The following is a 72,089-nucleotide window of genomic DNA, read 5'->3' as shown; positions in this document are numbered from 1 at the left end:
ACACGCACACATGCACACCCAGAGCCAATAGCACGCTCATTTGTTGCCCTGGCAAAGCCTGACTATCTATTCCCTATAGGAAGGTCTCCCCAGTCACGTGAAAAGCTGGCGCTTTGGAGCAATAGTGCAAATTGCTTGCATTAGTTCATTTTCCTGAAATGCTGTAATGGCCCGGCATCCCCTGGGCTCTAAAAGCGGCAGATAACGATGCGGCTGCTGCTGGTTCGCTTAACGTAAAGCTAATGGTGAAGCAGTGTAAACTCTCAATTAGAGGGAGTCCCAGAGAAGGTGGTGCCGCAGCGACCCCCCCACTCCCAGGCTGCCCAAGCCTGCCCGACTAGAGCAGCGGTGATGAGCCAAGGCACGCTCGGTACGCCGGGGAGACAGCGGTCGACATCCAGCCTTCACGCCCCTCGGCTCCCGCGTGACACGTATACAGTGTCAGGAGGGCCCGTAAAATCTGGATGGAAAACAGTAATTTCGAGCACAAGCAGGACTTCATCCCAGTGAGGACTGTGGAGCCGAGGCAGGGATCTGCCCACCAGGAGATGGTAATTCCGGGCTTTGGCTCATTTCTTTTCCTCGTCCCCTTAAATGTGTAACAGGAGGCCGAGCCCGACCACTGCTCGGAATTCTCACTCTTTCCTACGCTTTCTGGAAGACGGAGGCCTCGTCGTTCTCCCCGGGCCCGAGAGCCTGCTTCCAACAGCTGAGAAATGAAGGCGGCCCTTCTGCTGCCCGAGCCAGGCGGGTCTTCCTTCCTACTTACGGCACGTTAGGGCTCTCCGCCAATGCTCTCCGCCGCTCGCTCTCATCCAAAGGCTCTCACTCCATTTGTGAACTCAGGGATGTGCGGAGCTTCCCAGCCTAGTTCTCAACGGACTTCAGGGGAGTCGGGCTGCCTCGTCAGGCTCCCCGTGCCGCAGCCTGCAGGGCCTTGTTTCTCCTCTCCTGGACGCCGTGTTGCCTGCAAGGCACGGCTGGATAACCAGTTACCGGAGGTGTCCCGGATACCAGTTCCTGCTAATAGTGATGGAACCACGTGGGCCCGAGGCCCCTCCTCAGCGCTGTGTCTGCACCCGCCACCTCCTGGGATTCCCGCATTCCAAGAGTCCTTCCAGACCCTCGACACTCACTTCCCCGTTGACGGCGATTTTCTTTCTGCCCTTCATGTTTCTTGCTGAGACCAATTTATTGACCTCATTTGCCTCCTCGTTTTATTTTGTTTCGTTTTTGCCTTTTGATACCTTTTGAAAAGTTCAGATGCCTCCAGTTGGTGCCATGGCTAAGAACGCTGGATTTGGATGAAGGCAGGTCTGAGTTTAAATCCTGCCTCACCGGTGACCCTGGACAAGTCACTTTGCTTCTGTCTGACTCGGGTTCTTCATCTGGAGAACAGGGATCACAATCCCACTTACCTCTTAGTGTCTGGGGAGGATTGGCTGAGATAACCAGTGTGGAGCTTTCCCTATCAATGCCGGATCTCCTTCTCTGCGGTGTTTACCCTTCTGCCAAGCCTAGCTTCCAGCCTTACTCCAAAGCCTTATTCATGGCTGCTTTGGTTGCTGCTTCCTTAAAGCTTGGGCCCCCTGGTTACCCCTGGCCGGCCTGCTGTCCCGAGCCTCACTCCCAGGCTGCTGGGCACAAGGCACGAACGGGTCTGTTTGGTCTTACTTGCCAGGAAGAAGGGCCAGAAATGTGTGTTGTCTCAACTTCCTTCTGCACCTCCGGCCTTGCGCCTCGCTTACACCCATACCTTGCGGGCTTCTGGCTTTCGTTCTCCTCCCTCCCCGTCCCCTGGAAGAGGTGATCAAGGCTAGGTCCTCGGGATTGCTCCCACAGACAGGCCTCCTGGTACTCAGCAGCGTCACAGAAGCTCTGGCCCCTCCCCATGAACTCGCTCTGAGTGGAGGGATTTGCCATTGGTGGAAGTGTTGTGGGTGCAGAGGGCACCCCTGGGGTTAGGGAAGGATACCTTTGCAGGAATGCAAGACTCCAAACTCAACTTAAAAGTAAGAAGAGAGATTTAGTAATGTTGAATTCTGGGCCAGCAAGACAGCATGAGTGGAGCAACCTAGAATTCTGGGGGTTTATTTTCTTTCAGGTGGCTCTGGGGCTAGGGCTGGGGAGGAGGTTTCCCTGAAGGCAGGGGGTGCTTCTCATGGTTTGGAGGACAGATGGATGAGGTGTCTCTTTGTCCACCTCAAATCAATGGGATAATCCAAGGAGGATGATCCTCTCTGGGTCAGATGTTTGGGCTTGGGAGTCAGAGGGAGGGAGGGAGCCAAGGAATTGCCCTGATGGTAGTTTGCCTGAGTTTCTAGGGGTACAATGTCCATGCCAGAAGGACTGTGTGATCCTCCGGCCCCTCCCCTTGACTCGGTGATGCATGTGTAGCTTCAAGGCATTGCAGAGCACCTTGGAAAGATCTTTTCTGAAGCTTTGCAGGCGCCCTCCTCTAATTATGGCCATCGGATCCTCAGCAAGGGGGAACTGGAAAGGCCCAGCTTGTCAAAGTCTCCAGGTGCCTTGGGCCCCCTTCCTCAGGCTCATGCTCTCCTCTCCATCATTAGCAGGCTTCGTGTTGACTGGCTGCCCCCCAGAGCTCCTGGCCAGTTCCCTCTTTCCTGGGGAGGAGGCCTGGTCTTGCCCATTTTCCCTGCCCCATTGTTGCAATCAGCCCTCCTCAACTGAGTTCAAGCATGCTAGCCTTTATGGGGTATCCGGGATGGCAGGACCCGAAATGGGAGCTGGAATACCAAGATGGCAACAAAACCATCGGTGTTGGCAAGCTGCTGGGCCAGGGAAACGCCGTGTATTACCCTGGGAGGGTGCCCTGCTCCCCAGTGACTCACAGGCAGCCCAGGAGTCTCACTCCTCTACTGAGTCAGTCAATGAATCAAAAGCCATTTCCAGGGGAATGAGTTCAAATGGAATTTTCTAGATCACAGGAGATTTGGGTCATCAGAGAAAAACAGATGCTCCTACACAGGAAGTGCCTTGGGATTGCTTGAAAAGAAACGGTCACATCCTGAGGCCCACAATTCCAAAGAAGAGAACACAAGTACTATGAGGCCAGTAACTAGACCAGAGAAGGAATCTGGAAGGGAAAAGCACCCTGGAGGGAATTGTCCTTGGTGGGGAGGAGGGGAAGAGAGAGAAAACTGCCTTCCCTTGAAGGCAACTAGAGAGAACCTTGGGCCTGGAGTCAGTCAGAACTGGGTTCAAATGTGGCTTCAGGAGCTAACTGCCTGACCCTGGAGAGCCAACCTGTTTGCCTCATTTTCCTCAAAGGTACAATGCAGAGGATAACAGCAGCTACCTCTCAGCGTTGTTACAGGGCTCAACTCAGGTAGTACTTATAAAATGCAGGCCCTTAGCAGGCACTCTAGAAAGGCTTATTCCTTTCCCCACACCCACTGAGCACGTAATGAACCCTCCCCTCCCCATATCTGGAGGGCTGAGGCAGTAGAATGTCCACTGGAGGGAGAGCAGCAGTGAGTGAGTGGCCGGCCGCCTTGGGACAGTCCCAGCCCTCCCAGGCCAGCAGAGAATTCCTTAGGACTCCAGGGAGGCAGAAAAGGGCTCCCCATAACCAAGCGCTTCTCCGTGCTTGTACTTCAGCATCATTGGACTCTGGGATGGAGTTTGAGAATAAGAACGATGTGCAGCACTAATGGTGCTCTGCTTCCCTCCCCAGCGGCCCCATCTGTCCCGTCTCCTTTGGGCCACTCTCCTTCCTCTCAGACCTCTTTAACAAGCTCCCTTTCTAACAGCTAATTGCGTCTGGCTGGTCATCCATGTGGTGGGGCCCCTTCCCTGCCACAAGCCCCAAACAGCTGGCTCGGTCCGGAGAGTCGGCCCCTGGGAGGCGTCATACATCCTCTGGGATGTGGAGCGCACCCAACCGAAGCAGGAAAAACTCCTTTTTTTTTTTTGCCTGGACCTTGAAGGGAGCTGAGCTAACTAAGCCACAGAGGCGCTAAGGGGGACTAGTCCCAGAGAACCCTTCAAAGCCAAAAGGCTCCCAGCTATGGCCAGCATGCCTTGGATCCAGGGAATAAGGCCGAATTGTATAGATTAGTCTTGAAAGAGCAGGCAGTGTAGACATTTCACTGTCAAGTGGAGAAATTAGTATTTTATCATCATCATAATTGGGAGCCATTGGAAGTTCTGGAGATGGAGAGTGACACAGTCAGAGGAGAATGGAGAGTCTAGATGGAGGGAAACCTTACCCCACTCCTTAACTTGTTTATTTTTTAATCATCTATTTATTTCATTTTATTTCTTTCAGAGAACCTGAAAGGGAAATATCAAAGAAAGATTCCAAGTTGTAGCAGTCATAATTATTCATTCTAGTCTTCCACATACGGGAATAGGCTTTATTTTTGTTTTTTTCATCCTTTTTTTGGTCTGGAAAGATTTCTCTCTTTTAAGGGGAATTTTTTGCATCTTGTTCCTAGTATCTTTCTATGCCAGGGATTTTCATGGATTTTCTGTTTTAGAATCACTACTTTATATTGGTTCCAAGGCAGAAAAGCAGTAAGGACTAGGCAGCAGAGGTTAAGTGACTTGCCCAGGGTAGGGTCTGAGGTCAGATTTGAACCCAGGACCTCCCATCTCTAGGCCTGGTTCCCAGCTGCCCCCAGATTAAGCCCAATTCTGCAGGCCAGATGATGCTTTCCATTACCCACAGCCTGCCAGAGCGACACAAGCTGCCAAAGAACGCGCATGAGGTGGGGATGTTTGTTGCACCGGTTTTGTCTTTCTTTCATGACTAAATCAGCCAAGTCAGGAGAGGGAGAGAAAACCTAACAGCAACCATCCCGGGTGATTCCCTCCTGCAGGTGGTTTTCCTGCTGAGACTCTTCCTACCTTCTCCAGGGAGGTCACTTGGAGGCTTCTTGCGGCCGTGGAAGCCATCGTGTCCAAAGCAGAGAAGGCCAACTTTCAAATGGGGGAAATCAGAATTCAGCCATTTGACAAAACCACGGCCAATGGCTTCTCCCAGAAGAGGGAGCTGAAGCACCTGTTCTCAGCCCCTCCCCGGTAGCATGGCTGCACCTTGGAGCATCCACTCCTCGACTGCTCGGCTCCTTGGATACATTCACCGATAATTTGGCAGGAAAACTAATTAACAGAGCTGTGGGGAGAGAAGCTGCCTCGCCTAATTGGAGGTGAAAGGACGAGGTGGAGAAGACTTCGACCACCAAAGTATGAGAGAGGAGCCATTCCAATGGCTTACATGGGTGGCTTTCCCTTGGACACAGCTTTTAAGCCTGTGTGCCCTGCTGACCCAGGACGTAAGGCTCTTGGTTACTGCCTCACCCAGCAACGCTCCACCCCAGGGCCCCACTTTTGCATTTCGGCTGCTCTCCTGGGAGATCAAAGGCATCCATCGATCCCAGTCCGGTCCATCCAGGTATTCTCAGAACATCATTCCGCTTCTTCGTCTCCTTTGGCAAAGCTACAGCTGCTGAGATGACTCAGGCTCTTCCCTCCACTTTGGGCGTTTGTGAAATCCATTTCACTCTCTACTCAGTTCTCAGCCTCCCAGGCAAGACTGTGAAACAAGGGAGCGGGCACAGTGGCTTTTTCTTTGTGCCTCTGCCAGTCTCGTGTGGCCTCACAGTGCCCAGAGTATCCAGCTCCTTCCCCAACTCTGCCCTTCCCCAAGCTGGTCTCTCTTCCTGGGCTGTAACTCACTGCCTTCCTCCATGTACTTAAGAGGTTCTCTAAGTGCCCTAAAGGCTTGGTGCCCTTATATAAGGTAGGTGGTCCATTCTCTCATTCCTTGATTGCTTTAAGGTCCCCAGAATCACAGACAGGATCTCGGCCACTGGAAGGGTTCACAGAGGCAGTGAGCTGAGTTTCCCTCTTCCAAAACCAACATCCCCTCTCTCTCATCACCGACAAATCGTCATCCACGATGGGGATGCCATCGTCTGGGAGGCTGTCCTTGCCACCTGGAGATACCTTTACTTGTTAGTAAGTTCATCTGGACCTGGAGACTAAAAATCATCGCAGCTGATCTTGGATATCTCCTTCCCCTTAGGAGGCAGGAGAGTGCAGAGCAAGAATACTGTTGTTGGAGACACAGGATCTGGATTTGAATTCCATACTGCTATTGACTGTTTTTATTCCTTTGGGGGAGTCACTTCTGGGACTCAGTTTCCTCCACTATAAAATATGGGGTTTCCTTTGAATGTTCTTCCAGCTCTGGATAGATGATCCTTTGGTCCTCTTTATTCTCTGTTCTTTTCAAGAACTGTTTTGTTCTTGATCCTTTGGGGATCAAATCAGCAGCAGAGGCATTGGGCAGCTTCGTCTTCTCTTTGTGGGCTGGTAAACTTATCCCTTCCTTCCCTGCCATGTGGTAAGCACCTTTCCAATGTTAAAGTGGAATCCAAGTGCTAGATATCACTGGTATGAATTCGCATCACATCTAAGTGCTTTCTTTTATCTGGATCACTTCAGGCCTTCCCTCGAGCTAACCTGGGCACACACTCACACTCATCACCTTTCCCAATAAGAGCAAAACCAGTCCCACCTGTTGTGCTATTCTTACGGCACCATTTCCTTCATCCACCTACTATATTAGCACCTACCTGTTGGTCCTTGTCAGGATCTATGAGATAATAATTATCAAGTGCTTCTGGCACCCAGAAAGCCCCTAATAAATATGATCCCCCTTTCCTTCAGTACCTGTAATTCAATACTTCAAGTACCTGTGATTTTGTGATTGCCCTGGGCAGGGGGAGGATTTCCCTGCAGATGTAGGCCAGAGCTCAGCCCTCTGTGACTTACCAGACAGCCTTCATGATGGAGGAGGAGTATTATCCAAAAGGAATGGGAAAGGCAAGGTTGTCCTGATGGGTAGAGCTGGAAAACAACTGAATATTGGTAAGACCTATGCTAATGAGCAGCTCCAGGAGCCAGAGCCAGAGGTAAGCATTCTATCAAGTATTCAGGTAAATACTCCAAGAAGTTTTAGTGTATATAGCAGCTGCATCTTGGGAAAAACCATCTTGGGGGGGGGGGGCAGCGAGGTGGCTCAGTGGATTGAGAGTCAGGCCTAGAGATGGGAGGTCCTGGGTTCAAACCTTACCTCAGATATTTTCTAGCTGGGTGACCTTGGGCAAGTCACTTGCCCCCCATTGCCTAGCCCTTACTGCTCTTCTGCCTTGGAACCAATATACAGTATTGATTCCAAGATTGAAGGTAAGGGTTTAAAAAAAATGCACAGAACATCTTGACAGGCAGGCTTACCCCTTTTTTTGAAGATATCAAATAGGTCTTAAACCCATTCGTGAGTTGTGGGGATGTTTGCTGTAAGCATTTAAAGATTCCCTTCCATAGAACAGGTGGATGAGAATAGTTTGTTCCAGTGGCCACAAGAGTGGCTGAAGAGCTTGGTCAGACATCAAAGACACCAAGATTGCCCCCTGCATCCCAGGGCCATTACCAGTTGTCCTGAATTATTTTCTTGTCAGTGGATTTGAATGACTCTGGAAGGGAGAGTGAGGCTGTTGACTTTGTGCATCTCTGCTTCACTTATTCAATTCACACACAACTGAAGGCATCACCACCTCTTAATGTCACTGGTCCCCTGAAACTAAGGATGAACAACAAAGAGACAGTAATGAAGTGAGATGTCAATGGCATCCAACAGAGAACACCTGGACACGAGGAAAAAAATGAGAAGTTTGGAAAATAGCTCATATGTCTGAAATAGTGGACTTTTATAACAGTAATGGGGGGCTTCAGTAATAGTGGGGTTTCCTGGAGTTCTTTCAGCCCAGAAGAAGAATTAATTGGTTGCTGTTATTTGCCTTAATGGCTCTTTAATCCTTTAAAATGAAGAGGAGAGAAGAAAGGTAAACTGTTTTCACAGTATGATTTTCATCAATGAGAAGGAAGTAATTGTAGAAGGAAACATGATGGGGATCTTCTAAGGAGTGTAAGGAGGAAAAGGGGTTATTATTTAAAGAGCTGGACTGGACTATTTAAGAGTGTGGCACCAGGGATTTATATTTATTCCAAAGAGATTTATTTACAAAATGTAGAAAGAGTGAAGCAAGAAATCAGAGAGAGGATAAGGTAAGATATCTAGCCTGAGCACTAAGTAATTTATTCCCAGCCCCTGGCTCAACCTGCCCAGGAGGCAGGGAGAGCTAGTCCTTAGGCCTCGGCAAAGCCAAGGACCTGGGAAAGTCTCTCTCAAGAGGTAAATCTCTCCTGAGGTTAGTTTTTTCAGAAAATGCAACAGTTAAGAGTCAGCTTTTCACTCACCACATGTCAGTTCAAAGAAAGAGATTTTAGAATAGCTTCACCAGGAACAGGGTCTTGGGTCCAGCCTCCACTCTAAAGAATGAAGAATCATCTCCAGTCTCCACTTCCAAAGAATGAGGAACTCTCCCTCAGGTAGAGTGACAGCTCCTTTTGAAGACGCTTCTTTTGTGCCACTTCCTGTGTCTTACCCTAATTTTACGTCTACCAATCATAATTGAAGCTTTGCTCTAGGACTGCCCAGGACAGTTAGTTTAATTCTGATTCGTCACCCACTTTTGCACACATGGGTCACAGACCTCCCACTTAATGATGGAGTGGAATGTTTACACTTTTGGTGTAGATCTAAAAATGGGCAGATCTCCATACTGAACTTTTAAGTAGGGTATTTACACTTTTGGTGATTAAATCTAAAAATAGACAGGGGTTACAATTTTAATCTTCACAGTAGCTGGGCCAAAAGAGTGGTTCTTGGTGCTTTGCAATCAACCTCGAGGGAAGTCTCTGTTGGAGTAACCTAGAGGCCAATGCATGGACCTCGGTCTTTAACCATTTTTCTCAGAGATTGAGATGAAGGCAGAGGTGCTATGCCTTTTAAACTGCAGATGAACAAGTACTCGAAGGGGGAGCTTATAAACTGCTGGGCTTAGCCCAGTTCTTGCTTTTCTGCATATCACTTATCAAGTTAGATGAGTTCTGCCCTCCCCAGCATCTTTTCTTGCTATCTTCTTCACTCTAAGTAGATGGTCATTGCCCTCATCCAGGCTGACAGCACTTCTAACTTGCATTAATGCATTAACCTTTTTGCTGCAGGCCATCATACCCTCACTGGCTGACAAGGTCACAGTATGGGGAAATGGGGTCTGCAAGGCAACCCCCAGAGAATGAGGCTTCCACTGATGCCCTTTTGTGACTTCTCTCCAACTTTCCTAACTAATGGATTTGTTATGATTATTATTCCCTCCCCAATACAGGAGAAATAATATGAGAGCAAATACTTATAGGACCAATACACCATATATCCCACCTTAACCCCCCCCCCCCAGAATATTACCCTAAAAAGATTACATTCACAGAATTAAAACCTACAGATCATTACCCATTGCCCCCATCCTTTCCTTCTTCACAGAAGTTACATTCACTCCCATTACAAGCCAGGCAAAGCAAGTCAATCACCTTCAAGATACATTCCACTGAATTCTGTTTATGGGCAGAAACCAGGCATCATGGCCAGGTGCTTTAAAGTAACACAAGAAAAATAGAACTTCTAAATGGAGGAAAACCCCCAATATGGCCTGTCATTAAATTGTCTTCTGACCCTGTACCTAGTGAATCTTGAGATTTCTCAGACTTGTGAATGTTAAAAATTTCCCCAAAGGGGATTTCTCAATTGGAACAATTCCCTACTGGGAACATTCCACATTTGGATGTGAGAACTCTATTTAGATTAGAAATGGGAAGACCTCTACTCCACCCATACTTAAGGACTGCTTTAGGGGAAAAAACTCCTTGCTAAACAATGAGGGTACTTGGGCCCCTACTTATAATGAGGCAAAAAGTTCTTTAAGCCATGCCTATTTTTAGAAGTAATACAAAGGGGTGCTAAGTACCTATTAAAGGTCAGGCAACTTGTAAACTTGCCAGGAGCAAAGAGGTGAAAACTTATTCAGAAGTTTTTTCTGGTTCAAACTTACTAAAGGGATTAGTCGACCCAGCAGTGTTTTTAGAATGGGTTGTCCTTTGGAAAACGTCTACTGTGATTGGTAGATGGAAGAACTTAGGGGAGGTGACATAGGAGAAAACCCCCTATATAAGAAAAAGCAGAATCTCTTGAAAAGGAATCCTTTTGGAGGATCACTTGAGGAGAGGCTCTGGAGAAGGGAAGCTCTTGGAGGACAATCTCTAAGGAGATCTCACTGGGCTCCTCTGAGGGGACTCTGTCCCTCTGGAGGCTCTTGAGAGAGGCCCTTTGAAACAGGCTCTGGATGGAAGGCTCTTTGAGGAGGACTCTGGCTGGAACTCTCTCTAAAGAGACTAGAATCCTTGCTTAGACAGACCTTGTGGTGAGTGATAAAAGACTGACTGACTGATCTCTCTCTCTTAAGATTCAGGTCTAGGCCATGTTGGCTTAAGGCCCTTCATACTTATTTCCTTTTTCTCTCTTTCTCTCTTTTCTTTGATTCCTCATTGTATTATTAATTAAATTCTCTATAAAACCCAGTTGACTTGGGTATATTCATAATTGGGAATAATTCCCTGGTGACCACCTTATATTTGATTTAAAACCAAGACACTGTAGTGAAACATTTTCTGTGGTCACAAATTTACTTACCCACTCTTATATCTACTACAATTTATATCTTCCACTATTTTAATCACTACAGTTTACAACCTCGACCATTTTAACTCTTACAGTTTATGTCTCTAACTCTTTTAACTGCCACAGTTTATGTCTTTAACTATTTTAATTATTACACTAGCTACAAAATGTTTTCTTATCCATCTCCTAAAAGTAATTGTGATTGATTGAGAAAACTGACCAAAAGTAACAATGGTTCTCCTTAGGTGAGAGAGAACTAACCTCTAGATCACCCTGTTTATGTCATTCATCTGTAACAACAATGTTTCATTATTGTTGACTATCTCCTTAGGCCACACGTCTTGTTAAGTTCCATGGAAACATATATGTAGAAAATTGATTGTGTGCCAAAGAAGTATGTACTTGAAATGCTACATAATAAATGAATCTCTGTGCTATGGCAGGACACTGTGTGATGCCTCTGTACATGGGCCTGGGTATACAGTGCTTCTTATCTCCATTACTCCATACAGATCCATAGGGATCATCACATCTAGATGGAGCGAGCCCTCACCCTCAGGGAGACTGCTGGACAGCTCCCAAAGACCTTTTAAGAGTTAACCCTTGGTGTCACTCTCTCCCATCTCCCACCTTCCATCCATATTGCTGTCAAATTAATATTCCTTTACTAAGCATATCAGTCTTTTAATTAAGATTCTTTTGAGGTTCCTTGTTTTCTCCAGGTAAATGAAAACTCTTTGTTTTCACATTGTAAATCCTCCATTATCTGGCTTTCATTTATCTTTCTGGCTTGATTTTGTATTATTCCCTTTCATGTGACTAAATGATCCAATGGATAGAGCACTGACCCTGGGCATAGGATGACCTGGGTTTAAATCTGTCCTCAACTAGTTGTGTGACTTTGAATGAGTCACTTAATCTATAGTTACCCCAGTTTCCTCTAATGTAAAGTGATTGTGAGGATCAGATGAGATAATTTTTTTGTAAAGTACATTAAAAATCTTAAAGTACTATAGAAATCCTAGCCACTATTATCACTAGCTATTAGTAGTTATGACAAATTAGCAATAATGATAAATATGAAGCCATATCAGAGTTAAATAAAACTGACCTCACCATATCAAAATAGGAGACATGTGAAGTTATTAATTGCCTGAAAATGACCCTGAAGTTGTAGTTGCTTCCTACTCAGTTAGATAGAACATTTATTAAGCACTTACTAAGTGCCAGGCACTGGACTAAGTGCTGGGAATACAAATACAAGTCAGAGAGAAGTTCTTGCCCTCAGCAGCTTCCATTCTAGGGGGTGAAAATAGCACACACACACACAAAAAGGAATCTAAAAAGGGAGATGAGTAGGGAAGATAAAAGGAGCAAAGTAGAGAGGTGGAAAACTTGGTGTATGGATTGGTACAGGTTTGAAGGTAGTACGGTGACTGGTGTGCATATTTTTTCAAATGGAATTTAAGAGAGGAATTGACTAACTAAAGGAAGAAACCATAGGAATAGAGACATTTCCAGGAAGAGAAGTCTAATGTTAATGGGGAAAGGTGGTTGATAGCATCATGGCCTGAGAGGGAATTAAAGAGAACATTGTGATTAGTATGGACTCTTCTTCAAATGGAAGATTGGTGAAGAACAAGAGTCGCACTGAAGATAACTTGAACCAGTTCTCAAGGGCTGATTGTTTCATTTTCTGTGTGAGCACCTTTGAAAATGGCAAATTCTATACCTCAAGGATTGACTTAATGTTTATTTGATTGTCTAGAGTTTATATTTAATAATAGAGAAGTAATGGACTCAGATAGGTCTAGCTTTGTGACCTTTAGCAAGCCACACAACACTCTTTATCTCAGTTCCTTCTCTGTAAATTGAGCTGGAGGAGGAAATGACACACTACTCCAGTATCTTTGCCAAGAAAACCACAAATTGGATCATGACAATGACTAAACAGCAACAAGGACTTATGACAACTTTCTAATCTCATTAAGGGTGGAAGGCAAATGGAGGCATTTCTTCCTGATGATGGTGGCCTCCTGTAACATCCTTTTCTCTGTCCCATGTGATCAATGACTCCCATTTATAAAATGATGAGTCAAAGCTGAGTGAAAAGAGGCACACAAGATGGTGGAACCAATCATTTCAGTTTCCTCATCTGGCACCTGGGTTTAACAAGCCTCTTTACAGGACTGTTGTGAGAAAATGGATTTGCAAACCTTGTAGGACTTTGAAGACACATATAACTTTCAATATTTGACTTGATGCTAAGGCAAAAACATCTGTAAAGTAAATTGGCTAAGAACATTCTTGTTTGTCCATCTCTTTGGTTTTGTGTCCATAAGACATTGAATCTTAATGGATGAGATTTTACTTCATCATGAATGGATTTAGACTTTCTTCCTGACATTATACACCATGACAACAATTTGTTCATACCCATTTCATTCTAGGTCCTTTAGTTTGTCTCCCATGTCTTAAAGTAACCTCACTGGGGGCAGGACCTGGCTTGCCCACTTTTATTTTCATCACCAGTGCTTAGGACAATGCCTGGGACATCATGGGTGCTTAATAACTGCTTTATCTTTCTATCTTTCCAAGAGAACCAGGAATGGCCAATGTGAATACTAGCTTCCTCCTAGTAATCTGGGCCATTTATAGAAAATCTTATTTTTGAAGAGATTTCATGCACATTATCTCAATTGATGTTCATAGAAACTATGTGAATCAAGAAAGTTAGATATTATTCTCATTTTACAGCTGTGGAAACTGAGGCTCAAATCATAAAAGCACAAACGTAAAGTTAGAAGGGACCTCTGATGTAACCTAGATCACATTCCTTGTTTTAGATATGGGGAGACTGAAAGCTAGGGCAAAAAATAACAATGTCTCCACAGGCAAGAGCCAGGATTTGAACCAAGGTATGTTGACTTCAGTCTCAGTAGACTTTTCACTCTTACCATGCATTCTGTGCAAGTGAGTGTGAATGGTTCAATCAGTTTTGTTTACTCTACAAATCTATGTGTGTATATATTTCTTAATGATTATGGTGACCTTAATTCAATAAAACTTTGCCACAGCACCTCTTCATGGCATCAAGATATGTAAGTCATTTTTGATGTTCCAAGATAACACCAGCCCAACACAATCACTGACAAGACCTACCACACTGGAAGCACTTGAAGTCTAGACCCAGCAATGGACTCTGTGTCTATTGCCATAGTAGCCTATGGCAGAAAGGCAACTCGTGGGATGCCTCACAAAATGACAATATATTTTTTAGCTATAGCAACTAATGGAAACCATCAAACAAGGTGGGAAGGGAAGAGGTTGTGGTCCATGCCAGTAGAGTGAGTTCCCAACCAATGAAATCATGAGTCCTTGAAGGATGGAAATAAATATTGAGCCACCATTTCTTGAAATGGAAAATTTTTAATCCATTAAACACTCCTTAGCAGACCACCAAGATTGGTCTAGTGGATTTGGCAGGAGAAGGCAGCTGAGTCATGTTCATGATTCTGAAAGGAGTGAGCTTCTCTCCGCATCTTGTCTCATTAATCCAACTTTATGCTGTATGGCATGCCATTTCTTATAGCCTCATTGGAGACAACAGGGCTGCCCTAATTGCTTCACCCTTCCTCTTGGCCTTGTTGTTACAGTATTATTGATTAAATGGCTCATCTCAGCTCATTAATCATAAGATACAGACTGTCATTTCATTCTTGGAGGTCCACCTTCACTTTGTCAATCCCACTTGTAATTTCAACAAAGGTCCTTTTGGAGAAAGACCTTAGGATGGGACCTTGTTTCTTTCTCAGTAGCTCCAGCCAGAAGAAAGATGATTTCATGAAAACAGTAGGCAAGGCTTACTGTTGAATCCCCACCACCAGGACAGGGAACTCTGGCCATAGGGGTTTAGTGATTATTGAACTGAAATGGATTTTTGGAAAATGGAACAGCCTACTTAAGGGACTGTTCCATGGAAGGCAATCAGTATGAGGAAAGCACCTGATTCGAGAACATGAGAACTAGCTGATGAAGCTGGCAGTGTTCACTCAATGAGACCTTGGAGGAAGAACAAAAGAGGCATTTTGCACTTTGTAAAGGATTATTGGGTGGAAGATAAATTACATTCATTCTATCTGTTCTAGAGAAAACAGAACTATGAGCAATGCATGGAAGTCACAAAAGATGAACGCAGATTTGATAGCAGGGAAATCTTTCTAGAAATCGGAGTTATTCCAAAATGAGAGGCACTCCTTCCAGAAGCAGTGGGTTCCTCCTCCTTTTGGAGGCTGATGGACAGAGGCTAGTTGGCCACTTGTCAGGTCTGTTGTAATAAAGTCTGTCTTTTGGTGAAGGGTCAGGAAGGGCATCTCCAAGCCTCAGGTCTTCCAGGTGTGATATGTGAAGGATTCATGAGCAGGAACTGGAATAAGGGAATGTTCCAGTGGTCAGAAATCTGTTATAAGTAGCATACCAAAGGCCATTTACTAATGAAAGTGGTTTTTGGAGGAGATTGCTGTCTTGTTGGACACGTGCCATAAGAATACCCTAGGCAATGGGCCAGGGGACAAGGATATCATGGCAAACAATAAGATCATGGAGCTGGAAAGTCATGGCCCCTGCAGTAGTTCTGGTCAGCTGTGAGAGGAATACAGAGAAGGAAGAAGAGAAAATCTGCTGTGTGAGGGTTGCCTTATTCAGGAAAGGAAGATTGAAGAAAATAGCAGCAACAGGCCAAAACTCAAATAAAGGCAGATTCATTTGAGTTTAGAAATAAGCTCAATAAATACCATAACAAGAGAGTGTTCAGCAAATCCAACCTGGGGATGACGACAGTGTGACAAAGGTCATTGAAGAGGCCACCATTCGCCTTAAAGAAGGCCTTAATTGGCTCTTGGAAAACTTGTCCCATTGAAAAGGACATTCTAGGGGCAACTGGGTGGTGCAGGGGATAGAAGACCAGGCCTAGAGACATGAGGTCCTACTTTCAAACCTGGCCTCAGACACTTCCTAGCTGTACAACCCTGGCAAGCTCATCAACCCCATTACCCAGCCCTTGTCCTTCTGCCCCCTGGAATCACTACATAGTATTGACTCTGAGATGGAAGGTAAGGGTTTTCTTAAAAGTAAGTACTGAGGGAACTTTTCTTGCATTATACGGCCTGACAAAGGATCTGATGATGGATTTTACAGAGCAACAAGTAGAAATTTTAGCAGTGAAGTTTAGGGAGATGAGGAAAAAGGAAGGAAATCGTAGCATCACAGAATGTGTGAGTTAGAAAGGACCTCAGTAGCCATCTAGGTAGGCTCCCACATGCACAGAGTAATCCCTACCTTAACATCCCCAGCAAAGGACTCCCTAACCACTCATTGAACACTTCCAAATAGTCCTCCTGTGACGACAACTCATCAGATTTCAGAGCATTATTGTGGGCTTTGATTCTAACATGCACATGTATAATGGAGTGTAGGCAAGCTGGTAATGCAGTGCATAGAGAGCCAAGGCTGGAGTCAGGAAGACCTGAGTTCAAATGCAGCTTCATGTACTTACTTGCTATGATTCCTCATTTATAAAATGAACTGGAGAAGGAAATGACAAACCACACTAGCGTCTTTGCCAAGAAAACTCCAAATGGGGTCAAAGAGACCAAGACAACCGAAACAACTGAACAACAGCCACAATAATGGAGCTTCCTTATAATGTACAAATAACTTGATTAGGACAAGGTGCAGACTGGAATAACTTTCTGCCAAGTTAGTAGGAACCTAAAGAGTTTACCTTGTCTTTACTGCCTTCCTCAATCCAGGGTCACTGCATTAAATGCAGTAGCAGAGAAGTCAGATCCCAAGTCATCCTAGGAGCTCTCCTATTTATCACAATGACAAAAGCTAGTCGGACCTCCAGCATGCCTCTCCCCACTTTCTAGTAGGGCAGCAACAGAAGAAACTTGCATTACAAATGTGACGTGGACAGAAAGGGAACCTTTGGTGATGCCCTCAGAGGACAGCTGTCCTTTGTCCGAGGTACTGAGCTCCAAAGCTCCAGTGGCATCTCTGGGACTGCCTCTAACATTCTTCATGCCTTTCAGTGAAATATCCCTAGTGTCTCACCTGGGCATATAGCATGAGGGTTTTGACTTCGATATTAGCATACATGAAGGATGTGTTTTCAAAATGTATTTTCAAAGATGATCATTTAAGTGCTTCAAATGGTGAGCCATCTGAAAAGACTGAATGAGGAGAAATGTTTTTATAAAACAATTGACTTCAATAGACTTTCACATATTACTCTAGAGTCCTCAACTGAGAGCTCAGTCCATTGTAGAGGCCCCAAGGCAAAGCAGGGGATGTCTAACTATGGCCAGATAGAAGACACAAGAAATCTTATTTCTTTCTCCCTCCTTAATTAGGTATGTGGTCCCTCTAGATCAGTGATGGCAAACTTTAGAGACTGAATGCCCAAACTGCAACCTTTATGCCACATGTGAGCCACTCCCTTACCTCAGACAGGCTGCTGGGCAGAGGGGTGGGTGAAGTGAAAAATGTTCCCAGGTGTGGTGGAGAGGGGAAAAGGAATTATCTGACCCTACATCCTTCCGGATTTTTAGTAATGAAGTCTGGTGAAACCTGTGTTGGGGCAAGGGTGATGATGCGCATACCCACAGAGAGGGATCTGAGTGTCCCTTCTGGCACATGTGCCATAGGTTCACCACCATGGCTCTATATTATGTTAGCTAGAGAAAAAAATCCAACCAGGAGGTGGTTGCATTTTATGATCTATATCTTTGGATCTCCTGTCTAGGACATCTCTAGAGCATGATGTTATGATAGTCATGCCCTTCCTAGAATTTTTCTCAGTTGGCAAAATTCTTTCCTGCTTTGTAGAGTAGCAGGAAGAGAGAGAGAGAGAGAGAGAGAGAGAGAGAGAGAGAGAGAGAGAGAGAGAGAGAGAGAGAGAGAGAGAGAGAGAGAGAGGATACAGCCTGTGACACTCAAATGAAATCTCTACTAGCAACTTCATCTCAATCCCTCCTCGGATCCTGATAGAGATAGCCTAGAACCTTGAACCAAAGAATCTTGGAAATAGCAATGCTGCCAGCTCAGTATCTATAGCCATTATCCGGAGAAATAACCCCTGTGGAGATTCAGCCTGGCAATTGCTCCTGAAGGTCCTCTGGCTACATCCTTGGAAGACTCAGAAAAGAATGGCCCAATTGACAAAGCCCCTGGAGCAGGCAAATGCTTCAGCATCAGAAAGCAATATGATGTTTATCAATGAAAATTCACCTCAAGAAGAGGCATCACCGTCTTCCTAGCTGATGCACTGAAAGGACAATGAGACTTTTCCATTCTACTTGCACCTGTGATCTTCCCTATGTATTGTTTCTTCTATTGGAATGTGAGCCCCTTGAGAGCAAAGTCTGGCTTAATTTTGATTTGATTCCTCAGCACTTGGCCCACAGTAAGTGTTTAATAAATGCTTCATTCACACATCATTAAATTTCTAAATCCTTTCCCCCTAGTTGGACTGCTACTTAGTAGCATCCTACTTTTTTGACATCTCTTTAAAAGATCCAGGCGAAAACTTCATATTTATCCATGCTACATCCTGTCTCATTTGAGCTAACCAATGCTCTCATCAAAATCTTGGATTCATTAAGAGGTGCGTAGGGTGTAGGCTGTTTCTTGGTCCCATGGTCTTGGGGCCCGCTGCAGCTGGAATCCTGGGCTCTGCAGTGAGTGCCATGATTTAGGGAGGACAGTGACAAGCTCGAGAGCATCCAGATAAGGTTAGCGTCAGAGATTATACTATATCAGCGTCAGCTGAAGAAAATGAGGATAATCTGCTTGGAGAAGGGTCTTGGTGGAGGTGGGGAGCTGGTTACAATCACTAGCTCCAAGTGGTAGGAATAACCTGGAAGGGGACATAAGCCCGAGTGGCTTGACATAATAAGGGACAAAATTAGGAGTGGAGAGCAGTAGTTCCCAAGAGGTCAACTGGCCTTCATTTAGGATGGAAGGAGCAGGAGGATCACCTGAAAAACACTAAGATGGGTTTCCTTGGGAGGTGGAGGGTTTTCCCTTGCCAGATGCCTGAAAGCCAATGTAGATAAGGTTTTTCCCAGGTATGTTGTGGAAGTTCTTGGATAAATAGTCATTGAATTAGACGCCTGTGAGAGCCCCAGTGATTCTGAGGTTCATTGACTCAGTGAATCTAGACCCACAGTGAGACAAAATATCACAACACCATCACATTATTTCAGATGAAAGGCATGCTTTCTCTATGGAAAGTCTTTAAAGAGCAGCTGATGTTTTCTCAGATCGTTCAGGATCAGCACAGTCTTCTTCAGGGAACACATTGGGCCTTGAGGAGCTGATCAAACACCCACCTCCAATAATGTCACCCCCCATTTCCAAACTGCATCAAGAAATGATCTGTGGAACACTTGCATGCATGATATCTAATAATGGGCAATTCTCTATACGAAAAGGGAACAAAAAGTCACACAATTGAAGCAACTGCTTAGTAACTGAGTGTTTTCTAGGAGGGACTGGAAAAAGTATTTTGGTCACTCACTGAGCAAAGAGCAGGATACTTAAGAGGCTTTGAGTCCCCCCCCCCCCTCCCACTGGCCTCATGGCATTTTCTTTCCGTTTTCACATACAGCCAAGCCTCCTCCCCCCCACCAGAATCAGTCACTGAAATCTATAACCCCAAACAGTCACGATGGGCTTTCCCTACATCACCTCATTTAGTCCTTACATGCTATTTAAAACGATCCCGTTGAGAGCTGTGAGACTAGACAGAGATCTTAAGGAAAGAGCCATGAAGAGATTTCAAGGGTCTGTGTTGTGGGAAATCACTTCCTTATCAGCCAACCAAAAGGCTGTTCTCCTGAGATTAAATATTACCCAAGCCAGCCCCCAGACATCATCCAAAGTGAATGGAGCTTGAATTAGCCATGGCTGAAGTGAAGATGGAGGATTTGAATGAGATGGATAACCGCTACCATGATAATAGCAAGGGAAGAACACTTTTCATTGTCTCGTTATCTTTGGCCTTAAAGATCATTCCTGCAGGGAACGCCTCAATATCCCAGTAAATTATGGCTAGAGTTCAGGACAGTGGGTGCCCCTGATTTTTCCATATGGTGGTGAGAAATGTGAATATTGCCACCTCATCTTCTTCCACTGGGCTTTAAGGCCTTCTTTGGACCCTGGAAAACAAAAACGGTATAAGGAAGGTGGCAGGAAGCAGGACTAAGCTTACGGTCAGACCTCTGAAGGCAGGAGCTAAGTCTAATTAATGCTGGCAAATACGGTCACAAGTATACTTGGTCTGGTGCGACTGACTGTTGCGATGCCCATTTGGTACAAAACCCAGTCAATGTTGGGCCTCTTTAGAACTGAATCTGCTCTGATTTCGCATCAGTGTGCACAAGGCATTCCTTTCCATTTGAAGAGCTTTTTCTGAGTTCTCAGACATCTGCTGAGTCCTTGCAGAGCTTTCACTCATCGAGAGAGGTCAGTGCATTATGGCTGAAGACACATGGGCTAACTCGAAGGGCTCTATAGGGGCCGCCTGCAGTTCCTAGATAATTTACTCGTGGGTGGTGACCTGAGAAGAATGGAGGCTGGAGGAATATGGATGAATAGAGAATGCAGTTAGAGGGAGAGACACAGAAATGAAGACTCAGAGACAACAAGTTAAAACACATGGGGAGTCACGAGCTCCGTTAATATCTCTCTTGAGCAAGATAACAAGTGGAGAAATTAGAAGTATGGGAAACAAGAGAACATGTGGGGAGCTGAGAGATCCGTAATATCACCCATGGGCCCGTGAGCCAGAAGATTAATGGGAGATGTGTGGTGCAACAGTGTTGCAGGAATCAAGCAAACATGAGGAGCAATGTAGGCAAAACCAAGAGATGTAAGATTAAGAGGTGCAAGAGGCAAGAGCAAGGGCAAGGGAGGCAAGGCAAGAGGGATTGTCACACATGTTCCCCGACTTTTATTGGCGATTTTAGGAATGTGAAGTGGGAGGCGATTAATGAATATGCGACATGACATAGGTTTTAACACTGGTTGAATTGACAATCATGAAATCAAAGAGGAGATCAATCCAACATGCGCTTTGGAAAGGAATGTGGTCAGAGGAGGCACGAGCTAGGACACTGTGGCCAACGACGCCCAGCCCAGGAATTCACTTGTCCTTTGGACTGTCACTTTCTATACAATGACCATTAAGTGACCTGACCATGAGTCTGGTAAATGAATACATAGGGTACAATATCAATACATCGATCGGACTCCCAAGATGCTAACATGCCTGGTATGCTACACAATCCAAAAGGACATTCCTGGTTTTGGTACCCACTTTGAGTGCCTGTGGCTGTTCCATCAGGTAGCTTGGATCACCAATGCAGAGCACTGAGAAGGATGCCATTCCTCTTGGACAGAGAAGCTCCTTTGCTCTTTCCAGCCTTCCCCCACATGGCAGGAATGAGGATTCAAAGCAAACATTTTAAAAATTAGAAACAAGCTGGCATTAGATTCTTCTTTGTTCTCCAGGTCCAATAAATGGGCATCAATCAAAGAAAAAAGTACATGATAGTCACATGAGAATTCCAAATATAGGACTAGAAATGCAGGAAATGACAGAATTTCTGGGAAACAATAGTTCAAGATTGCATCCCTGATGATTAAGTAATCATGAGGCACTTCCTAGTCATACCAACAAGGACTAGCACAAAGGCACTGTAATTCAATTTTAAAAATCTATTTAATATAACAAAGCTGTTAATCTCCATTTAGACCTTGCTACCAGGAAAAAGAAAAAAAGAAAGGTTTCTTTGGAGTTTATCTGCTTTCCATCAGCACCAGAAGGGAGCCTGTTAGATTGAAAAGGCCAGGCTTTCTCTTGCTATTCAGAACACAGCTACCTTTGACAGGCTTGCTGAGACAGTGGGTGGATTCACAGCCAAATGAAACCTGTTTCTAAACTTTAGCACTAACTATCATCTCTGCTTTCCATAAGCTCTGTGCAAAGCACCAGGAGAGTTACTGTGATTGTGCTATAATGGCTTCCTTCAAAGGTGCGTCAGGTTCACGTTTCCCAGATCATCATCAAGATTTCATCTCAGGACTCCATGCTTGGAAATATACATTCATGGCAGAGGCTCCCTCCTGATCTAAAGATTCACTTTCAGGGGCTCTTCTCTGTCTCTCTGTCTCTGTCTCTGTCTCTCTTTCTCTCTGCCTGTCTGTCTCTGTCTTTCTTTCTGTCTCTGTCTCTCTCTGTCTGTCTCTCTCTGTCTTTCTCTCTCTGTCTCTCTCTCTGCCTGTCTGTCTGTCTGTCTGTCTCTGTCTGTCTCTGTCTGTCTGTCTGTCTGTCTCTCTCTCTCTCTCACACACACACACACACACACACACACACTATTCTTCCTCATCCATCTCTCTGGCCTTTGTGGCTGTCTCTTTTTCTCTCTCTCTTACTGCAACAGAAATAGTTTTGTATATTCAACTGCATGATGCAGATGGCCTTTAAAAGCTGCAATGTGTAACTACTGTAATTCACAGACACTAAAATATTTTGACTAGGGGAAGTAACGGCGTAAGATTCTCCTCCCAAATGCCACTGCTAAGTTCATCTACAAACATTCAGGCTCACAAGGCTCAAAACCAAAAATATGGTTCCATAACAATAGCAAACATTTTGAAGGTGCTGAAAGGAATGCCAAGCACTTACTAAATATTATCCCATTTGATCCTCCCAACATCTCTCTCTCTCTCTTTCTCCCTCCCTCTGTCTGTCTGTCTGTCTGTCTGTCTGTCTCTCTCTGTCTGTGTCTCTCTCTCTCTTTCTCCCTCTCTCCCTCTCTGTCTCTGTCTGTCGCTGTTTCTGTCTGTCTCTGTCTGTCTCTCTGTCTCTGTCTCTGTCTCTCTCCCTCTGTCTCTGTCTGTCTCTGTCTGTCTGTCTGTCTGTCTGTCTGTCTGTCTGTCTGTCTGTCTGTCTGTCTGTCTGTCTCTCTCTCTCTCTCTCTCTCTCTCTCTCTCTCTCTCTCTCTCTCTTCTCTCTCTCTCCACTGTAGCAGCATTAGCAGCCATGATCCCTGTTGCTCTCTACTGTCTGCCTTTGTTCACTGCCTAGATCCCAGCAGTTGCTGAGTGCTCCTCGCAGGCGGTCCCCCTCCTGCAGCTGAGCACCAAATTCTGCTGAAGCCCATCTCCTAGAGGTCACAGTTGACTTATCCACCTCTATTTTCTATCAGAAGCTATCAGAAGGCACTTCCATTCCCTCCCCTCCACCCCCCAACACACACACACACACACACACACACACGCGCACACACACACACACACACTTTCACAACTGGCTTCTCTAGTGAAATGATTATACAAGCCTTTAGCTTGACTTAGACGTAAAACCACATGCCTGAGTTGTAGTAACCCTGTTTTGTTTGGGTTTCGTGGTATTTGGAAATGTTCAGGTTTATACAGAGCCCCAGAGTCCTCGTGTCTCACACAGAGCTTCTCTTTGGATGACTGTGGCAATGCCTCCATCTTGGATTGTTCCATGAGTGCTCGGCTTCCTCTCCAAAGTGGTTCATAATAATGGTTCCATTAGGCTTCTCCCTCTGCAAGAACATGAATGTTCAACTCCTTTTTGCATGAATGCCTCCTGTTCTTTCTTGTGACTTGAGGAGGACACTCCAGCCCTCCATCTTCATTCAGCTTTGTGGCATTCATTTTCCTTTAAGGCACCTGGAATGGGCGATATGAATTCACCTCAGGCTACTTCTCCCAACTTCTCCATGAAGGAGATGCATCCTCCCATTGTGGGATGGGCAGGGCATGAGTGGAGATTGGGGATCCATTTTGATCTTCCTCTTTGGAGGAAGTCCTCATTTGGAAAAGAGCTCAGATACAGGAGGCAGGGAGATACCCTCCTCATCCTGGGCACCTCAGGTCACATGTTCCCATGTGCTGGGAGCTGGGGAAGATTCAGTGACTAAATAAGACACAGCCCCCCTCATCATGAGAAGTATGAGACAGTAGAGATACCAAATGGGAAACTGAGATAGGCTCATCAAACCTGCCTCAATGCTGTGTCTAAAGTACATTTGTAATGTACTAGTTCCAATTTTGATTTTGTTTCAGAGAGATCTCTGTGCATGAGGATCTTGTCTCCATCCTAGACTGTGAGCTCCAGACTTGGATCCCAGAGACCAGGCATCTCTCTAGCATCTGGCAGGCAATGGCCCATTCAGACACTTTCTGCTTTGCACGCTCCAGGCACTTAATAAAAGTATGTCAATAGGAGGGCAAGGCACATCCAGAGACAACCACATGAAGTTACATGCTTCAATGCAAACCATGAGCTGCGTGGTAGCTGAGTGGAAAGCCATTCCTGATTTGACCCTGGAAGGCATCCTAGAGGAGACTGCACTGATGACCTGAATTCCAGTGTTTCAATACCAGCAGTGAGGAGAATGCCTTCTCCCCTCCCCTGCCCCTAGAGGCAGCCTATCACAATTCAAGAGAGTTCTAATTGTTCGGAAATTGTCCTTATGGCAATTGTTCTGCCCTGTGAGGCCAAGCAGAACACATTGCACAAAGGGACCTTGGCTGATCTGTTTTTCACTGTGTCTCTGCTTACCTGCATCCCTGTGTATCCAAGGGTGCCCTGGCCTGTCTCTTCTTGACAAGTTCTTAGTCACCTTTCCAGAGCCCAAGTTAAGTACCAACTTCTCTGTGCAAGCTTCTCCTCCTTCCTCATTTCCCCTCATTGTTTATGATCTTCCCCTTTGGTTCTGATAATGTATTAGGGGTCCCTGTGTGTGTCTGCACCCCTCTTGCATTGTACTCACCTGCACTCAGGGCAGAGAATATATTTTAGCTAAGCTCAGTGGGTTCCAGCACCACCCAGCACAGTACTCTGCCCACTGAAGGGGTTTAAGGATTGTCTATGGAAGGAAGAAAAGGAGCAAGGCTAAAAGAGTCTAGTAAGTAGTCACATCTCTCTCTCTCTGTCTTTATCTCTCTGCTTCTCTCTATCTCTATCTCTCTTTCTCTGTCTCTCAGCCTCTCTCTCTCTATCTCTGCTGCTCTCTCTGTTTATTTCTCTCAGTTTCTCTCTCTCTCTCTCTCTCTCTCTCTCTCTCTCTCTCTCTCTCTCTCTCTCTCTCTCTCTCTCTCTCTCTCTCTCTCTCTTTCCCTCCCCCTCTGCCTCTCTGTTTCTTTTCTTCTGTCTCTTCCTCTCCTCTTATCTATTCATTAAATCTGATGATTTCTCCTCTTCACATCATCATGGGGCACAGACTTTAGACCTTCATCTGCTGTCCTTGTGTGGGCCAATAACTCCATAAGAGGCTCCAGGCTCACAGGCATCATCAGAATCATGAGAGAGGACCAACACTAGCAGGTGGGACCAAGGCAGGGAACTTTTTCAGGGTCTTGTAATTTTTACCCATCCATCATTTCTGGGCACACTGATGAGCTCTTGCTGCTGGTCATCTCCCATCTCCTGATGATTTCTCATGAATTCTTCTCCCTTTCTGTGGCTCAGTGCCCTCTGTCACTCTCCCATGGTGCTTTTCTTGGCAGTGGATGTCTTCTCTGGATGATCTCTGTGTAGAAGTCATGTCTGTCTATCATGGTGTTGCCTGTCACTCTCAGACCCCCTGAAAAAGAAGCTTTCACTGGAGGGCTTATTAGAAGGGCAGCTCAGTCTTCACAGCCAGTCCCACAGTGAGGCCAGCAGCTGCTGCCTCCCAGTGACTGCTCTTCTGGGGGAAATGATGAAGGCATTTGGTGAGGCTTGATCCGATTTTGCCAAGCTCACGACTCCTTAGCTTCCAACTCGAGGCCATCAGGGCCCAATGGCTAATCTTCACTCTCTTCTTCCTCCACCTAGAGGAGGAAAACATGTGACTAGACTTGGGAATGGCTTTGCAGTAAAAGAGGGCACAACGCTTCACTAACAGTGACAGCATCGTTTGTGGCTATGTCAAAGGCTGTGGCTGTGGTGGTTGTTCTAATTAGATTTTTCATTTCATTAGTGTCTGGGCTCCCAAAGAAGAAAATACTTTGACCAATGTTGATATGCACCTGCCCTCCAGCTAAAGATCTCAGAAGGTTTTCAGGAGGTCTGTAGTTGTTAAATGACTTGTCCAAGGCCCACCACAATTTCTTTAGAGGAGGGATCATAAGTAGACAAGCATTTATCTCCTAGCTCCTGCTGGCAAATTCTCTGCAGTTTATGGTCTTGGGAGGTCACCTTGCAGGATGAATGGAGGTTAAGGGACTTGCTCAGGGTCAGAGGAGGGACTTGTACTAGGGAGTCTGGTGACTGAGGCAAGTTCCTGATTGATTCTATAGATTGCAGTTGCCTCCACCAATGAGGATGATCAACCTTGAAGCCTGGTTGAGTTACTATGCCAAGAAGGAGCATTTTTCTGATTGGAATGAAAGAGTCCCACTGTGTTTATAGACAATTGTGCTTTGTCCTCCAGGGCCAGGGGTGATGCAATAATGGGCCAAGCTTTGAGTAGCTCCAAGGATGTCACAGGTTGTGCTCCCTCCCCTAATACAGTTACCCTCCTAAGACTTGGTAAGTGGCCTCTGAGCCTCATGAGCTTGCACCCAGGCCAGACCAATTGACTGGCAGGGGCATGTTTCCTTCAGCGTCTAGCCTAATTATAGACTAGACTGCGTTCTTATGTTATGAAGTACTTTTATGTACCTGAGTGATCTAAAGCATTAGGGATTGGATCTGGTGTCAGAGGACCTGAGTTTAAATTCTAGGTCAACCACTGGATAACCTCAGGCAACCCAACTTACTTCTCCAGGCTCCACTTTCCTCATCTGTACAATGGGGAGCTAGTTTCAACCTTACAGGACATTTAGGATTCTCAATGTCCATTTTTTTAAATCCTGCAATTATTACAGCAATCCTTTGAGATATATAAACTTCTCTCCTGCTTTTGGAGAGAAAGATACAGATAGATAGATAGATAGATAGATAGATAGATAGATAGAGAGAGAGAGAGAGAGAGAGAGAGAGACATAGAGACAGAGAGACAGAGACAGAGACAGACAGAGACAGAGACACAGAGAGAGAGACAGAGAGACAGAGAGACACAGAGAGAGACAAAGAGATAGACAGAGAGAGAGAAAGAGAGGGAAGGGAGAGAGAGACAGAGACAGAGAGAGAGACAGAGAGAGACAGAGACAGAGACACAGAGAGAGACAAAGTCAGAGAGAGACAGAGACAGAGAGAGACAGAGACAGAGATACACAGAGAGAGACAGAGACAGACAGAGAGAGACAGAGACAGAGAGACACAGAGAAAGACAAAGAGATAGAGAGAGAGAGAAAGAGAGGGAAGGGGAAGGGAGGGAGGGGGAGAGAGAGACAGAGACAGAGACACAGAGAGAGAGACAGAGAGACAGAGACAGACAGAGATACAGAGAGAGAGACAAAGAGATAGACAGAGAGAGAGAAAGAAAGAGAGGGAAGGAGGCGAGAGGGAGGGGGAAAGAGAGAGAGAGAGAGAGAGAGAGAGAGAGAGAGAGAGAGAGAGAGAGAGAGAGAGAGAGAGAGAGAGAGAGAGAGATTAGATAAGGATAAGGGAGTGGGAGAATGTGGGGAACGAAAGTATTGCTTGGATTGGATTTCAGGCAGCATGGTACTGTGAATGGAGTGTTTTAACTTGCATTCAGAGAACCTCAGGCCAAGCCTTACCTCTGCCACTTTCTGCCTGCACGACTGTTGACATGGAGCTCACTTCTGTTATCCTTAGTTTCCTCATCTTTAGTTCAGGGTGTTGATTTCAACCATCTCTAAGGTCCTTCCATACAAGCCTATAGAATCTTTCCCTATTTTACAGATTGATATACTGAGGGGCCATGAGGCTAAGTGATTTACTTAAACATGCCGTCCCAGTGAGCAGAGAGCAAAGTCGATGTTATAAATGACTTTTTCCTTCCTGCTAGTCCATTATTGTCTGCAACACATTGCCCAGAAGATTTTGATAATGAAGCCTAAGGAAATGAAGATAATTAAATTCTGCTCTTTTACCTGCATGCAAAGTTATTGGCTAATGGGAGACTTCTTGAGATGCTAAAAGCCATCTTTCCATTAATTTAGCTAAAGGTGATCATGCCATGCTGCTCCAATCACTGTCTTCTTACCACTCTTTAGAATCCCTCTTTTTAGGCTTCCCATCACTGGGGGAGGCAACAAGGCGCAGTGGAATGAGCCCTCAATCTACCATCAGAGGTCGGTCCATATCCAGATCATTCACTGCCTACATGACTTTGGACCAGTCACTCTGGGCTTTAGTTCCCTTATCTGTAGAGTAAGAGGTTGAACAAGTTGATCCTTGAGGTTCTTGGCAGCTCAAACATATTGGATGAAAATCTAGACTTCCAGAAGGCTGTGGACCCAAATTCAACCTCACACTCCTCATGGTGCAGGGGAGCTCACCACCAGAAGGCTGCATGTCAGAGGCTAGACTTTTGAACTGCACTTGAGATTCATAATTGAATTAGTCATGAATAGACTGTGAATGGCACAATTAGAAAGGGGACTGACTCAAGATGGGCAAAAATCTGCTGATGCCTTAAAATTGATTGGAAGAGGCTATGGATGACTGTGCAATGGTTTTGGAGTCAGGGAGATCTGGGTTCAAATGCTGACTTTATTTATTGGCATGCTCCTTCAACAATCAGTATGCCCAGGAAAATCATTCAGACTCTATAAAGTTCAGATACATACTGGAGTTTTCATCCTAGAAAAGGAAAAATCTCATTTGTGTTTGATGAGAGACTTTTTCAAAAATGGGTACAAACAGGGGGCATCTGGGTGGCTCAGTGGATTGAGAGCCAGGCCTAGAGGTGGGTAGTCCTGGGTTCAAATCTGGCCTCAGACACATTCCAGATGTTTGACCCTGGGCAAGTCAATTGACCCCCATTACCTATCCTTTAATGCTCTTCTGCTTTGGAACCAATACACAGTATTGATTTCAAGATGGAAGGTGAGGGTTTAAAAAAATGGGTACAAACAAATCTATTCTTGTTTCCGGTGTTGTCATAGGCTGAATGCAAAGCATTCTTTGAACCAAATAATAACTGGGCACAAAAGAAGAGTTACTAAGCTTTGGGCTGTAAGTGTCTAAGTTAGGGTCACACACACAGAGGTGTGGATTACTGTGTATATGACTATATGTTGGTATACCTGTGTGTGTCCATACATGTATATGTACATACCTACATATGTGTGCCCTCACATGCAAAGGCAGACATAATCAGGGACAGAGAAACAGAAATGGATAAAGAGGCAGAGAGAGACAGAGGACTTGGAGCTGAGTGTCTCTGGGTTACACAGAATAAAATACTTGCCTGCACTATATTCAGAAAAAAAGTTATCTTTCTCAAAATTCAGGAAAGCAAGGGATTTATCGGAATCTAAGTATGGCGATGTCTGGTGGGATGGTCATGTGATATCGATGGAATCATTTGGGCCAAATGATAAAATGATGGAGGGAAGAGAACTCCTGGGTCAGCAAGGAAAGAGCTTGAAAAGGAAAGCCCATTTAATCACTGTTCCAAAGAGGGAGAAGAATTAAAAGGACTGTAATCTCCCAGTGATGACATTGTCAGTATGATTGGTTTCCCTTTGTACATCTCGCATGAGCAGCAGGGAATGAGGCAGAGCCCCAAGATTAATGGCCTGGGGATGGCAGCTTTCTCGAGAAGGTGGATAGCTTCTTGGACAACCAGATAGATGAATGTTTCCATCGAGGGAGAACTTTTACTGAAAGGGAAATAAATGATGGCCATGAAAGAGAGAAACAAAACTAAGTACTTTGATAGAGGAGATCATTTCTTTTGAAACTTTTTCCTTCTGTCTCCAAACTTGCAGAGTTTGTGACTACCCTGGTGAGGTCACACCTTCTCCCATTGCTGTGTGCCGCCATGCAGCCTTGAGGCAATGGCCTTCTTCTCTAAGGGCGGTGGTGGGGGTGCCGTGTGTGTGTGTGTGTGTGTGTGTGTGTGTGTGTGTGTGTGTGTGTGTGTGTGTGTGTGTGTGTGTGTAGGTAACCTTTGCCCACAGCCAGTGTGCAGGTGAGCCTTTCATGGCAGCTTCTCCACAAGGTCTCGACTTGGGCTGAAGGGCCTGCTAGAGCCCAAGCTTCTTTGACCGTGCCTTCAGTAGTGGAGGGTCACTTCTTTGCCACAAGGACTTGATCAGAGGTATAGAATCCATTGAGCCCTAAATATTCTCACTTTTGCCTTTGGCCCCATGGATCTAGCATCTCTTTCTGGCCTGTCATCCACACTAGGAGGCCCATCCAGCATGTAAAGGTTAAAATTATGGTTGAAACTGAATGTAATAATTATTTTGGTCGCCAAGGATTTTATTTATAAAATCCTAATGAAACACCCAAGTCAGCTGGAAATTTTATGGTGATTTAATTGATAGTGGAGGAGATTAAGGAGAAGGAAGTCCCCCCCTCCCCCTCCGCCTGGCTAGTACGGAGCGGGGAGATTAGGAGATAAGGTTTTGGAGTAGGAAGGAGGAAGGAGTCAGATTGAACTCCAAAAAGGAAAGTGCTAAGCCAAGATGCCCAAATCTGAAATCAGCTCAGGGCAAAACTCACCGCCAAACCCAGACAAAATAACTGCCACCACTCCAAAATTGTTGGAAATGCCTAGCACACTGCCAGCCAGAGTTGCCTCTCCAGGGAAAGAGAGAGAGAGAGGAAGTGATATGCCTTATATAGATGGTTTTACGTCACTTTCCTGTGTCTCATCTGTACCAATGATAGCTTATCTTGATTTAGGACAGCCCAAGGGTCTGTCAGCTGTTTCTGCACATGTCTGTTGAAGGCCATCTCCTCAGATAATTAACTCTTGAGTTTGGAGCAGACCTTCCTAATCTTGTTAAACTAAGGAGGGTGGAGAAATTCAGGGTTCCCAAAACCTGATTCTGTTATTCCAAGTATCTCTATTGCTATTGATCAGGAAATAGCTAAATCAGATCTTCTAAAGTATGGTCTGATTAGGGTGGAATAGTTTAAAAATTCACAAGCATCCAGTCACAGCGAAATCCCCCACAGTTCATGTACCGCCACCTGCATTTCTAGAGGCTGAAACCCTTCATTTCATCTCCCACAACACCTTTCACCAGATATGTTCTGATGAGGGAGAATATGAGGGAGAATAAGAGAAATACACAGGCCTGGGGCTCCAGTGGGGCCCTTGTGACACGTGCTAGAACAAAGCAAGATACAAAGCAGGGTCTGAATTGGGGAAAAGGGAAGTTCTATATGTATGTGGAACCAGAAAGGAACAGGAACAACTGTGGTGAGAATACAGGGATCCCCACATGCTTTGTGGGCTCTGTTATGACCTCTCACCATTTCAACCAACTTTCAGGGCAAGGTTAGCAAAGTCCCATTGCCTGGGGACCTCCATTGGCAGGGAGTCAGGATAGAGATTCATTGAAAGAATGAGAAAATTGAAGCTCTTCATTTTTGCTGATTCTGTAAATCCTTGTGATTCGTTTACAAGCTGGGGAGGTGGAAATATTCTTCTTCATTTTCATCTCCTTCTAGACCTCCGTCTAATTCCCCGGCTTTACCTGGGTCATTCTCCTGTTCAGCCCTGCCCTCCTTACCCAACACTAGTTTCCCTTTATCTTGGATTCCTTCTCAACTGCTGCCAACTTTTGGTAGTCTTAGGAATTCCAACGCCCAGGGAAGACATGACCTCTCTTTCCAATTCTGTGTGTTTTTTCCCTCATGCCCTTGCCCCCATTATTGAGCAGGTAGAAAATGCTGACAAATCAGAATCCTTTCTCTTCACTCAGCTTCTTTCTTTCTCTCTTTTTTGAACTCTTACCTTCTGCCTTTGAATCAAGACGGTGTATTGATTCCAAGGCAGAAGAGTGGCCAGGGCTAGGCAGTGGGGGTCAAGTGACTTGCCCAGAGTCACACAGCTAGGAAATGTCTGAGGCCAAACTGGAACCTTCCATCTCCAGACCTGGCTCTAAATCCACTGAACCAAGTCCCTGTCTCCCGCCTCACCCTGCTTTTTGAGTCTCTCGCCATCACTAAGAATCATGTTCTTCTTTGAGGCTCATCATTCATCTATAAACCACTCTCCAGGTCCAGATTGCTGTTACCTACTGAACCCCTAGGCCATGCTCTAATATTCCTTTGCCTAGCTTATGGCTCACATTCTCCCTCTTCTACCCAAGCCCTGGCCTCTTTTTGTGGGGCTTCAATGCCCAGAGGCAGAAAGATGGTGTAGGAGACTAGTAGCCTTGGAGTTAAGAAGTTAGAATTGGCCTCAGACATTTAGTAGTTGTAGGACCCCAGGCAAGTCATTTAACATTTTCCAACTTCAGTTGCCCCTTCTTCAAGATGGGGATAATAATAACAGCTCTCTGGGCAGCCAGGTGGCACAGTAGATAGAGAACCCAGTTTTGAGTCAGGAGAACTTGCATTCAAATTGGGCCTTAAACATTTCCTAGCTATGTGACTGGGCAAATCACTTAACCCTGCTTGTCTATCCCTTTCCACTCTTCTGTCTTAGAGCTGATACTAAGACCGTAAGTAAGGGTTTAAGAAAAAAAATGTACTTTATGGGAGGCTAGGCTACTCAGTGGATAGAGAAGCAGGCCTGCATTCAAAACTGACCTCAGATACTCCTAACTATGTGATCCTGGGCAAGTCACTTAACCTCCATTCCCTAGCCCTTACCACCCTTCTGCCTTGGAATCAATACTTAGCATTAATTCTGAGACAGAAGGTAAGAGTTTAAAAAAAATAATAGCTATCTCATAAAATTTTTTGTGGACATCAATGAGATAATACATATAAAAGGCTTTGCAAGCTCTAAAACACAATGGGAACTATCATAACTAATATTGTTGTTATTATTATTTTTTATTATTATTATCTTGCAGATGTCTCTTCCAGCTCATCAGTCTTGTCAGTCCCCATCATGTTTATCTTGATCCTTTATCTATGCACAGGCCAACCTCACCATCATTCCTACCAGTCTTACCTCCAAGAGCCAGAACTCTGAATAGGATCTTTTTCTTCTCCATTTCTCCCTGTTCTGTACTCATTCTTAATGAATTCTTTGTCTTCATCATGATTTCAGGAATTCTACCATTCTCTATCCCCTGAGGTTTTCCCTGACTTTTCTTCCTTGGAAATCTTGACCCTATATCTTCCCAACTCAATTTGACACTTCCTTTTCTTCTCACTGTTATTCATTCATGGCCAAATTCCAACATGTGCCAGACTGCTTCTGTATCTCCCTCCCACATTGTGCTTTCTGAAACATTGTTCCCAGGATCCCCTTCATATTAAACGTCTTCCTCTCAAACTTCTTCCCTATTCTTGCACCCAAAGATTACCGATTGGCCAACATTCCTTGTGGAAGCCACTCGATCTTGCCCAATGGCTTCTGCTACAAATGTATGACATCAAATTTTTGCATGGCCTTCCCTGACCATGGCATATAACCTCATTCCCCTCCCAACATTGACTTACTCTTTCATCCCTACAACATCTATTTTAACTTTCTTCCTCTCTCTAGGCACTTTCCCCCAAACCTTACCTTTCCTCTTCACAAAGGATCTTACTATTTGCCTTCTAGAGAAAATGTAAGGCTTCCACTTTAAGCTCATTCCTGTCATGCTTTCAACATATTAAAACATGTTAAAGCCTCTTGATCCCATCTCCAATTTACTCCCCCTTTGCTATTGTACCCATCTTCTAGCTAGCCCTACCTTTTTAAGGACAGAAACCACCTTCTGGTACTCTAAGATTTTGACTTTCAAGCTATATTTGAGAGATGTAGATATAGTCCTAGGGAAGAATTCATGCCTCCTGTATAATTTTCAGTTCTCCCCCTCCCCAGTCCCATATATCCAATCATTTACCAAATTTGCTTGATTTTTATCTCCACCTTATCTCCCTCATCCATCTTCTCTCTCTTTCCATTGCCATTAGCTTTTTCTGGCCTCATAACCTCTTGTGTGGACTATTAGGAAACCTTTAAATGAGATCTGGTAAGGGAATTCCAGGTCTTCATAAATAGTCCTAATGCTTGATAGTTTCCAACCTTCCAGTGGCTGTGAGCAGACCTCTCCAGTATGGCCACTCTTGCTCTCAGAAAGTAACCAAAAGAAGAAGTTTTGTGGTTAGATTGGTCTTGGGATGCTGTAGAAGCAGGTGCTGATCTTTAAGGATTTCCCTATCTTAAGGGCCTTCTAGGGATGCCAGTCAAAATTCTTTATTGTTCTTATTTCAGGAAGAGTTAAAAACTTTGTTCCCAACAGTTGGGTTCTAATACTCTTAAAGTCTTTATATCTTTCTTCCTTATCCTAGAGTTTTTTTAAGTTTTGGAAATTTTAATTAATTAATTTAGAATATTTTCCATAGTTACAAGATTCTTGTTCTTTCCCTCCCCTCCTCAAAACCCCTCCCATAGCTGACACACAATTCCACTGGGTTTTACATGTGTCATTGATCAAGAGCTATTTCCCTATTATTGATATTTGCACTAGGGTGATCAATTAGTCTATACCCCCCATCATATCCACATCAACTCATATGATCAAGCAGTTGTTTTTCTTCTGTGTTTCTGTTCCCACAATTCTTCCTCTGAATGTGGATGGTGTTCTTTCTCATAAGTCCTTCAGAATTATCTTTGATCACTGCATTGCTACTAGTAGAAAAGTCCATTACATTTGATTGTACCACAGTGTATCAGTCTGTGTACAATGTTCTCCTGGTTCTGCTCCTTTAACTCTGCATCAGTTCCTGGAGGTCTTTCCTGTTCACATGGAATCCCTGCAGTTCATTATTCCTTTCCACACAATAGTATTCCATTACCAACATATACCACATTGTGTTTAGCCATTCCCCAATCGAGGGACACCCCCTCATTTTCCAATTTTTTGCCACCACAAAGAGTGAGGCTATAAATATTTTGGTACAAGTCTTTTCCCCTATCATCTCATTGGGGTACAAATCCAGCAGTGCCATGGCTGCTTAACCTATAGTTTTTGTTGTCACTCTTTCATATCTTTTCCTAAAGTCTAACGGAGGGAGCTTAATTTCTTCAAAAGGAGGGATGATGACCTTCCTTTGTATCCCTCATGTGGCCTTAAACAGCAGAAAGTTCTCAGATGTCTGCTCCTGCACACACAAAGATGGCCTTTTTATTACTGTTTTTTAAGGTTATTATGAAGAATGTGCTTTCAAAATGTTAATGGCCTATAGATGGAAGTAGAATGACAAAATATTGAGCTCTGGGATTAGAAGAACCAGATTTAACCACTGGTTCTGTTGCTTATAAGATGTATGTCTTTGGACAAGGTTCTTTGCTTCTTTTGGCTTCAGTTTCCCTCCTATGCAAATTAAGTGGATTCAGGTAGAGGACCTCAAATTGCTCTTTCACCTGGAAATCATTGACCTGAAGAGATGTTAGGAGGAAAATACCAAATGGCCCACCCCTTTGAGTTAGAGGATGAAGTCTGCCTTGTACAACCCAAACATGGCTCTGCTCATCCTTTTTTCAAAGTCCAAGAGGACCTCACTGTAGCAGTCTCTGTTCTTTGGTTTGTGCTATGACCTGGGTAAAGGTGCTCCTCAATATCATCTTAAACCTGAATTATTTCTTGAGCTGGGCAAAGTCATCTGGAAGTTCAGCAAACTGCTTTTCTAACACTTACCAATTTCCAGAACACCTCCTCAACCCCTTACGGCAGAATTGGATTTTATATCCCAAAGAGAAAGGCAGTTTTGTGGATGGGAGAGTACCCTGGCTATAATACCAGGCATGCTGAATTTCCCAGAGGTGTTTCGCATTGAAATGTCTTTACTAGCCAGGATGAGAAGTCCAGGGCTTGCAAATCTGCTTTGCAGTAAGCAGAAAAGACCATGGAGAAAGTCTAAAGTGGTGCCCAGAATGCCCAAAGAGCTTACTGAGCTAACAAGGAACCTCCATGTACAGTGTGTGCTGACACACTGCAGGGTAGATCTGGAGATGGCTAAAGAATTCAGTGTTCCCAGAGATCCCAAGCCTCCATTATTCATTTGCCAGTGGCTTTTCATGTTCATCCTTACTAAAATGATGGGAGTTGGGTATCAGCCTTTTTACCTTCATGTTCAAGTGTGCAAATTGAAACTCAGTGGGAGATGACCACGTCACCAGCTGCCAATGTGGTGAGCATTCTTATATGAGAAAATGGCCCAGATTGTAATGCTTTCAGGGAGGGAACGATTTGATTTTGGCAGCAATCAGTTGTGCTACTTGGTTAGGGTTACAATCTCCAGGATGCAATTGTTTCTGAGCATTGCCTGTCATCCTTCCTATTGTTTGCCTTTGACGAAAATGCTATTCTGCTCTTGGGATTATAGTACTTGAAACATCTGTAATGGCCACATTTTTGAATGATTTCAGATGAATGATTGTTTATTAATTGATTGAATTCCTTCCTCAGTTTCTATAACCAAATGGCTTAGCCTGCCCTATACCTTCATCAGTATGTTAGTATTCCACATTGCATGCCGTTGGGACCACACATGTGTAGAATCAGAGAGGTATTGGAAGCCCCTGCGTTTTGGTGGGCTCTTCAGTCCAATTCAAATTCCTTCTCCACATTTCCTTTGGAACCTTGGGAAGCTGAGAGGTTGGCTCCATTCTGAGATTCATGCACATAGTGTGACCTGGATCAGAGCTATTCCTTCTAATTTTTGGTCTCTACTCAGATCATGTGAAGGGGATAAACCCAACCAAGAATGCAGCTTTTAATGCATTGCTCCAGACTGATGAGAACTCAGCATATGGCAAAATGGACCCTGAGCTGTTCCAACATGGAAATATTTGTAGTACGTCCTACCTCTGATCTCACTGGTTCTAATGAAATGCCAGGGGAAAGCAGAGCTCGAGTCTTAGCAAATCATTACACAGAAGCTCCCCTAATTGGTTCTTAGTGGAGATAACAAACAATCACCAAGCATTTATTAAGCAATTACTACATGCCAAGCACTGTGTTAAGTGCTGGAAATATAAAGAAAACAATTACTGTAAAATACTTTTTTCCTAGGTTCACTTTGTGGAATACCTTAAGGCATACAAAGGAGTTTTCATCCATTACTCCATTTGATCCCCATCTCTGAGTTAGGTACTAAAATACTTTTTTGCATTTTTACAAATGAGGAAACTGAGGCTCCTAGAAGTGAGGCCATTTATCTAAGGTCTCACATTTAGCACATGGGAGACCCAGGAATACAAATCACATTTCCTGCATTGAAGCACAATGCCTGGTTCATTGGAGGCACTTAAGAAATATTGATTGATTGATTATTTTTATATTAGCATATTAAGATCCTGTTAGGTAGACTGGGGATGTATATCACGTCTAACTTATATACCTATAACCCTTATATAGAGATCTCTATCTATATATGTGTGTATATGTGTATATATTTGTTTGTGCATATACTCAAATAAGCTGACTCTGATATTGAGCACATGTGCTTGTTCTCATAGCTAAGACATCTTAAAAGAGGACTTATAGATAATAGAGCAGGAAGGGCTTTTCTTTATTTAAAAAAAATTTCCATGTATATACATTTCATTTTCTTTCTCTCTCCTCTTTCCTTCTCCCTTCTGGATCCAATAAGCACTTCCACTGGGTTCTACAAATATTATCGATTATACCCATTTCTGTATTATTCACATTTTCAATGGAGCAATCTTTTAAAATCAAATCCCCCAAAACATATATCCATATAAACAAATGATGTCATTTGTTTTTCTTCTGTGTTTCTACTCCCACAATGCTTTCTCTTGATATGGATAGAATTCTTTCTCATAAATCCCTTGGGATTGTCTTGTATTAGCAAAGTTCATTACATTGTATTGTTTCACAATGTTTCACTTTCTGTGTATCATGTTCTCCTGGTTCTGCTCATTTTACTTTGCATCAGTTCCTGGAGGTTTTTCTAGTTCATTCAGAATTCCTCCAGTTCATCATTCCTTACAGCATAGTATTATTCCATCACCATCAGATACCACAATTTGTTCAGCCATTCCCCAATTGAGGGATATTCCCTTCATTTTCCAAGTTTTTTCCACAACAAAGAGTGTTCTATGAACATTTTCATAGAAATATTTTTCATTATTATCTCTTTGGGGTACAAACCCAGTAGTGGTATTGCTGGATCAAAAGGTTATGCATGCATTCTTTTAAAGTCCTTTGGGCATAGTTCCAAATTGCCTTACAAAATGGTTGGGTCAATTCCTAACTCCACCAGCAATGCAATAGTGTCTCAATTTTGCCACAATCACTCCAACACTTATTTTCCTTTGCTGTCATATTGGCCAGTCTGCTGGATAGGTGGTACCTCAGAGTTGTTTTGATTTGCATTTCTCTAATTATGATAGATTTAGGACACTTTTTCGTGTGCGTATTGATAGTTTTGATTTCTTTATTGGAAAACTGCTTATCCATGTCCCTTGACCATTTGTCAATTGGGGAATGGCTTGATGTTTTTGTACAATCAACTTAGCTCCTTATTTATTTGAGAAATTAGACCTTTGTCAGAGGTTTTTGTTATGAATTTTTGCCCCCAATTTGTTGTTTCACTTCTTATTTTTGTTGCACTGGGGTTTTTTTGCACCAAAAACTTTTAATTTAATGTGAATTATTCATTTTACATTTTTAAAATCTTCTCTGTTGCTTGCTTGGTCTTAAATTCCTTCCTTTCCCATATGTGAATTTTAGATTTTTCTCTACCCTGATTAGTCTTTAAAATCCTAGCAACCAGGAATGTCTACACCCCTACTTAAGGATTAAGTGTTGAGGAGGATGGCCTATAACCACATGTGCTAGCAAGTGAAAAATAAGAAACAACTGACAGACCCCCTGGGATGTCCTAAGTCATGCTTAAACTACCATTGGTACATGTGAGATGCAGGAAGTGATGTAAAGAACAGTCTATATATATAGCGTCACTTCCTCTCTCTGGCCTATCTCACGGAGACATTGAGCTCTTTCAGCGTTGGGAGCACGTGGCGGCATCCTTAGCATGTTTGGTGAGTGGTTTAGGCTGATTCTTTTTTTCCTTTACCTCCTAAAATGCTATCCTACTAGGAGGCCCCTCATCTCGGAGGAGGCCTCGTGGCTGGAAGCTGAGCTAGATTGAGAAGGCCCCTTGGCCAAAGCCTCTGAACTCCTTCCTGGCTCAGCCCAGGTTGGAACAGTTTAAATTCTCTTTCCTCTCTCTCTCTCTCTCTCTCTCTCTCTCTCTCTCTCTCTCTCTCTCTCTCTCTCTCTCTCTCTCTCTCTTCTTCTTCTTCTTCTTCTTCTTCTTCTTCTTCTTCTTCTTCTTCTTAATTTCTTCCCTCTATTATAATTAATAAATTATTTTTATTATAAAAATCTCAAACTGATGAGTATTTTATTGGAATTGAATTAATCCCTGGTGACCAATAGTATAATATATTCAGTCAATAACCCCTAATTTTACCCCTTACACATAGACAGGTATACTATTCTATGTTCACCTAATTTACTTATAATTTCCCTCTTTAAATTGAAATCATTTACCCATTATGAATTTATCTTGGTGTAGAATATGAGATGTTTCTCTAGACCTTATTTTTCTTGTATTTTTTTTCCCAATTTTCCCAGCAGCTTTTGTCAAATAGTGAATTCTTGTCCCAAAATCTGGAATCTTTGGGTTTATCTAACATTAGCTTGCTGAGGTTAGTTACCCCTAGTCTATTCCATTGATCTACCCTTCTGTCTCTCATCCAGTACCATATTGTTTTGATGACCTCTGCTTTATAGTACAGTTTAAGATCTGGTACTTCTAGGTCCCCATCCTTCACATTTCTTTTTTCATTGTTTCCCTTGATATTCTTGATCTCTTGTTCTTCCAGATGAACTTTGTTATATTTTTTCTAATACTATAAAAATGTTTTTTGGTAGTTTGATAAGTATAGCACTGGATAGATAAATTCATTTAGGTAGGACTGTCATTTTTATTATATTATATATTTTACATATATATTATATATTACCTCATCCTACCCATGAAAAATTGATGCCTTTCAAATTGTTTAAATCTAGTTTTATTTGTGCAAAAAATATTTTATAGTTATGTTCATATAATTCCTGAGTTTTTCTTGGCAATATTCCCAATTGTTTTATATTACCTAGAATGATTTTAAATGGAGTTTCTCTAAATCTTGCTGCTGATTTTTATTGGGAATAAATAAAAATGCTGATGATTTTATGTGTATTTATTTTGTATCCTTCAACTTTGCTAAAATTATTATTTCACTAGCTTTTTAGTTGATTTTCTTGGGTTCTCTAACTATACCATCATATTGTCTACAAAGAGTGATAGTTTAGTTTCCTCACTACCTACTTTAATCCCTTTGAGTTTTCTTTCTTCTCTAATTGCTACAGCTAGCATTTCTAGTACAATATTAAGTAATAGTGGTGATAATGGGCATCCTTGATTCACTCTTGATCTTATTGGGAAAACTCCTAACTTATCCACATTGCAGATGATACTTACTGATGGTTTTTAAATAAATATTTTTATTATTTTGAGGAAAGACCCTTCTATTCCAATGTTTTTTAGGGTTTTTAATAGGAATGGGTGTTGTATTTTATCAAAGGCTTTTCCTGCATGTATTTAGATAATCACATGGTTTTCATTTGTTTAGTTATTGATATGGACAATTATGTGCATGGTTTTCCTAATGTTAAATCAACCTTGCATTCCTGGTATAAATCCCACCTGATCACAGTGGATAATCCTTGTGATAACTTGTTGTAGTCTTTTTGCTAGTATTTTATTCAAGATTTTTGCATCTATGTTCATTAAGAAGATTGGTCTGTAGTTTTCTTTCTCTATTTTTGGCCTTCCTGGTTTGGGAATTAGTACTATATTTGTGTCATAAAATGAATTTGGTAAGACTCCTTCTTTGCTCATTTTGTCAAATAGTTTGTGTAGTATTGGGATTAGTTGTTCTTTAAATGTTTGATGGAATTTATTTGTGAATCCATCAGACCTGGGGATTTTTTCTTGGGGAGTTCCTTGATTATTTGCTCAATTTCTTTTTCTGAAGTGGGATTATTTAAGTATTCTATTTCCTCCTTTGTTAATCTAGGTATTTCATATTTTTTTCAATATTTGTCCATTTAGCCTAGACTACCATATTTGTTGCCTTATAATTGGTTCTAGTAGCTCTTAATAATTTTCTTAATTTCCTTTTCCATAGAGGTGAGATCACCCTTTTCATTTTTGACACTATTAATTCGATTCTCTTCCTTATTTTTTTAAAATTAGATTTACCAATACTTTATTTAATTTTGTCTAAGTACCAGCTCCTGGTCTTATTTATTAGTTTAATAGTGCTTTTACTTTCAATTTTATTAATTTCTCCTTTAATATTTAGGATTTCTGGTTTAGTTTTTATCTGGGGATTTTTAATTTGTTCTTTTTCTAAATTTTTAAGTTGTAAGTCCAATTCAATGATCTCCTCCTTCTCTAATTTGTTGATATAGGCACTCAGAGAAATATTTTCCCCTGATATATTGGCTATATCCCATAGGTTTTGATATTTTGATCATATTTTGAAGAATTAGATTATGTAGTTTCCAATTAATTTTAAATTTACCTTTCCACAGACAAATTTTGTTAATTACAATTTTTATTGCATTATGATCTGCAAAAGTGGCATTTATTATTTATGCTTTTCTGCATTGGTGTGCAATATTTCTATGCTCTAATACATGCTTGATCTTTGTATATGTACAGTGTACTGCTGAGAAGAAGGTATATTCCTTCTTATCCCTGTTCAGTTTCCTCCAGATATCTATTAGCTCAAATTTTTCTAACATTTCATTCATTTCCCTTACTTTTTTCTTGTTTATTTATTTATTTTTTTGGTTTGATTTATCTAGTTCTGAAAGAGGAAGGTTGAGGTCCTCCATTAGTATGATCTTGCTATCTATTTCTTCTTTAAGTTCCTTTATTTTTATCCTTTAGAAATCTGGATATTATATCATTTGGTGCATAAATGTCTAGTATTTATATTATTTCATTGTTTTTAGTAGTAGTAGTAGTAGTAGTAGTAGTAGTAGTAGTAGTAGTAGTAGTAGTAGTAGTAGTAGTAGTAGTCTCTCGGTAACCGAGGATGACGATTGTCTTTGTGTGTTTTTGTGCACAAAGACACCTGTGCGTGAAGATTTAAGTGGAAAAGTCGATGCACAGAGACAGTCCCACTCTCTCAGTGTTGGAAGCCTGGGTCCAGTGGCATGAAAAGTCGTTACACCTGGAGACTTCCTCAGCTGCATTGGATGGCCGTGTTGTCCTTTGTGCCCCAACACGCCCTGAGCACTCCACAGTGCCTTGCTGTGTCGCCCTCTCAGCCATTGAACCTTCTTATTGGTTTCTTCCATCTGTTCAGCTGAAGCAGTCTTCACATGCTGGGTGAGCAAAGCCCTAGTTCACCAGGGGTCCATGATGACCCGATGGCTACCCTCACAAAGTTTAGCCGGCCTGTCGAAGCCGTTGCCCGGGGTGTGGCCGCTGCTGCATGCTAGCAGCTACTAGGAGCCACAAGTGAGAGTTGGGTGTCAGGTGAGGGTCAGAGGCTGGAGAGCTGCCCTAGGAGGGCACGACAAGCCCTCCATACCAAAGATATTTCTCCTCCCTGAGCATCCCATACACCCCATAGTACCTTTTAGCAAAATGTATTATCTTTCCTTATCTCTTTTAATCTGATCAATTTCTACATTAGCTTTGTCTGGTATCAGAATTACTACTCTTGCTTTTTTTTTTTTTACTTTAGATGATGTATAATAAATTCCATTCCAGCCTTTTTTATCTTGAATCTGTGTGTGTAACCCTGCCTCAGATGTATTTCTTGTAAACAACATATAGTACGATTCTGATTTTTAAAACACACTGCTATCCACTTCTGTTTTAGGGTGAGTCCATCCATTCTCATGCAGTGTTATGATTACTAACTTTGTATTGCCCTTCATTGCATTGTCCCCTTTAGATCCTGCTCTATTCCCTTTCACTCTGTTTCTCCTCACCAGTATTTTGATTTTTGTCACCCCCTCCACATACTTTCCCCTCCTTCCTCTTACCTCCACCTTCCCTTTCTTATTCCCCTTCTACTTCTTTGTAGGGTAAGATAGAATTATATACCCCACTGATTATACTTGTTTTTCCCTCTCTGAGCCAGTTACAATGAGAATAAAGTTTAAGCATTGCCCATCACCACTGTTATCCTTTCCTCTCTAATGATTTTTCATGCCTCTTTTTGTTATATAATTCATTCCATTCTATCTCCCCCATTCTCTTTTCTCTCAGTACAACCCTCTCTTTCATCCCATTTTTTACATATCATATCATATCATACATATATATTGTTCCATAAATACACATTTACATATATATCATATCATCATATATCATCACATACATCATACCATCATAAGTAGCTTACTTCCCCACCCTCTTTCTGGGTAAATTCCTTCTATTACCTCTACTACTAAGAGTAATTTTTTAGAATTTCGGAAATCCTCTTTCCATGTAAATATATAAACATTTTGACCTTAATGAGTCCTTTAAATTTTCTCTTTCTTATTTATCTTTTTGGACTTCTCTTGTGTAGCATTATGGACTTCATATTTTTTTTTGTTTAGGTCTGGCTTATTCCTTAGGAATGTTTGGAAATCTTCTATTTTATTGAATGTCCATTTTCCCCCCCTGAAAGAATATACTCAGTTTTGCTGGATAGGTGACTGGGTTGTATACCCAAATCTTTTGCCTTCCTGAATATTATATCCCATGCTTTTCAGCCCTTTAATGTAGAAGCTTCTAGGTTCTATGTGACCTGATTATAGCTCCACGGTATTTGAATTGTTTCTTTCTGGCTGCTTGAATTATTTTTTCCTTGACTTGTTGGTTTTTGAATTTATTTATTATAATCCTAGAAGTTGTCATTTGAGGATTTCTTTCTGGAGGTAATCTTTGAATTCTTTCAATTTCAAATTTTATCTTCTTGTTTGAGGATCTCTGGGCAGTTTTATTTGATAATTTCTTGTAATATGATGTCCAAGGGTTTTTCTTAATCATGACTTTTGGGTAGTCCAATAATTCTCAAATTGTATCTCTTAGATCTATTTTCTAGGTCAAGTTTTTTCAATAAAATATTTCATCTGTGTTTTTTTTATTCCTTTGATTTTGCTTTAATTTTTCTTGTTTTCTCATTAAATCATTCATTTCTAGATGGCCAATACTGATTTTTAAGACATGATTTTTCCTCCATTAGTTTTTGGTTCTCCTTTTTCAATCAATCCATTTCTTCTTGCATCACTTTCATTTCTCCTTTAATCACTTTCCTTTCTTCTTGCATAACTTTCATTTCTCTTTCCGAGTTTTCCTCTTCCTCTCTTAAATTATTTTTGAAGTCTTTTTTGAGCTTCTCCGGAATCTGTGTCCAGTCCATATTTTTCTTTTGGAATTAGTATTTGTTTGCTTTGATTTCACTGACCCCTTCTGCATCTGTACCTTGTTCTTTGTCTCCATAAAAATTCATTAGAGTTAGGTGCTTTTTTGTTGTTTGCTCATTTTTCCTATCTAATTATATTTTCTGGGAAGTTGGGTACCCTCTCAAATTCCAGTCTTTCCTTGATGATATTCTCAGCTTATCTTCTAGGTTTTTACCAGTTTCAGTTTTTATTGGATGATGTGATTGTCTGAGAGTTGAGAACTCTGAGAGACTTTTCCCCCCTGATGATTCAATTGACTCTTGAGAAACCCACAGGTTTAAAATTTCAAGGGTTGTACGTTGTTTTAGACCAAGATTTGCCCAGCTAGGATCTCAGGATCTGAATGTTGGCTTGGAACTAGTTTCTAAGCCTGGGAAAGCAGATGTGGGATGGGGGGTATGTGGCTTTCTCTTGGCTTGCTCTTCACTCCTTGCTACAGCCTCTTGCTGGCTCTGCTCCCCTCTCTCCCCCATGATACAGATGTTCTCTGCCCCCCTTTTGGGTTTTTTCTTTTCTTGAAAATTGTTTCACTCTGTGTCCTTGTTGGTTCTTTCACTCCTTTATCTGTTTTGTGGGGATATTTTAATATTAGTTGGAGAGGATTCTCATGGTGATTCAGAGCTACTCTGGTTTACTCTGCCACCTTGGCTCCATCCCTGGAAGTCCAGGAAGAGATCTTAGTTTTGGTTGTGTCTGGCTCTTCATGTCCCCATTTATGATTTTCATGGTGAAGATATGGAGTCGTCTGCCATTTCCTCTCCTGCTCATTTTATAGATGAGGAAACTGAGGTAAACAAGTGGCTTACCCATGGCCAAATAACTAATATATGTCCTAGGCTGGATTTGAACTCACAACGATGAATCTTCCTGACTGCATGCCCAGGCTTTTATTCACTGCACCAGTTAACTGCCCCCAAGAAGAAGCTGATAAATGAGAAATGAAGTAAAATGATCAGAGTTTCACAATGTAATTAAAGGAGGTGAGATTTGAGCTCCAGATTTCTATTTCTAAGTTCACAACTCTTTTTTACTACCTTAATGCATATATAACTTGAGATTTAGGGAAAGAGAAATTATTGAAAAAGAAAGATTATCAGTACTAGGATCAAATTCTAAAAGTGATGACAAACAGACCAGTAATGTAGTAAGGCAAGGAAAGAATCAATATTCCCTATGTGAAAAATAGCTATTAGTATCATATTGTTTTTCTTTCTTCTAAAAAGTAAATTCTTTGAAAAATTGACTTATAAGCCCAAGTGAACATGCATCAGGAAAGTTCTATGTGTGGTTAAATGACATTTGGTGTTATAATGAAAACAGCAATTTAGTAGTCAAGGTGTACCATTTGTGTCTTCTATATGTGGATTACAATCCCAATATATTTGGGAGGGAAAAAAAGACCATTCTCAAAAGCATGGTAATGACAGATGATAATCTTTACTCCACTAATGGCCTCCTCCAATGTTTAATCTTCTCATGGAATGGAACCCAAGTCTACAAAGGCTTTTCAAGCAGAGCACAGCCTTTGGCAAATTTTCCCAAGGCAAATAGGCTTCCCATCAAGGCACAACAAAGGGCAGTGCACTTGCCAATTTGGTAACAGATTAAATTTGGACATTCTTATCCCCAGAAGACTAGACACTGGTTGATGAATGAGTTGGGCCAGAATAATGCATAGAGATAGCCGATTGAGGTGAAGAGGTTTGCCATCTAGAGGGAGTTCTCACACTGATATATCATTGAAGTAATGAAGAATATTGTAATTTCACTTGACTCTAACACCACATTCATGATAATGGGAGAAGGTTCCTCAGGATTCTTGGCTGAATATTTTGCTTCAGATTCTAACAGAATTTAAGCTTAGTGAGGTCTTTTCCCCACTCCCCTCTTTCTATTCTCAATTCATAGCAAAGTGCCTATGCAAAATAGGCACTTACTAAGGGCTTGTTGATTGTGTTTGTATGTGTATAAGAAAATTCATCTAATTGACTGAAAAGGCTATTTTGCCCTCTGAGTAAACCAGCTGTAAAGACCCAAGAGGCAGTAAAATGATTGGCTATTTTGCACTCGGCACTGGGATATTTCTAGACTTAAATAATTTTAAGCTAGTAGAGAATTAGAAGCCATTTAGTGGAACCTCCTCATTTTCCATATAAGGTAACAAGTTCAAAGAGGCAAAATCACATATCTAAAGTCACACAAGCAGTGAGAAGCTGAGCTGGGATTTACTTCGAAAACACCACAAATTGGACTCTTGACTGTCACTACAAATGAGTACTCAAAGAATGCATACTCACGGAAATCAACCAATCAAGTATGTCTTAAATATGTAACTTGTGTCAATTATCAGGTGCTCAATAGTTGGGATATGGGTTCAGAGAATATTTCTTAGTGATTCAAAAACTGTCCAGTGTACATGGCTCCAAGAACAAACTAGTTTAATGAATGAATGGACTTGCCAACTGAGCTCACTTTTATAACATATTCAGAGGATGGAAGTAAGGGCTGATTTGAAGAACAAATATCAAATGAAAAGGATCAAGTAGTGCTTTAAAAATGGTGTCAGCATTACTCAAGTGCTGAAAGACCTGAGACTGCTGAGGAAATCTAGAGACAGCAAAATGTGTTTTAAATCCATTAGACTCAAGAGGAGGCTCAAAGAAGGGCGAAAGCGGCTACTGAGATAAATGGGATAATAAAGACTTGCAATAGAGAGAAGGCAGATCTAATGAATGTTGATTTAACTCCTATTTTATCTGCTAAGGAGAATGGCATTTGTTCTAGGAAGGACAGAATGTGAATGGCCAATAGTCATCTTATACCCAACAGAAGTAATGATACAGTGAGTTCTAAGAAACCCGTTTGAAGAATTCAAAACCTCTGTCTTCAGTGAACTACATCTCTGGCTTCTTAAAGAAATGAAAGATATGAGTGTTGAGCTATTGCTAATAAGTATTTTTCAAATGGTCATTAGGTCATGAAGCGTCAGGCTGGGGAAAGGGCAACTGGTGGATGACAGAATTGGGATTTTTAAGATATTGGTAGACTGGAAATTACAATGAATTCTCATAGCACCAAATGTGGAAGCTCATACTTTTGTTTAAAAGATCAACCCTACAACAGCAGGTGGACACACACACGCAACTCGACAACGGTTTGTCTGAAAAACATCTGAGACATTTTGCAACTGAATGAGTAGCATCCTTTATCCTACTGCCTTTCAGTATGACAGCCAAAACGTCCAATGCTAGCTTATTATCCAGTGTCCAGAAAAAGTAAGGAGATTGGCTTGATGAATATAGTTTGCCCTGCTGAGGCCAATCTTGGAATATTGCATTTGTTTGCATTTCGGGGCACAGATAAGTTGGACAGAGTCCATGGGAAGAAAACAGGCTAACAAAGGGCACCAGCTTTGTGCCACATAGGCTTAGATGAAGCAACTGAAAATGGCCAGTCTGGAGAAATGAAAGCTCAGTAGGGTCTTGAGAGCCATCAAAATTGGTTTCAAGGCTATCACCTGAGAGAGGAATTAGTCATGTTTGGATTGAAACCAAAGCTATGATTATAAGCCATGGGTGGAAGGTGCAGAGGCAAGTTTGGGCTTGATGTAAGAGGAAGGGAACATTCCTAGAAAGTGGGACTCTCCCACATTAGGCTAGGCTGACACAGGATGTAATAATCTTTTCTAAGATGGCCACCTTTTGGCTATGTTGCAGAAGGATTTCTGTTCAGGTAAATCCTGGATTAGATGATCCTTTTTTAGTTCTAAGTTCCTATGGTTTAGATTCCCTTTAAGTAGCTATTATTTTATGGTAGTGTAATAAAGAGTAAGTGGACACCCCTAGTGTCCCAAGAAGCATTGAGAAAACTTGATTTCCCAGTGATTGGGTTGGAAAACATGCCTGAGAATTGCCTCTCAGGTCAGAGATCAGGAGATGGAGGACTTGGGACCCGTAGGATGCCACAAATATTCCTGCCTTCTGGAGTTTAACAGTTGGGTTTAGGAAATTGACTTGTGATTAAAAAAATTATAAAGCTTTTGACAGCCAAGCCTCAAATTCATGATTTGGAGCTGTGGGAGATTTTCCTGTATAATCATTTCTCTGACAATTTTAAGTTATGGGCTTTCAGTATCATAGAGGGTTGGATAACATATACAGAAAGAATTCTCTTATGTATGCTCAGGAAGAAAAGTATGAATTTTATGAGATCACTCTGACAGTTCACATTTTGGAAGTTTTCTTCTCTATAGTTACATGTTATCGAGTCCACTACTATCACCCCAAACGATTGTGGCAAGAATTCTTAGGAGGTTCCAGGAAATGATCATTGGTTACTTTCTGGAACTAGAGTTTCTTAAGCACCTACCAGGAATACAAAAAGCAAAATGAAAATAATGACTTCATTCAAAGAATGTACGTGCTATTGGCTGATTGAACCCAAGGCAGTAGCCCAGTAGTGTTGAATTGAGTGTAGGATGGTGAAAAGAACCCTGGATCTGTGGTCAGAGCATGAGTTCACACCATATTGTCTCTCATGACCTCCTACCCTTGGACATTGGACTTCTCTGATGCTTTGTGCTCTCATTTATGAAATGAATGGTTAGACTAGTTGACCTCAAAAGTCCCCTCCAGTTCTAAATCTATGATGGAAATGTTCCATTATTGAATTGAATAAACAATAAACATTTTTAGAATGAAAATAAATATTATTTAATGGGAGTCATGACTCACATTCTTGCCAGTCTTACTAACGTGTCTCATCTTGGCTTAGAGTTGACCTAGGGAGGTCAAATTGATTCCAGTAGAAGAAAATATTTCATAGATATTGAAAGCTCAAAGGCTTTGAGTGTGATATTGGTGACAAATTCAGACTGTTATCTGAGAGCCCACTGGGCTAAAGGTGAATCGGTTCACCACTGAACAGTGAATTATTTAGTCCAAACTCATGAAGCAAAGAAAAGATTATTTAATGGTCCTCAGTACCGGGCTCCCCCCTTTGCTTCTCCCCTGATACTTACAAAGTTCCAGAAAAGTGGGCAGAGGCTACTAAAAAGTGTAGTAAACAAATATCAGCCTAACTCTAAGAAGTCTAGAAGCAAGCTCTCTGTCCAGTAACCAACAAATTACAATACTATTGCCTGTACCAAGTCACCCAAATGTCGATAATCTTATTATAATTTGAAATGGTGAGAGCCAAGTTATAGGTAATTGGAAGGCTGTTTCCTAGGTCACGAGTCTGTGGAAATGCAAATACATTTTATTATATCTCCCAAGACAAGAAGAAATAGTATTCCACAGAGCAACTACCACTGTGATGCTGTTCATTTGGAGAGCATGATAAGGCCAAGAAATGCTTTGAATAATTGGACAATAAGTCATATATCTAATAAATGAGAGAAGGCAAAAATGTGTGCATTGCTTATGACAGTCATTCTTACAGAGCGCAAATAGTGTATTCTATTAAAGAAGGGAAAGGCTCTGAATATATCAAGTATTAACTAAGATCACACAAAAGAGGAGAAGGAAGAATGGTAGCAGATCAGCACTGACTGATTACTGCTATGAAAGTCAGGTCAAACACCATCTCTGGGCAGTTGAATCCTAGAATGTCTAGAGCAAAAATTAAAATCAACATCAAATTACAAGAAAGAAATAAACTTGCTACAAAGAATTGCAATCAATGACTTTAAAATTATACTCAAGTGAGTCATCAATTGTGAGGAAAAAGAGAGAGATGGAGAGAGAAATGGAGATAGAGACAAAGACAAAGACACAGAGAGGACAGAGACTGAGAGATGGAAAGACAGCGATAAAGACAAAGAGATTCAAAGACTATAATTTCAATCGCTCCCTTTGTCAGGTTAATCCATGTCAAAAACAGCTATGCTATGGAAAATGAAGAGAGGAAAGGAATCACATGGACCAGGAAACCTTTAATATTGCCAAGGATAGGGAGATGGTGGACAAGGGCAATTTTGGTTTAGATAACAAACACATTTGTGAAGTACTATGAAGAAGGAGGGAGGGATACTGTAAGGAATATTCTTATAATCTTTGGGCAGTTATATGGCACAGTGAATAGTGTTAGGGCTGGAGTCAGGAAGACTAGTCTTTATGATTACAAATACATCCTCAGACACATTAGCTATGTGACCCTGGGCAAGTCACTTAATGCTATTTGCCTGTTTCTTTGTCTGTCATTGAGCTAGAGAATGAAACAACAAACAAGTCCGGTATCTTTGCCAAGGAAAACTCACACGGGGTCACAAAGAATCAGACATGTCTGAACCAACTGAACAAATTCATTTTCACAAAAGGGGAAAACATTAGAAGCACAAACTGCCTTTAATATCAGACCTTTCAAAAGTAATAAAAATTAATATGGCCCCTGAATATTTTCAAATATTTTGTCAATCAATTGTGCATCTGGGGAACTCTGTGGATCGAGCTTTAGTCCTGGAGTCAGGAAGATCTGAATTGAAATCTGAACTCAGACACTTAGCAGCTGCATGATCCTGTGCAAGTCACTTAACCCCTGCTTACTTCAGTTTCCTTATCTATAAAATGAGGATGATAATAGCTTTTATCTCCCAGGATTGTTATAAGAATTAAATGATATAATCATTGCAAGGTTTGGCATAGTGCTTGGTCCTTGCTAAACACTGTATAAATGTTAAATAATAATAATAATAATTTCTAAGAAGAATTCTATATAGACAAAATAATAAAAATATTTTGGAAGGCTAAAAAGTCTACATGTTCAAGGAAAACAAGGAATAAAGAAAACAATTCCTGGGTTAGATCATTGTTATATCTCAAGCTACCAATAAACAACACAAAACAAAAATGATTTGGCACCAGTTAAAATAGAAGTGTAGATTTCTGAAATGGACCGGAAGCATTTATAACGGAAAACCAGTCTCGTATTTGACAGAACCCAAGAACATAATGCTTCTGGGGAGGCTGTCCTATGTAAGCAGACTTGGAAGGTGGTTTGGCAGAAGCCCAAGCTTTTGCCAGTATCATTTTCATATGCCAAAAGAAGCTCAGAATGGAGAAACCAGAACCTGACTATGCTAGGAGAAATCATTTCCAACTGGAGAACAGAAACCCCCACCTTCTAGGACTTGAATTGGGATACCATTTTTAAGCAAACAACAGATGACAATGAATACCAAAACAGAACAGATACTTTGATTAAAATGATTTGCTTGAATAACGTCAATGCATATAGAATAGGGGCAGCAGATGTTCTGTTTTATCAGATATGTCTTTCAGAGTCTGCTCCTTAAGACATGTAGGAGATTTTTGCCAATATGCAGCCCAATCGGTGAGTAGTCAAAGGTACAAGAAAAGAACCATGTCACGTTCTAAATGGCCACATGCAGTCATTCTCCAAAACATTAAAAGCAAGAGAATTAAAGTGTTCCATATGGACGAGGTTGGACCTCGCGTTGTGTCACTGCCCACAGTGACAAAAAGGAGCAGTTGAAGCAGAGACTGTGGGAACACTAATGCATAGCAGTTATATCTGAATTGATTCAGCCTTTCTGGAAAATCATTTGGAATCATACAAGTAAAGGGATTTCTATTGGCTAAATTATGTATTCCTTTCAACCCAATGCTGTGGCATTCCTACTAGGCTTATATTCAAAGGAGATCAGGCAGTGCCAGGCACAAAGCAGGGGGTGAGAGTGAGCAGTTGAAGATGACTCCACAGTTGCATATCTGACTGGCTGAAGGGTGATGGTGCCCTGAACATAAAGAGGGAAGTTGTACAAGATGAGACGATGACTTGTGTTTGGGTCTTATTGAGTCAGGGATTGTCTCTGAGAGGTCAAGGTCTAATATGATGTTGGTGATATGAGACTACATATGGAGATCTTGGCATTACATGTATACAGATGACAATGAAATCCCTGTGAGTCAATGAAGTCACCAAGTAAATATAAAGAGGGTAGAAAAGAGGGTCCAGGAAAGAGAGAAAAAAGAACTGTGGTGGAAACCACATCAGAGACAACTGAGAGAAATCTCCCAAGCCACTGATCTTTAGAGCTTCTTTATCGTTTTCATATTTTTTTTCAGGTCCTTTAAAGTTTGCATAGCACTTTGCCTGTAGTATTTCCTTTGATCCTTGCAAAAAAGGGAAGAAGATGAATAGCCATGGGAATGTGGTGCAGGAGAATCACATTCCCTAGAGGTTAGACTAATCTGAGCTCTAGATGGAAAGTGGAGAATGAACTGGAAAGTTCAGACCCCAGCCTTCTGTGAAGGAAAACTTTGGGAGAAATTTAGTACATCTAGCCCTCAGCCCTCCAGTCACAGGGTAGAGGAGGCTATGGGAGATGGAAAGACTGAATATCCAAATCTGAGTCCATCAGCATTACTCAGGTGACCAGCTTCTCTTGGAAGGGGCATCATGGTTCCTGAGGTTCTAAGTACAACTATGTACAAATTAATTAGATACAGAATAAAGAGGAAATAATCACCAGAAGGGAGGTATTAGGTTTTTAAAAGAGTTTATTTATTTCATTAATTTAGAATATTTTTCCATGGTTACATCATTCATGTTCTTTCCTTCCCCTCCTCCCACCCCCCTTCCCATATCCAACAAACAATTACACTGGGTTTTACATGTGTCATTGATCAAGAACTATTTCCATATTATTGATATTTGCACTAGGGTGATCACTTAGAGTCTACATCCCCAATCACATCTCCATCGAACCATGTGATCAAGCAGTTGTTTTTCTTCTGTGTTTCTACTCCCACAGTTCTTTCTTTTGGTGTGGATAGCTTTCTTTCTCATAAGTCCCTCAGGATTGTCCTGAGTCATTGCATTGCTGCTAGTAGAGAAGTCAGTTACATTCGATTGTGCTACAATGTATCTGTCTCTGTGTACAATGTTCTCCTGGTTCTGCTCCTTTCACTCTGCGTCAGTTCATGGAGGTCCTTCCAGTTCACATGGAATCCCTCCAGTTCATTATTCCTTTCCACACAATAGTATTCCATTACCAACATATACCACATTGTGTTCAGCCATTCCCCAATCGAGGGACACCCCCTCATTTTCCAATTTTTTGCCACCACAAAGAGTGTGGCTATAAATATTTTTGTATGAGTCTTTTTCCTGGGTATAAACCCAACAGTGGAATGGCTGGATCAAAGGGCAGGCAGTCTTTTAAAGCCCTTTGGGCATAGTTCCAAATAAGGCATTAGCTTTTAAAGGAAAGGCTTCCTATGAAAATGACATTTGAATTAGAACTTGAAGGAAGCCAGAGAAACTTGGAGGCAGAGATGAGAAAAGAGAATATTCCCAGTCTAGGTACCAGCTAAGGATAATTCCTCGAGTCTGGAGATGGAGTGTCTTGTAGAAGAACAGTGTCATTGGATCTAAGAGTGATGTAGGGATGGATGAGAGTGTAGGAAGATGAGAAAGATGAGAGGCAGGAAGGTTATGAGTTGAAAAATGGTACTATCCTTGTTTTCCCTAGTTCTAAATAACATAACCATTAACAAATGCAAGTATTTAAAGGTTCCTTCTGTATTAAGTAGTGTGCCTAGAACTGAGGATACAAGACCTTAATCTCTAAGAACTTCCATCTAACATTTATATCTCTGGCTGAGAGGAGAATATTCTCTAGTCATATCATGTCAATGCCCAGCAAGGCAGGCGCACTGTCTCTTGAGAACAGTAGCCAAGTTGAACTGAGCTATTGTTTGCCCCACCTAATGGTAGGTCAGTAACTCCCCACGTCCTCATTGCCAAGAGATAAGTCAGTGTTTGATTTGTTACTAGACAGAAAGCTGTCTCCTCCATAGTCACCAGTGTGTCTTGGCATCTACTTTCTGAGCTGGCACTGAGGGAGGGCACATTAATTTGTTCACTGTCCCCCCTCCCCCTCCCAAGCCCTAAGAGCTCCAGGTTTATTGGCTGTCAGCTGATCACTCCCAGGACTGCCAGGGAGAGTTAAGCAATCTGGCATCTAACAAGTCTTTTCCCCACATAGATATTCAGTAGAATATTATAATCACTGAAAAATCACAGCTCAGCGAGAGAGTGAAGCAACTGAATCGAGAAGAAGCTGTCTAAGATGGGTTACGTGGTTCCGTCTTTTGTCAGTGTCTCCAACAATGCAATGTTGCACGTGGCCTATTCTACATGAATCCTCCTTGATAATTAATCACTGCTCAACAGCTTCAAAGGAGAACACAGCCCTGCACACCGCACATCATCATAGCCAGCCAATGTTCATACACTGGGATTGTACTACAGTGAGCTGCAGTCTATGAAGTGAGTCCTAATTAATGTTCTTTCTGGCATAATTCATTTCACTGCCATTCTCCTGGTATTCGAACAATAAAGGCCAATGGGAGAAAAAGGTCGACATTCTGACCTGCCACCTAACTCAGGCAAATGCTCAAGACAATTCCCTTGTGGCTGTGCCTGCTGTTATCAGGGCTTCAGAAAAGCCATCAGTGCTCCCAGGAGCATCAAGAGGAGGTTTGGTCCAGAGAGCTTTCAGACAAGACTCGTGTAAACAGTCTCCAGCCCAGACCAAGGATGGGGATCTGCCAATCAGTCAAAAGGCATCAGTAACTACTCGGTGCAGGGGCCCTGTGGATCTAGTCTTCCTAGATTGGGTCACAGTCATGGGCAGAGAATCTGGTACTACTGTGGAGCAGAACAAAGCTATGTAGACTAGACAGTAATGGCATTTGATGGATTTAGAGTTTGGGTGCCCATAGGCAAAGGGTATTGCCCATGATCCCATGCCAGTTTTGTAGAGATCTCTAGTGGCAAACCATCATGATCGGCGCTTAGCCCCCTGCTAGTGCACATTCTGTCAGAGACTTGAGTGAAAGCACTTTTTAACATATTCACCAAATTCACAGGTGACATGAAGCTGGAAGAGAGCCAGTGCAGAGGATGACAGAGTCAAGATCCAAAAAGATCTGAGCAGGACAGAACATGAGCTGGATTATAATGAGGCAAATTCCCAAAGGATAAATGTCAGTTTTCACTGTTGGGTAAAATGAAATAAAAACCGTCTCACCAGGAGAAGATGAAGGAAGGATGTTTAGATGGCAGTTAGGCTAAGGTGGGGGGAAATCGATAGTTTTTCATGGACCCTGAGCTCAATATGAACCAACAGCTTTATTGGCAGGAATAAGAGCTAATGAGAATTTAATTGGAATTGAGGGGGCATAGGCTGAGGGGGAGAGAGATGGAAAGCACTTGAAGTGCCTACTGTGTGTGAGGCACTGTGCTCAGCTCTAGAAATAACAAAGGCAGGCAAGAGAGATAATCCCTGCCCTTAGAAGAGATTGCATTCAGAAAGGTAACATATATAGAGCTGTTAGAACACAGAGCAGGACCAAGAGGAAGGGTGACACTAAAGGGAAGTAAGGCTGAGACGCATCCTAAGTTGGTTGTCCTGAGGAGAGAGTCACCAATGAGAGCAGGAGACTTACATTACCTCCTGGAATAAGGAAGTGAAATCTGTTCCCACCATAGTCTGACTTTGTGGGACCTCGCCTGAAATATTCTGCTTGGTTCTCGGCACAAAGGTTTAAGAAGGGCATCGTTAAGCTGGATAATATCTAGAGAAGAAAAAATGGGATGTTGAAGGTTTTGAGTCCAGGGCCTATGAAGACCAACTGAAGCAATTTAGTACCTGGCCATTCTTCTCCTTACAAAGACAACAGAGAGCTGGGGAAAGGAGGGAGATGATAATAGTTGTCAACTACCTGAAAGGCAGTCAGAGGGAGGAGAGATTGGACTATTTCCCTTTGGCCTCAGTATACAGAACTAAGAAAAAGAGACAAATTGAGGCACCATGTTAGGAAACAAACCTGAATTCCAAAGCCCATTTTAGGGAAAAGATTTGTCTCTTTAGGGGTTGGATTCCCCTCGTTGGAGATCATCAAGCAAACAAAGAAGAGCCACACTGGTCCCAGAAACTTCCATATTTCAGCCTGAATAATCATTAGTAGGCATACATTTAGGCATATCTATCTCTCCTCTACTCCAAACTCTCTTTTTTTGTAGCAAAGATCATTCCGCTGGCATTCCAAGCTCTCTTTAATCTGGCAACACCGCAGACCTTGCCAGTGTTCTGCAATATTGTACCTTTCCATTTCTGAAAGTCTCCAAACACACTGTATTTTCTTGACTCTCTCTTGGTTCACCATGTTCCCTGGGTCAGGGATAGCTTCCCTTCTTTTTAGCTATTGAAATCATAAGCATCTTCTTGAGATATACTGAAAAACTGTCTTCCAGGAATCCTTCCTCTATTCTCACTTCCAGGAACAGCCTTCTTCCTTCTTCCTTCTTCCTTCTTCCTGTGAGTTCTTAATGCATTGCGCGTTATAATTTTCTTATTATCTTACCACATAATATTGGGCATTGTGTGTGATACATCAGATCATTTCATGAGGGAATTCACGGGACCTTCCAGGCAATTTTGTCAATCTTTCTCATTCTAGAACGGAGGAAGCACAGCCCCAGAGAAGTTAAATGGTTTGCTCCCAGTCCCTATAAGTAGTACATAAGAGAAGCTGGATTCAAAATGAGGTCCTCATACTCCACCTCCAGAGCTTCATCCCTTGCGCCACATTAATTCTTCTGAAGGAACACTTGATTTGCCTGCAAAGCTTTCTGAGATCCATAAGGGCAGAGACCTTTTCTTAACTAGACTTTGGGTCTCCTGAACTACCAAGCACAGTGCTCTGTACTCAGTCAATATCTATGGTAAATATTTATGGTAAAAGAGACATTCAGTGAAACAAACAGTAAGTGGGACAGAAGAACTGATTGATCGTCTCCTAAATATTTACTAAATTCTAAGAGAAAATTGACTATATGCTCACTGGGCTGAAAGTATTTTTGTGATTAATGTCTAGATACCAAGAGACAGGGTTTACTGATGGCTATTGTTTTTGCAACATGCACAGAGAAGAGCCTTCCTGAAAGGACGTGCTTGCACAGGGAATACTGTCCAGTGAGATCAATACTTGGGAACGACAAAATAATTAGAGAACTAGAGAAATCCATCTACCTCATTCAGTTGTAATGGCTCCCAACACATCAGAGGGTAGATAGAGAAGCAAGGTCATGGACAGACCTGGTTTCAATAAAAGTAAGACCTGACAGATGAGAAAATGTTTGAGAAAGACCAAACGACTTCTGAACTTTGTAATTGTGTTGTCAATGAGATGAGGATGGGAGAATTTTCCTTTATAGTCAGAAAGAAAAAAATACAAGATTCCAAAAGCAAGATAATAATAGGAATGTGTTTCCTTCTTGGTCCTCCCTCAAATACAAGGATCTAGAATCCTCCTGTGGTCAAAGATGAAGAAAAGAGAGGCGGGGAAAGGTGGGATTCTGAGCTCGTTAATACAGATAGAGAAATTTTATTCCCATGCCCACCTGGGTGCTGAGAAAGCATACACTTGGCAAGTTGACTACCAGCAAAGCAGATCCTTTGATATATCTCCTCATATTAATATGAATCCATTATATTTGAGATAGAAGCAATTTTGATTCAACTGGAAGTCTTTGTGGATGATTTTAAGAGTTGTCTGGCTGTCTTGGGAAAAACTCAGAGTAGAACCATTCTAGATCTTTTCCATCCCTCCATGCGAGGGGGTCTATGGTGTGATCTCCTCTCTATGCCATACATTTTCCTTCCAAGCTCCTTTTTTTCTAGAGATTTCATCAGTCATTCCCTGTTAACAATAGCTAGTTTACTTTTCCAACCTATGTCAACATATTGGCCCACAGGACATCACTATATCTTTGTCTTTTTAGGGAGTCTATATTAGATGAAAAGTGATAGATGTAATCATCATATCTCAGAGTCCCCAGTTAAGAAAATGTCTAACATTTAAGCTCAGACTTTCCACTCTTTTCTTATGTAAATCTATATTTTAGCACTTAGCATAGCCCCCAGAGCTGATTTACATTTATTATTTAGAACTACTTTGTAAATAAACATAATTTATAAGTAAAACATTGATACATGTATAATGTATGTATATTTTATTTAATATTCATTGATATTTACTATCGCTTAGCACAGTTCCCCAGTGCTTGGCCCATTCATTGTTTAGTTATTTCCATTTTATTTGACTCTTTAACAAAGCTACTAGAATGGCTTGCCATTTTATAGATGAGGGAACCGAGGCAAACAAGTTTAAGTGACTTTCCCAGGGACACACACTGAGTAAGTGTCTGAGGCCAGATTTGAACTTGCAGACTGGCACTCTATCCACTGCACCATCCTGTTGTTTAAACATTGGATTTATTGATTTATTTCTACTTAACTTGACCTTTGTGTATTTGAGACAAAACGTGATAATTCTGGGGTTGTTTGCTGAAAGAAGGAAGCAGCATATTTTACAGTGTCTCTTATTGGTGAGGAATAGAGAAGAGAGGCTGAGGAAAGGGCATCCCTTTGGGGTGTCCCTCAGGAGGGACAAAGTGAGTACCTTCCGTAGCTTCAGTCAGAACCCTCTGGCTTTCCTTCTCCATCACAGATCTGCCTTCCTTTTAGTCTCTTTATTCGCCTGATACCCCTGGACATCCTGGAGGGGCTGAGGACTTTCTCCACAACTGCTGCACTGCTTCAGCTCTCCTAGCAGAGCCTCATTCCTTTCTGTCAGTCTGCTGCCTTTTCCACCCTATGTGTGGGGCCTTTAAGAACCTGGGACAGCATCAAGTCTCCCTTCTGGCTAAAGACTGTGATAATCTGCGATCACTCCTGGGGGTGAGCTAGAGTTCTTGTCTGGCTGAGCCACACCTTCCAGAGAACCTATGACTTTGCCAATTGCTATTATTACAGTCAAAGGAACTATGGAGAGACTCTCTGGATGGGGAGTTTCCATGAATAAGGCAAGACAGGTTCTTGGGTCTCTGCCCTGGGCAGATCCCATCCAGGGAGCAGTTTTCGGTTCTCAGTAACCCTGTTTTAAGAGGGACTCATATTCCAGAGAGAATCCAGAGCAGAGAAGCCAGCGTGAAGGGCCTAACGTCCATGGATTGTGAAGATAATTCTTAAAAAGACGGGAAATATCGAGCCGTTACGAGTAGATTCAAGAGGACACAATGACTGTCTTGAATTATTCAAAGAGGTTCCATGAGGGAAGAGGGATTTAATTTAGACTTGGTCACAGAAAGAAGGACTTGAAGCAATTGGATAGAAATTGAAATGAGGACATTTTAGGCCTGCTGTCCAGAGGGGGAAAGTTCCTAAAAAAATTAGATTCACCAAACTAAAATAAGCTGCTCTGGGAGGCAAGAGGTGCCCCTTTGCTGCTGATTAGGAAGCACTAGAGAAGATTCTTTTACCTGTATCAGTTGGGCTTACTATTTGTGGAGATCTCCCAAATCGGGAAAGTCTCTAATTCTGTGAAAGGAATGGAATGACATTGACTTAGATTTCTGTCAAAATGGAAGGAAAGAATTGAATATAAAGTGGTAAACAGGGTCAAGAACCAACTAGAATCTTGAAAATATCACTAATCCTTGACTCAAACTGAGAGAGAGAGAGAGAGAGAGAGAGAGAGAGAGAGAGAGAGAGAGAGAGAGAGAGAGAGAGAGAGAGAGAGAGAATAGCTGGAGCCAGGAAGACCCAAGTTCAAATCTTTCCCTAGAAATTCACTAGCTGTAAACTCTACATAGTTCTCTTCACCTTTATTGGTCTCAGTTTCTTCATATGAACAATGGAACAATTGGACTTGACTTCCAAGATCTGGATCAAAAGTGTTGTCTTATGAAATGTAAGCACAGACATTGATAATGACTGAAGGGAAGATTTGCAGTCCATTCTAATGTTCTTAACTACTGAGAAGGTCACTTCCTGGCCATTTTTCAGTAGTTGAGTTCATAATCTCCCATATATAAGAATAAGGAGCACCAACAGGTAGACTGAGGTATGAATGTTGTGTTTCTCTGGCTGGTTTCTGGGTCATTTCTGGATGTAGATCTGATGAAGTTTCCTTTAGTAGGTTTTCTGGACGACAGTTGTTGTCTCAGAAATAAATTTCACTTATGATTTCTGTTTTTTAGCGTCACCATTTCTGGGCTTACCCTACTTCCAACCCTCTGGAATGAAATGCCTCCTTTATCACTAAGAAAAACAAGTGAACCACAACAAAAACTCATTGGGTCTGATGATAGATTCAGTCCTGCCTCCATTTCCTTCTGCTCTCTGCCAATTAGAGGGAAGTAAGTTTCAGTATTTGTTCACTGATACTAAGGCTGGTTAGAACGATCATTCAGAGTTCGACTCTTAGTTTTCTTTTCCTCTACATTATATTTCGTGCCCACCATTTTCCTTTCTTTTTTTGTCCTTCTACATCAACTCTGACAAATCTCCCCTTGCTTCTCTAAATTTATCATAATCTTAATTATTTACTGTCCAATGATATCATATTCCATTGCTAGATGGTAGTCTATTCATTCATTCCCCAATTAATGCACATCCAATTTAATCAACTCCATTTTTGCAAATATACTCATGATAGAGTGAGCATTTTGCTATTTATTATAAATTTATTTCTTCTTACAGTATATGCCCTGTAGTGTGATTATTGGGTCAAAGGGTATGACCAGTTTAGTCACTTTTCTAGTAAAGTTCTAAATAGTCTTTCAGAAAGATTGGGCCAATTTACAGCTCTATCTACAGTACGTTAGCATTCCAATCTCCTCTCAGTCCCTTCAGCATGGACAATTTCAATTTGTCATCCTCATTGTCAATTTGTAGGGTGTGAAGTGAAACCTGAAATTTGTTTTAATCTACATTGCTATTATAGGAGAGATAATAAGAATTCAAGAACTAATTTGCATTTCTTTCTCATATTGAATTTACAACAATTTATATTCAGAATATTGTATATAGCTAAAAATGACCTCAAAGTCCATTTATTTAAATATCTTTACTTTATGGATGAGGCAACTGAGAAAGAAAGAGATCAACTGACTTGTCTTAAGATACACAAATAGTGAGTGTCAGAGCTGGGATTTGAACTTAGATCTTCCAACTGCAGAAGCATTGTCTTTTCCTCTTGTATCATATAACTACTCTAGGGCTATATCTAGTTTGCAGTCCTTCTTTAAAAAACAACAACAACAACAACAACAACAAAACAACTTTCTGTTCTTACTCTTTGAAGAATTGCTCAATCAACCAACAAACATCTATTAAGTGCCTACTATATGCCGATGCTAAACACTGGGGAAACAAAATAGTCACAGAACAGCCTCTGTCAACAAGGAGTTTATAACTGAATGAGGGAGACATAAAAAAATGAAATATTTAAGAAAACAAGCTAGCTAGAGGACAAATAGGAAATAGTTAACAAAGGGAAGGTGCTAGTTTTCAAAGGATGAGAAGGCTTCCTAAAAAAGATGGGATTTTAGTTGGGATTTAAAGGAAGCCAGGGAGGTCAGTAGGTGGAGTGGAGAAGGGTCAGCATTCTAGAAATGGGAGACAGCCAGGGAAAATGGAGCTGAGAGATGGCATATCTTGTTCATGCAACAAAGCAGAAAGCCCATGTTGCTGGATCAAAAATGTGTAACAAGACAGAAAATATAAGATGTGGCCAAATAATATAGAGTTTGGAATGACAGAGAATTTTATATTTGACCCTGAAGGCAATAGGGAGCTGTTGAAGTTTATTGAGTAGTTGGGGTGACATGGTTGGAACTGCCCTTAGGAAGCCCACTTTGGTGGCTGAACAGAAGATGCATTGGAATGAGGAGAGATTCCAGAATCCACTGGTAAGTGGTTCTTTGTGTGATATACTTGTGTTATTTTTCTATATGATTTGATAACAATTTCTGTCAGGGATCTTAAAAAATTATTTATTTTTAAGCATTTTCCCCTGGTTACATGATGCATATTCTTTCCCTTCCTTTTTTCCTCCCCCTCCTGGAACCAACAAGCAATTCCACTGGGTTATTCATGTATTATCACTCAATACCTATTTCCATATTTTTCATTTTTGTATTAGAGTAATCTCTTAAAAACAAAAACCCCAAATCACACACCCATATAAACAAGTGATCGATCATATGTTTTTCTTCTGCATTTCTGCTCCCACTGTTCTTTCTCTTGACGTGGATACATTCTTTTAAGTCCCTCAGGATTGTCCTGGGTCATTGCAGTGATATTAGTAGCAAAGTCAGTTACATATGATTGTGCTACAATGTATCAGTCTCTGTGTACAATGTTCTCCTGGTTCTGCTCATTTCTCTCCACATCAGTTCATGGAGGTCCTTCCAGTTCACATGGAATTCCTCCAGAAGTCATAAGTCAATTACCTGACCAAGGTCTTACAGATAGTGAGTGACTGTGGCAAGATTCAAGCTTTCTTACTATTTCTTGCACAGACAACAATCTCCTGACTCTGGGCATTTTCACTTGTCATCTCCCATGTCCTGTAATGCTCTCTCTCTTCATCTCTGCTCCCTGGCTTCCCTGGTTTCCTTTCAGTTTTAGGTAAAGTTCTGCCTTCTGCAAGAGGCTTTCTCTCTATCTTCTAAATCTTAATGCTTTCCCTCTGCTGATTATCTCCATTCTTTCATGTCTATATATTACTTGAACATAGCCATTTATAGGTTGTCTCCCACATTAGACTACAAATTCCTTGAGAGTATATGCTATTTTTTGCCTTTCTATGTATTCCTAATGCTTAGCACAGTACCTGGTATACAGCAGGTGGTTAATAAATGCTAGTTGATTAGCCCACTTCTCTGAATCACAAACCAGTGCAATCATCCCATCATCACACAATTTGCAGACCCCTCTCTGCTTTGCTTCTTAAAGCAGAGAAAGAACTATGCAGTTACTTGCTATCTACCTGCTCATCTGTCATCTCCTTATGATCCCTTCACATGGGAAGGTCTGACAGATACTTTTTGGGGAAGGATTTGTCCACCTGTAAATTCTAGTGTCTGTTGATGGAGGAGATATTCCCAGAGAAAGATACAAACAAATGAGGGGAGAGAATTACCCTGAGGAAGCATTTCCTCTTCAGTTTAAAAGCACTTGACTGTTTTTCTTCCCCTTCTGTAGGAAGTTTTCCCCTGACTCCTGTTTAAGTTGCATAGATGTCGACATGCTCAAAGCTCTGCTTTTTTGTGTCAATAAGCCCTGGAAACAAAGCAAATGCCCCGTACCTGAGGAATGACTAAGCACACGATGGAGCACAGATGTAATAAAGGGCCAGCACCCCAGAAGAAATGGTAAGTACAGGGAAGCATTGACAGAACCATGGCCACTGGCCATTCCTACATGATGACCACAGCAACATGCATGGGAAGAAAAGGAAATACATCCAAATGGAAACTGCATCACATGAGAGCATGATGACACAGCGCATCCTCAATTAGGAGGTGGGAAAATGGACCACTCCCCAAGTGGAAGACTAAGGACGAGGAGCACTGAATACGCTATTAGAATATATTGTTCTTTGATGGGTTGCATAGCTTTGATGAATTCTTCATTTTCTTTAGCCTGCAATTTCACCCTCTAGGGGATATTTGGACATAAGATGAAGCAGAAACAAATGGCATCATTGTAATTTTCCTCTTACATCAAGGAAGCACCTCTGCCTGGAGCTGGTGGAGGCCAGAAGCATTCAGCCAGCTTGCTTTTCTTTAAGGTTCCATCCCTGCTTCCAGTAAAGATATGGCAGGACTGGGGAGCCTAGTTTTATCAGCAGTCCATTGGGGAATTTGCCTCAGAATAGGTGACCTTGAACACATAGACTTTGGCTAAAGTTTCACTCCTTGAAAGCTGAGAAGTTTGGGAGAATACTGGGAAGGTTGGGAGAGCTTGTTGGCACTAGCCTAACCCTTTCTGCATCCCTAGGATTTTGAGATGGTAGGTACATTAGAGGTCATGCGGTTCATTTTTGACATTTGACAGGTGTGAAAGCCGAAACTTACAAGGGAGAAATGACTTGCCCAAGGCCATACAGTGATCAAGCCACAGAATCAGCATCATATGTACCTTGGTCATCTGACTCCATACTTTTTTTGCTATACATAGTTGCTATTTCCTGCAGGCCTCCTCCTTCCTCTGGACCAGAGGAGGTTACAACATCCCTACAATTCGACACTACCTTTCCCATCTGGGATATAGCCTCAGCTCTGGTTAAAAGGAAAATCACTATGTGTTGCATAGCTTTGATGAACTGGGAGATGGCTTCCACTCTTGGCCTGGCATAACCTCGGCCAAGTCTCTTTACCTCTGATAACTTGGACTACAAAATGTTCTCTGTGCCACACAGCTCTGGAATTCTCTGCCCCTAAATCATTCAGCCTTTTTTTTAGTTGCTGTGGAAACTCTAAAATAGAAGGTGAGGAAGAAAATTTATAGTATGTCGCTTTAGCCATCTTGAGTGAAAATCTTTCCCCATCAAAAAGGCTCGATCTGAAACACTTCTCTGAAGGGGAAATATGCCATAAAATTGAATACCATTAAATAGTTATTCAATAAAATGAAGATACATGGTATAACAAGTATGAGAGTTGTGAAGTGGGTAGAGAAGGAGACTAGGAGCCTAGAGAAACTGGACTCGAGTCCAATCCTGCCTTTGACAATGATTATCTGTGTGACCCTGGACCACTGAATCACAACTACTCTCTCGGCCTCAGTTTCCTCATTTGTAAATTGGAAAACACATAGCAGCACTTACCTCATAGGACTATCCAATGAGTGAATATTTATGTAAATGCTTTGCAAACCATCATGTGCCAAATAGAAGTTATCTATAACTATGATCATCATAATTAAGGAAGGAGCTCATTGTAAATGGAATTCTCTGGATAGGACATTTGTAGTATTTAGAGGCAGAGGAAACCTTAGAGGTAATCCAGCCCAATTCATTTTTTTTTAAGTATTTTACATTTATTTATTTATTTTTTAAACATTATTTTATTTGGTCATTTCTGAGCATTTCATTTTTTTTTCAAGTGGGGAAGTGAGTCACCAAAGAATGAAATGGATTTTTCTAAGGTCTCACAGGTATGTCATACATTTTCAAATGTAACTTCAATCCAATGGCCTTTCTACTCCATGGTCCTCTATCACATTTCTAATCTATGAAAAAGAAGGCTGTGTGCCAGAGCATAAAGATGACAGTCTTGGAGGCCAACAGGCTAGGGCTCTTGTCTGAGCTTGACTCACTATTTGACTTTAGGCAACTTTATGCCTCAGTTTCTTCATCTGTGAAATGAGGTGATTAGATGCCATGCTTTCAAAGTTCCTATTAGCTCTAAATTTGTGATCCCTAATATGTTTCACTCATCATGATGTTGTAAATTTTAAAATGATTAGAGACTCAGAAATATTAAAAAAGAAAAGAAAAATCTTAACTCAGAATCTCCATGACTTGCATTCATCAAGGGCAGTTAGGAGTTCTCTTAATGTCTCTTCATTTCTTTTGAAAATTGATTCCATATTAGCCGGATTTGGTCAATCATTTCCAGTTCAATGATTATTCTCCTTGGCAGAGAAAACAGAAGAAAATGACTTTCCTTTCTTCGGTGAGAGTTAGTCTTGAGAAGCACAGCCCTAGGTTGGAGAAGCTGTCCAAGGCTCTTGTCTTTTCCCCTCCTTCCTCTGGGATTATTTCAGGAAGCTTCCATGTGTCCAGAGCCCTCTTTCATTTCTTCAGCAAGAGAAAGGGAGGACTGATATCCTTTCCAGTCATCCTTCTGTGAGTTGTCACTATGGCCCACCCCATACATCCAAGTGGTCTTGCCTCACTTGTGCTGTGTCCCCGATAAGGCAGAGGGAAACATGCGAAGCTTTTTGGCCATGTCTCCTATTGAACCTTAACCAGCTTTTTCCTGAGTCCCTCCTTGCCACTCTTGATGACTTTCATTTCCTAATGAAGTATCCCTTCACATCTTTCTATGATCCACCATTTTTTCCCTAGTTACATCCTTTCCTGCTGTGAGCAGGCTGCACCAAATGATATAAATGAAGAGGGACTTGAAAGAACAAAAAGAATCACATTTATCTCCAGGAGAACATATCAGATGGTCAAAGAAAAGGCTAAAGCAGGACTGCGGGATGTAGGGCCCATGCTCTCCAGGTGGCTAGCCAAAGACCAAGATAATCCCCATGGGGCAGTGCGCATGGAGACAGGGACTTGAGTGGCCCAGTCTAGGCTGATATGGACAGGTTGGGATGAGATGAGCTTATGCTTTTTGTTTGTTGCTTTGTTTTTTGCCAAACTAAATGAAAAGTTCCTTATATCTCACCTTGATAAGCTAAGTGTTTCCAGGGGAATTGAGATCTTTGAGAGAGTCATGAGCCAAGTTTGAGAGGGAAAATTCTTTTTGTCTTACAATAATCCAAAGCAATCTTTATAAGACTCTCATGGGGAGGAACATCAAGGTGAAGCCAGACTGGTTAACTGTATCCTATCACATGCATTGGAGATAATAATCCATAGACAAGTGGATGCTGTTTTTTGGGAACACATTGAATTTCTGAAGTTTTTCCTTAATTTTATTATTGCTTTTCTTTATTTTGATTAGAATATTTGATTTTTTCCCTTTTTTCATTTCTTGTACTTTAGGTACATACAATCAATATTAATTTTTATTCTGCAGTGATATGTTTTAAATATATATATATACATATATATATATATTTGCTATAATATCAATGCATACCCAAAAGCTTTAAAGTGTGGGAACCTGCCAAGTATTGATAAAATGTTATAGGACTGTGATTAATGTTTGCCTCTGATTCTAGGAAATGGGAATAAAAACAAGGAGCACAGACTTAACCTGAATAGTGCCAAAAAGAGCACACAGGTCAAAAGAAAAACCAATCCAGGTAGGATTGATGAACTTCTAAGCCAATACAAAAGGTCTTGAACCTAGTGTGAGACTGAGGTTGCGACGCTTGGCATATGTTAAGATGTAGGACTTCCTTGTATCCAAACTCTTTGTGAAATACTCACAGACAAGTACCGAAGTTTGGCTATCATTCTGGTTCCCCCTATCTGTGAGGATGAAAAAAAAAATCAGACCAGGGAATGACACTCCCCTATCACATACAAAAATGTAGTCTTTTTCTCTCTTATAGTATGGCAACTTCCTGTAGTCTTTGCTGCAAATGGGCAAGTGAAATATTACTGCATTCTTTCCTACAGTGTTGTGGGATAGAAATTACTTTAATTGGACCCTAATACAAGGGCCTGTTAGAAATTTATTCCTGTTTACTCAAAATTTTATATTCATAGATTTTGGTATTTTGATTCCGATTTTGAATTTTTTTCCTTTCTCCCAAAAGTTTAACTTTCTTCCATTTTTTCTTTATGTTTTGGTTTTTTTCTCTCTCTTCTTTTGATAATTGACTCACACACCCCCATAACTTAGCCACACATCCTGAGATGAACTGGGTGTTTCTTAACACCCACTTTATGGGGGATGTATTTTAATAAAAATCCAAGATTTAAAAAAATTTGTTCAAGAAAGATCTTCAAGGAAGAAGCTTGCTAACTCCTAAATCCAGAGAATGAACTGTTACAGAAAGATGCCGGAAAACCTACACTACATCAAGAAGATCCAGAATGAACTTAGTGTGTGGTTGATTGAATTGAAGGTTGATTGAACATTTATTTGAATGTATACTCTTATGCCAAAAGGGGATTGCCCTCAATTGGTTTTTGTCAATGTGCCCAGCAAACATTGGTTTTGCTGTCTCTCTCTCTCTCTTCTATTTCCCTCTTTTATCTAACTATTGTAGTTTACTCTTAGAAGGTAAAATTTTGTATGCACCTTCAGTTAGAAGAATTTAGAGATGCAGGATAATTATGTTTAGTGATCAATTGGGGAGATTAGTCTCCCAATCATCATCAGGGGGAATTGTGAATTTTAGATTTTCTCCACCCTGATTAGTTTTTAAATTCCTAGCAACCATGAATGTATATACCCCTACTTAAAAATTAAGTGTTGAGGAGGATGGCCTATGACAGACATGTGCTAGCAAGTGATAAATAAGAAAATAACTGACATACCCCCTGGGCTGTCCTAAGTCAAGCTTAAGCCACCATGGGCACATCTGAGACACAGGAAGTGATGTAAAAAACAGTCTATATATTTTGCGTCACTTCCTCTCTCAAGCCTCTCTTGTGGAGTCCTGGCTCTCACTCTGGCTGGTGTGACTGGTGGCAGCATTCTGGGCATCTTGGCAGTTTGGTGGTTTGTGGCTTGCCGAAGAGATAACTGGGAGAAGCTCTGTAGCATGGGTTAGGTAAGGCATCTTCCTTAAGCGGCCTTGGTGAGTGGTTTAGGCTGATTCCTTTTTCCTTTACCGCCTAAAACGCTGTCCTTCTAGGAGACCCCTCATCTTGGAGGAGGCCTCATGGCTGAGTTCACTGAACTTTCCTTAGCTTAGGCTAGGCTGGAGAAATCTTATACCTCTTTCCTCTCTCTCTTCTTCTTGATTTTCTTCCTTCTATTGTAATTAAACCACTATAAAAATCCCAAACTGACTTGAGCTTTTTATTGGGATTGACTTGATCCCTGGCAACTACTAGTATAACATATTCAGTCAACAACCCCTAACTTTACCCCTAACACACCAGAGATTGGGGCCCAATGAATGCATATCTTGCACGAGGGTTGTGACTATCTCTGAATGCCTCGTGCTTGCACATACTGTTCTCTTGGGCTCCCATCTTTTGCCTTGTCTTCCTCTTTTAAGATACATTAGGAAGAGATGGAATCAAAGTTCTCCAAAAGGCCACAGTGTCATGAATACACATCTCCAGTCATCCAGTGCTCATCCTCCTTCTGCTTCAAGCTTATTTGCTCTGCCTTTTAGCCTCATGGTTAGTTGAAGCACAATTGCTGCTGTTGCTGGGGTCACTGTTGATGAAGGGGGAAGAGCTCATTAAAACAGTATCCCAGAGCTATCCTTCACAAGTCCCTTGACCAGTGTATCCAGATTTACACAATGCCAAACTGGGATGTGATCTCTTTTCTAGAGAGATTGGAAAAAGAAACCAAGTACCTAAAGTCTGATAGCATATGCTCCAACACACACACACACACACACACAAGGGCATGTCCAACCAACCCAAACCCATAGTAGCCTACACAATCGTGGACTCTTTAAAAATGGAGAAGCTGGGGACAGCTGAGTAGCTCAGTGGATTGAGAGCCAGGCCTAGAGACAGGAGGTATTAGGTTCAAATCTGGCCTCAGACCCTTCCTAGCTATGTGACCTTGGGACAGTCACTTAACTGCTATTGCCTAGCCCTCACCACTCTTCTGACTTGGAGCCAATACATAGTATTTATTCTAAGGTGGAAGGTAAGGGTTTAAAAAAATAAAAATAAATATAAATCGTGAAATGAATGCCCCGGTCCTCAAGTACAATATCAGTTTGTCCCATCTTTGCCTCCCTCAGGGAATATTTGTGATCAGATGAGCTCTTTTGGTGTGAGCTCCTCAAACTCTGTGGAAATGCAAGTTTACATTTGGTTATCAGTAAAAACTATTATCAGTAAAAACAATCCAAGGACACAGGGTGAGCTCCTAAGTATGGGTTGCACTCGATGGTCTCTGCAGTCCTTTATTACTCTGAGATTCAAAGAGGGCGTGCAATAAAAGGGGTCCTCCTAGACAGAACATCTAATCCAATGAATTACTTTTATAGAAGATAAAATGGAGCCCTCCTCCATAAAGGGAAATAACTCAGCTAAGACCACACAGCCTGGGCTTCAAATATTTCGATTCCAAAGACAGCCCTGTTGATACTAAAGCAGCAAGTCACAACATCGTGCTCCCCTGGTGGTGATGCGAGGCTTCAATCTAGCTTACAGCTTGTTTCTGGCATCCAGCTCTTCCCTGGGCAGCACAGCCGAAGTTCCTCCTCTTGCTGTTCTTCAGTCAGTGCGTCCATCTTCATGTGACTCAATATACAGTGCAGGGCACTCAGAAGTTCTTAATATTGATTTGCAAAAAGATGCCACCACAGAGGATACTCTTAAGGTAGAGGAATCATCCCCGCATTCAGACACACTGGAGCATCCGCAGTAGAGAATTGTCTTTCAAGCCATCGTTACGTTTCCCAGAAGTCGCACATTTCTGTCCAGGATGCCTATGGTGATGCCTGGGTCCGTAGGAAGAATGCTCCTAGACTTGCCCTTATTCTGGGAAGGAACAATAATGAGTCTCTTTGAGGGTGACTCCTTGATCTCCAGGTTGTTTTATTGTGATCAGATAGCAAACAGATTTAATTGGTTTGGGAATCCCCACTGCTTGGGAAGATGGGCTCTCACTCTGCCAACAGAATCTCAGAATCTTTTCGTCAAGAAGTCACTGGGAGGATTATTACACTTCAAGGGGAAATAAAGCTTTAAGACAAGAGACAAAATGCGCAGCCACCACTCATAAAAGGCATCCTGCCTTTAATCTATGGATGCCCCAATGTTTTCATTAAACGGAGTTGGGGAAGCTGGCCTGGCACCCGATGGTGTCTGATTGTCTCGGGCTCGGCTACTTTGTGTGCTGAGGTCACCGGCAAGGACACCAGGAGACCACAGGGCCTGAGCAATCATCTGGTTGCAGATGGAAATCTCTGCCCTCCGTTATGGGAGGGGGGAGTGGGAATGAAGGGAGGTGCTCACCCCTGCTAGATGTCTTCATGGTGCTCAGAGCCCAGTTCTCTAAGAATGTTTCCCAGCCCAGTTTGATATGGTTTTCACCACCTTTATTTGCAATACTTAGAGTCCAAAGTATGCAAAGTAGCTAGCAGAACTCCTGGCTGATGCTCAGATTTGTCCTACATGCTAATACTTCCCAAGACCAGCCGATACTTTAAATGTGACACACAGCTACTAAGGAGTGGTAAATAGACTCAGTTGTTCATAATTTGGCTGAGGATCAAAATGTAAACTTTTGTATTTAATGGAAGCCTTACAGTATTATCTCCAAAAGGCTTGATTGAAAAGCCAATGAAAGATGCCAAACAAGAGATGGCATGATCTCAAGTTTCCCCAAGGACCACCCTTCAGGGTCACAGACAACTGGCTCTTTGCACATGGGAAGGAACTTAGAGATCATCCCGTTTGGCTCTGACCCATGATTTTACGGGTGAAGACTGATTCCCAGAGAAGTCAAGTGAGTTACCCAAGATCTCTTGGTTGGACCAAACAGGGGCTGGAGCTGGTCCATTGACTCATAGCCTTGGACCCTTTCATTAAGGTTCTGCCCTAGACAAAAATTTGGAAGTGAAAAGGTTCTTTAAGTCGCCTCTCTCCTGTTCCTTCCACCGTACTTGGACTTGCTGCCCTAAGCATCCTGTCCTATATCTTAGCCCCAAAGATTCTTCATGTTCTCATCACCTGCAGAGGTTGAGAGAGGGCCGGAGTCAAAGGAGCATATTGACACATCAGGTGGGTTTGGTTTCCAGCTTTTCCTCAGTGTCCCTCAAATCCAATTACGGAGGAAGACCGCTGAGCTCCTGGCTGAAGTAAGTCCAGGCCTTCTCTGATCTCACACTCAGGCTGGAGTGAGACTGAAATAAGCACTTTCTCTTGAGAAACTGGACTCTAATTTGGTGATTGGTGGCGAGCTTCGAGCTGTGGGTCCCCACAGAACCTGTTGTAACCTGAGGCCCTCTAGCAAAGCCCTTGAAGCTCAGGCTGAGTCTGGGTAAAATCTTAATGGTGACAATAACTCATTTGGCCCCCAGCCAAACGTTCCCAGGAAACCTAGAAATATGGCTCATTCTGAGCTCCCCACTGGAGATATTCCATTCTCTCCCAAAGAGTGAGCTAACTAGGGCTGAGACAAAGAAATTGTTTTA

Source organism: Monodelphis domestica, chromosome 1, assembly GCF_027887165.1.
Source record: "Monodelphis domestica isolate mMonDom1 chromosome 1, mMonDom1.pri, whole genome shotgun sequence".
In the NCBI taxonomy this organism is placed as follows: domain Eukaryota; kingdom Metazoa; phylum Chordata; class Mammalia; order Didelphimorphia; family Didelphidae; genus Monodelphis; species Monodelphis domestica.
Note: the sequence above shows the minus strand (reverse complement) of the source record.